The 72,089-nt window shown below is 33.8% G+C and overlaps 1 protein-coding gene and 1 non-coding gene across 2 annotated transcripts; one reads left to right on the top strand and one right to left on the bottom strand.

The window, feature by feature from the left end:
- The first annotated feature begins 13,796 nt into the window (after positions 1-13,796).
- Positions 13,797-49,171, top strand: LOC139859732 (uncharacterized). The gene is made up of 7 exons (XM_071848507.1): positions 13,797-14,021; positions 14,067-14,222; positions 24,350-24,578; positions 24,780-24,891; positions 25,016-25,512; positions 48,305-48,390; positions 48,815-49,171. Exons 1-7 carry the CDS (start codon positions 13,797-13,799, stop codon positions 49,169-49,171), a joined length of 1,662 nt encoding a protein of 553 aa, XP_071704608.1.
- On the bottom strand, positions 14,034-14,140 carry LOC139860819 (small nucleolar RNA R71). The gene has a single exon (XR_011763434.1). It is a non-coding gene; the product is annotated as a small nucleolar RNA R71 (small nucleolar RNA).
- Positions 49,172-72,089: the final 22,918 nt, after the last annotated feature.

The raw sequence follows: 72,089 nt of genomic DNA, 5'->3' as shown, positions 1-72,089 counted from the left end.
GTAACAGATGCCACAAACATCACTCTGGTTATTGTAATGTGGTATGCAACAATTGTAATCGAAGGGGTCATCTTACTGAAGATTGTAGGGTTCCCGTTACAATTACAAATGACACCAAGACTCCGGCCACCAATGCAAATAGAACTGCCTTGGCCACTGTTACTTGTTATGGGTGTGGGAAACAGGGTCATTATAAGAGCCAGTGCCCGAATCCAGAGAAGAATAACGGACCTGCACGTGGAAGAGCATTTATTATTAATGCTAGAGAGGCGTGTGAAGACCCGGAGCTTGTTACGGGTACATTTACCATTAATAACTTATCAGCATCTATTATATTTGATACTGGTGCCGATAGAAGTTATGTAGAGATTTTTACACTAAATTGAATTGTTCATCATTACCTCTAGATGCTAAGTACATGATTGAGTTAGCTAATGGTAAACTAATTAAAGCCGATAAAATTTGTCGTGATTGTAAAATAAATTTAGCCGGAGAAACGTTTAAAATTGATTTGATACTCGTAGAATTAGGAAGTTTTGATGTAATAGTCGGCATGGACTGGATGTCCAAAATAGGAGCTGTAGTTATGTGTGCCAAGAAGGCAATTCGCATTCCTCATATGGATAAAACGCCAGTAATGATTTATGGAGAGAAGGGTAACTCAAAGCTAAAACTCATTAGCTGTTTGAAAGCCCAAAAGTGCTTGAAGAAAGGATGCTATGCAATCTTAGCACATGTTAATAAAGTTGAAACGAAGGAAAAAGAGAAGAGCATCAACGACGTGCCTGTAGCAAAAGATTTTCCTGAAGTCTTTCCGGAAGAGTTGCAGGGATTACCTCCATTTAGATCTGTAGAATTTCAAATAGATTTAGTACCAGGAGCTGCACAAGTGGCTCGTGCTCCATACAGACTTGCACCATCTGAGATGAAAGAGTTATAAAGCCAGTTACAAGAATTACTGGACCGTGGTTTCATTCGACCGAGCACTTCACCGTGGGGAGCTCCGATTTTATTTGTCAAGAAGAAAGATGGATCCTTCCGAATGTGTATAGATCACCGTGAATTAAATAAGTTAACTATCAAGAATCGGTATCCACTACCGAGAATTGACGACTTATTTGATCAACTGCAAGGATCATGTGTTTATTCAAAAATCGATCTAAGATCGGGCTATCATCAACTACGCGTCAAAGAAGAAGATATTTCAAAAACTGCTTTCCGGACACGCTACGGTCATTACGAATTTTTGGTCATGCCGTTTGGATTAACGAATGCGCCAGCTGTATTCATGGACCTCATGAATCGAGTTTGTAGTCCGTATCTGGATAAGTTTGTTATCGTTTTCATTGACGATATTCTCATCTATTCCAAAAATGAGCAAGAGCATGAGCAGCATTTAAGGTTGGTATTAGAATTGTTAAGAAAAGAACAGTTATACGCCAAATTTTCTAAGTGTGCATTTTGGTTGAAAGAAGTGCAATTTCTTGGTCACGTTGTTAGTAGCAAAGGAATTCAGGTTGATCCAGCTAAAATTGAGGCCATTGAAAAATGGGAGTCTCCTAAGACACCAACACAAATACGTCAATTTTTGGGTTTAGCCGGTTATTATAGAAGGTTTATTCAAGATTTTTCCCGAAATAGCTAAACTATTAACAGCGTTAACGCAAAAAGGGAAGAAGTATGAATGGACTTCTGAGCAGGAGAGTGCATTTCAATTACTGAAGAAGAAGTTGACTACAACGCCTATTTTATCGTTACCTGAAGGGAACGATGATTTTGAGATATATTGTGATGCTTCGAGACAAGGTTTTGGTTGCGTCCTTATGCAACGAAAGAAAGTTATTGCGTACGCATCCCGACAATTGAAGATTCACGAGCGAAATTATACGACGCATGATCTAGAACAGGGAGCAGTAGTGTTTGCATTGAAGATATGGAGACACTACTTATATGGGGTTAAATGCACTGTGTTTACCGATCATAAAAGCGTTCAACATATTTTCGATCAAAAACAGCTGAACATGAGGTAACGTAGGTGGGTCGAACTGATAAACGACTATGATTGTGAGATTCGCTATCATCCCGGGAAAGCGAATGTAGTGGCTGACGCTTTAAGCAGAAAGGAACGAGAGCCAATTCGAGTACGAGCGATGAACATAAAAATTTGCATGAATCTCAACTCACAAATCAAAGAGGCTCAACGAGAAGCTCTTACTAAGGAAAACATAGGAAATGAAATAATGAAGAAGTATGAGAAGCAACTCGTTATACGGGAAGACGGAATTCGATGTTTTGCAAAACGTATTTGGGTACCAAAGTTGGGTGGATTAAGGAAGTTGATATTGAATGAGGCACATAAAACAAGATACTCGATACATCCTGGAGTTGGAAAGATGTATCAAGATCTTAAGACGCATTATTGGTGGCCTAATTTAAAGACAGACGTTGCAATATATGTCAGGGAATGTTTAACATGTTCCCAAGTCAAAGCAAAACACCAGAAGCCGTCAGGGTTACTTCAACAACCAGAAATCCCAGAATGGAAGTGGGACGGTATTACTATGGATTTTATCACGAAGTTACCCAAGACTGCATGGGGTTATGACACCATTTGGGTAATAGTTGATCTTCTCACCAAATCTGCACATTTCTTGCCTATAAAGGAAACGGATAGAATGGAAAAACTATTACGATTATACATAAACGAAATTGTTTCAAGGCATGGAATACCTATTTCCATTATATCCGATCGTGATAGTAGATTTACATCAAAGTTCTGACAATCACTACAGGAGGCCCTGGGAACTGGTTTGGATATGAGCACCGCATATCATCTGCAAACTGACGGGCAGAGTGAAAGAACAATTCAGACTCTTGAAGACATGCTCAGGGCATGTGTGATCGATTTTGGAAACGGATGGGATAAATATCTACCATTAGCAGAATTCTCGTATAATAATAGTTATCATGCGAGCATTAAAGCTGCACCATTCGACGCACTGTATGGAAGGAAGTGTAGATCCCCTATCTGTTGGAATGAAATAGGAGATCGATGATTAACTGGTCCCAAAATCATACACGAAACTACTGAGAAGATAGTACAAATCAAGGAGAGATTGAAAACAGCCCGTAGTCGCCAAAAGAGCTACACCGATGTCTGAAGGAAATCATTAGAGTTTTAGATATGTGACATGGTTATGCTAAAGGTGTCACCTTGGAAAGGTGTAATACGTTTCGGCAAAAGGGGTAAACTAAACCCAAGGTATGTAGGCCCGTTCAAGATCGTCGAACGCATTGGACCGGTAGCTTATCGACTCGAGTTACCACAACAACTCACCGGAGTACATAATACGTTTCACGTTTCAAACCTTAAGAAGTGTCTTGCAAAGGAAGACCTCACCATTCCTCTTGAAGAAATCCAAGTCTACGAGAAACTACAATTCATAGAAGAACCAGTTGAAATCATGGACCGTGAAGTTAAACTGCTCAAGCAGAGCAACATACCAATCCTTAAGGTTCGTTGGAATGCTCGAAGGGGTCCCGAGTTTACTTGGGAACAAGAGGATCAGATGAAACAAAAGTACCCACATTTGTTTCCCGAGAACGCAAAATAGGTACAACTTTAATATTTCGGGACGAAATTTATTTAACGGGTAGGTACTGTAACGACCCGGATTTTTCCGACCGTTTTATACATATGAGATTAATGTCTACATAAATTAAACATTACCAACATGATAAGCAATCCAAATTGTTGAGTCTTGTGTTTTTAAAAAGAGTTTTACACAACGTTTGACCGTCCAATTTGACCGATGATATCACGAACTATATAACATACGATAATTATACGATTGTGTACATATACGTATTTATACATATCTAACATGATCTAAGGATGGTTTAACATATCATTGTGTACTAATAACAATGAGTTATAAGTATACTTTGAGATTACTAACTTAAGTTTTCAAAACGGTAACTATACATAACGTTCTTTGACATATATACCTATAATCTATAATGCTTATACAAGTATCGTATAAATACGTATTTAATTACTTTAAAGGACTTAAATACATAAAACAATATAAGTATATTCACAAAAGATAGTTATATTTGAATTCTCGTTCCGTTTTCTCAAGATTTCTACACGTATACCTAGGGTATATGTACCCGTATTATACGCAGCTTCTAGATGTATTTACTATTGATAAATACCAATTATTAGACCTCAATAATTTACTCTTAGCAGCCATTGTTAGTCAACAATATGTGGGATCAATTAGGAAGACTTATGAGCTAAAAATCAAAACTTAAAATCTATATATATACATACATATACACATTTTTTAATATACATACATATACTTCCATATCAACTTTATTTTAAGATAAATGATCTTCTAAACTCTCTCATCTTCAACCTTCAAGTATTCTTCAAGGTCTTCATAAGTTTCTAGCTTCATAATCAAGGTAAAACTATGTTTAAACTTTGATTCAATTCATGTAAGTTAATTATCTTAAATCAAGATATAAACTTACTTACAACCTTTGTTTCTTTCATGATTTCACTTCTTAATCTTCCAAGTCATCAAGAATAAGTTATATCTTGTTTATTCAGTAACTTTCTTCATCATACTTGAGGTATAACCTTTGTTCATCATCTTGTTCAATTATAACTATCTTACTAAGAATATACAAATTATAACAACAAGAACATAGTTTGAATGATTTCAAACTTGTTCACAAAAAAATAGATCCTTCTAACTTGACTTTTAAAACACTTCAAGACCTGTAATATATCATAATGATATGCTAACTTAACAAGATACAACTTGATTTTACAAAGAACACCTTAAAACTGAATCTACATCGTTGGAGTGCAACCGGGGGCTGTTTTGGGTTGGATAATTAAAAACCATCTTAAACTTTGAATTGGAAGTTTATATTCTGGAAAAATGATATTTCTTATGAATATGTTAATATATAAAAGTCTCATGGTGTAACTCAAAGTGTAAGTATTTTTGTAAAAATGATCATCTAGATGTTGTTTTTACAACGGAAATGACTACTTTCATAAGATTCACCAAAGTTTGACCTATAACCTGTGATTTCGAATGAAAACTAAGGTATTTACAGTTCATATTCATAAATAATGACTCGATCCAAGGAAGTGGCAAGTTGAACCAACAAAAAAGGAGTTATATTGAAGAAACTACGGCTAAAACAAAATTGGGTATCCGAAACTAGTTTAGCTACGAAATTAATTGGAGTAAAACTAAACTAATCATATCTTTGCTAATTAATATGATATTTTATATATATTTACTTATGATTTGATTTTATATATTTCAGGACCACCCGTAAACAACACGAGAAGATTAACTATAAGACCTCATGATTGTACGCAACACGTCATTTGACAACACGGTACTTTATGTACGCAACACGTCATTTGACAACATGGTACCATGGGTTAAGATTAATTCTGATCAATACGAATATGATGGGGTCTTTATTTATTTTATTGAGCAACTAATTGTGGACCACTAACATCGGACTGCTAACTACGGACTAATAGATATTAAAAGTATTATAAGTATATATGTAACGATTATTTGAAAAGAAAATATGTTAATATATTATATATATGGTTAGGTTCGTGATATCTATCGGAGACCAAGTCGTGTTAAATATCTTCAAAGCAAAAGTGAGTATATAGTCCCACTTTTAAACTCTAAATATTTCGGGATGAGAATACATGCATTTTATGATTTACGTTATGGACACAAGTGATTAAAAATATATATTCTACGTTGAGTTGTACCACTGGCATACTTCCCTGTAACTTGGTAAATACTATTTACATGAGGTATTGTAAACGCGAATCCTGTTGATAGATCTATCGGGCCTGACAACCCCAATCGGACTGGACGACCAGTATTCAACGGTTGCACAGTACTTCGTTTCGGTGACTACAATTGGTACGGTGTAGTGAGATTTCATAATAAAGGGAATATGCGACGTTGATTAAATGTTAAGTATGGTTATCAAGTGCTCAACCACTTAGAATATTTTTATTAAAACGTTTATGTATATTAAATCTTGTGGTCTATATTTATAACGCTGCTAGCATTAAACCTATATCTCACCAACTTTATGTTGACGTTTTAAGCATGTTTATTCTCAGGTGACAATTAAAAGCTTCCGCTGCATTATGCCGAATTTAAGCAGGATTTGGAGTATGCATATTTGTGTCAAAAATAAAACTGCATATCGGAAGATTTGTAATGTGAAATATGTTGGAAATCTTATTGTTATTATCAAATGTAAAGTTTGTAAAACTAAGATTATCACTAAACAATAATCATTATTATGCTGTTTGAACCTTTGATTATAATAAAGGTTATGGTTTGTATTATAAAAACGTATGCAGATTTTGAAAAATGTCACATATAGAGGTCAATACCTAGTGATGACACCAATGAGTACGTGACGTTTATATTCGATATGAACGGGATGCTTAACCGGGGAAGCTATCGAGTGGCTAACCGGCTATATAATTTGTAAAAATCGCAAACCCTAGTATTTGGTAAAGAGAAATCAAGTAGTGCAACAACGGGGAAAGATATTCAAGCCAAAATTTATGAATGGATCTCATGTCGCTGAAAAAAAAAGAAATCTCATTGGTTAACATGGCTATACACCCTGATAAGTGTCGATGCCTCACCAACAAAGATAACAGGATTTGGCTAGCTTGTCCGAGTTCTACGCTGCTCCCATTTTGACTGTCAAATATATATGTAATTTATAAGTTTTCATTAATAGATTATAGTTTATGTGTAAATTATAGGTTATGTGTAATCTCAATAAGGCACAAAAACTCTATGTATATTGGTTATTGATTTTTTTTTTTTTTTTAAATTGAGTTCATTTTTATGTCATGATCTCCAAAAGAAGGGACTTAAAACTATTATAGGTCACACCTCTTGTCAATTTATACATGCGATCTATTTATTTCATGGAATTTTTTAACATGGCTATACACCCTGATAAGTTTCGATGCCTCATCAACAAAGATAACAAGATTTGGCTAGCTTGTCCGAGTTCTACGCTGCTCCCATTTTGACTATCAAATATAGATGTAATTTATAAGTTTTCATTAATAGATTATATGTTATGTGTAATCTCAATAAGTCACAAAAATTCTATGTATATTGATTATTGATGTTTTTTTAATTATTATTTGAGTTCATTTTTATGTCATCGTCTCCAAAATGAGGGACTTAAAAGTATTATAGGTCACACCTCTTGCCAATTTACACATGTGATTTATTTATCAGGTAATCTCGACATTCATATTGTTACATCTTTTAACAGTATTTGCCAATTTACACATATGATCTATTTATTTCATGGAATTTTCTAATGCTATTTATTTTAATATCTTGCAGGCACATAGATCACGCGCGATTACCTTTAAGAAAATTCAGAGTATACTCATAATAAAATAAACAGTTTTCGCTCTCTATATAATCCATCGACATGTTAAGTGATTACAATCATGGGATAATATGTGGGAAACTTGACCAAAATTTTAACTACAAACTAAACCTTTTTTCAAGTATTATAGGTTACAGCTTTATGTTATTATTATTATTATTTTCTTTGAACAACAGTACATGATCACCCAGAGGGACTCAACCACTTACGAGTTTGTAAGTAACTAGAGGGAGGTGAATAGTTACTTAATACGATTTTTGAAACTTTTTCGATGATCAATACGATATGAACAATGATTGATCACATTAGTCAACTCAAACTATTGTGTGGTGTGTTTATGTTTGAAATGATGCGGAAAGTAAACTAAAGAACATAAACACAAGGATTTATAGTGGTTCGGGTGGATGTTAAGTAATCCACCTTAATCCACTCCCCGATTCACTAATCGGGATTTGTTGCTTCACTAAGCACTTTTTCTCCAAATCCGGTAGAGATCCGATTTACAAGTCTTGTACTTCTTCTTAGACAACAAACCTAATCCCTCTATCCCTTTGAAGGATTACCTCCAACTTAGATCAACTTGGACAAGTATTAATCTCCAATGAGATTAATCAATTCCCTAGTTCCCTTTAAGGAAGATGATAGCTAATCTAGCATATGCCTCTAATTACAAAGTACAAAGACTCTCTCTTTTCTAGTGATGATAATCCTAAGATAATTCTAAGAATTATTACATCACTATGCAAACTTACAAAGATTTAGAATTTGAAAGTAAGTTTACAATGACACCTTTTATAATCTATGAGATTATTAAACTTCTCTTGCTTTAATCACAAACATATGTAGAAGCATTATGTTCTAATGATTCTCCAATGATTTTGAGTTGTAGCATGCAAGAGGTCCGAGTCTTCAAAGTTCTCCAAGTCTTGCTATTTATATTGAGCGATAAAGAAGTCAGCCTTGTCTGTGGCTTGACTCACGGTCGACCGTGGGTCGACCGCACGTGCTTTAGTCCAAAATATTTATCCGTTGTATATCCGTTTGAATAAATTTTGGACATCACTTCTTGGATATTTTACTTCATTTAACACCTACAAAAAGATACCCAACATCCTATACAAGTACTATATGCATTTAATGTCCATTTACCTTGGATGGATTGCTTTGATAGTGACTTATCATGTCCAAATTGGAAAGTCTAACATTCTTGGATACAAGACATGATAATCATTTGGGGCAATCTCAGTTTTGTCATAATCCTTTATTTGTCATTAACGCATTTGCTAAATCTCTATTGGTTGGTCAACATGTCATTGATGACACAAACCCACTTTAATCACAAAACATGCTAGTATTCAAATTTAAACTTGTTTGTAATTAACTAAGTGCGTTAATGATGTCTTGACAAATTGAGCATGTAGTAACAATTAAGCATGTAGTTTTAAACTTATTCTTAAACTTAATTTTAGACATAAGCAAACCTATATGTGTTAATCTTTCATTGTCCTATTAAGTTTACTAGATTATAACATTTTGCAATTTATCCAAGTAACACATGCATATATTGAAGTAGTCCAAATACTAGTTTCATCTAGTTCCACATAGCAAGACAAGTTTGATATACATATTAACTTACTACTTATCATTTAACACTTAGTCAAATAGTCAAGTAATACACATGTACTAATAACACGTAGTCAAGTAATATTCATGCAATGACTAGAAAGAGATAATTAAATTAATCTTAGAATTAAGCATATCATAGCATTAAACTAAGACAAGTAAGTTTTACTTGCAAAGTGGCATTTGCAAGATTAATGTATAAACATACATTAATATCCAACACATGTACAAGGAAAGCGCAATTCTTGGTTAGGACTTGGTGACCATCCTAAGAATGTCTAGATACATTTTAGATGTACATGTTTTCTTATAACACTTATGTGTTATCCTTAATCTAGGATTAATCGTCATTAAGGTGTCATTAGGCGTGATTAACCAAGATTAGTGTTCTAGTGACCAAAACTCCTTTGAGAATGAAAAAGGCAACTATCCTAAGCATGTTTGAACAGGTTTCATAAATTATAGATGCCCGGAAGAGGTCAAACATTTTTCGATAAAAAACCAGACAGAAGGTTTTGCATTCGACCCACGATCAGCCGTGGAGTCAACCGTGCATCCCCTGATTTCACAAATCTGGGTGCAGGTCTCCAAGGTCTGACCTGCAGTCAACCGTGGTTCATCCGTGTTCCCTGTTTTTCATGTTAAGCTTTCTTTGTTTTTTGGTCTTTTGCTAGATCAAGTGTGGATTAGTGAACTTGCTGATTTATATCAAGATGTCTACCATCACCTTTAGCTATGTGTATATGTCATCATCAAAACACTTATTGTCATGGGTTAAGGTTAGTATAGTCATTAAGCATAATTCCATGTTAACCCACATTCTCCCCCAACAGAGTTCATCACCCACAGTTGCATTACCCGTCCCCAACTTCTGCCTGGGAGGAAACCCGTCCCAATCCGAAGGCATCGGAGGTAAAACACCCTTCCCCCCCCCCCCACTGCCCCCGCAACGCGATGTGCGGAAGGCACTATTGGGTGGAATTCTAGGGTAAAGGGGCAATCTTGTGTGCAATGCTACACCTCACAGGAGTCGAACTCCTAACCTCTTACTAAAAGAGGCAGGCCACTATGGCTCTCATGAACTCTTTACATAATAGTGGCTAAACTTAGCTAATCTAGGACCTTGGATCCTTTATATAGCCCTCATCTAAAGAATCCTCCATAAGGCTAGGGAAACACCTTTTACTCTATTTCAAGGTTCTAAGAATCTCCCCCAGGAGTGAGACGAGTTTCCAAAAAATAACTCCCTAGGAAAACATACAACATTACAAGGAAAGAATCAACTAATACTAACTAACTTTCTCCCGAATGATGTACGGCCCTTGATGAAGATCTTGAATCTTCACTTTAAATAAACAAATGAAATCGTATCTCTAACATTGTCTTGGTCAATCATTACGCTCCAACCTCTTCCTTTGCATCCTCGAATTATCGCGCTAAAAATCTTCTTTCGACTTTGTTTGGGCATTGAACTTCATCGTGATTTCTTTGTTCTTTCAACGGTTTTTGAGTTTGCACAGCAGAATGCGCAAGTTATACATTCATCATTACATCACTTCATGTTGATGAAGAATACCTCGAATACTTAGAATCTCCCCCTTCAAAGCTCTTGTAGGCTCCTACGTGATCTAAGCACGATTATCGAAAATCTAACGAAGTCTTGCGGCTTTCGACTAAGTTGATATACCCCAGTGAAGAAAGATCTTCTTTGAATTCACTTAACTCCCCCTAACACTTGCCTTGATTAGTAAGCTCAGATAACTTGAGAAACTCCCCCTTCAAAGTATATGGGGCAAGGCCAATCAAGTGTGATTTTAATCACCTCCATGATAGCCTCATAAATCATTATATCGCCGTAGGTAACTTGAATGTGGCTCCTTCCAAGTTCCTAATGTCTCTAATACTCTCCCAAGAATGTGGAAGTCTCTTTCGTTTACCTTTGCTCAATCGTCAAACAAGTAATGCTTTGACTTTGTCACTTTGAAGTACGAGTCCAATACCGTACGTGTATTGAAGTCATAATGTGAAGCCCAAGTCCCATACTGAGTGTATGGAAGTCATACGCACATCAACCTTATACATATCTCGTCCACAATGATGTTTGCATGAAAAAAGCTTCATTGTTTCAACTGGTTGATGTAATCAGTTATCCTCGAAAATATCTCAAAGAACATATATAAGAAAGACCGAGAGAATCTGACCCTCAAATATATTGGAAAAATGTGCTTTGGAGGTCCAGATTCGGATAGGGACCATCCCTGTAAAATCCGAGATCCTGATAGAGACCAAAAGTGGAAATTTTTTTTGAAATTTTTCAAAAAAATTTGAAGATCTTCATATCTTCATGATGAAGATGATGAAGCTTTGAAGGTTTAAGGTTGAAGGTAGGTTGAAGATGTATGTGTTTTATGTTTGAAGGTTTGAAGGTAGAGGGAAAACATTCATCAATATTCATTAGGATCTCCTTCATTTCATTGAAGATTAGTCTCTGATACTACATGTTGGATCCTAGATCTACATGAACACGATGAATGGAACGAATAGCCACAAATGAATCAAGGAAACTAGAGAGAAAATGAGAATTCTATTCCATGGCTTCCTTGATCTCTATGAAGTACATTGGCTATTCTTACTAAACTATGGAGCTCCTAGGTCCTTTATATAGACCTCATCTAAAGGACCTCTTGGGAGTATGATTGACTCATTTCTAGGGTTCTAACGATTACCATTGAGCTACAACACAAGGGTTTCAACTTTATGTTTTTGGTTGTTGTAGGTTATAATTTGTTTGTTTTATTATTTATAATTGAACATTTGATATTTCTTCATTTATGCATACTTTTACTCACAATATCAGTTTCAATTTGTTGGTATTCGGTGCTAAGTTGAATATTTCATGAAGGTATACGTTAAACATTGAAGTTTTTGGTCCATGAATAATATTTGAAGTGTTTTTGGATTTTTGGAGTTAATTTGGGCAGAAAAGTTAGTTTTTACAAGACAAGTTCGAAGAAAGGACTAGCTGTGCAATGCATAAAGAAACTTGAGGGACTAAACTGGTAATAAGGGCCTCGAGATCGCGAGAATTCTAGATTTATCTGGCTCGCGATCGCGACTATGCTGCCGAGGCTTCTATGCGAACCGAAAATGTGAAAAGCGAACGCGACACCTGATTCTGAAGACCTCGCGATCACGAGAAAAGCAAGAGGAAAGCTCGCGATCGCGAGCCACGTCGGTACTGGGCTATTTTTTGGTAATTCATATTTAAACGATGGTAAACCCTAATTTTCATAAGTTACGAATTATTGAGGGTTCTTCATCGGTTTTTCATCATCTTCAAGTTATAGCAACATCAATGTTCGAGTTTTACTTTTATTTTGTCATTATTACACTCGGTAACATTTATTTTACTCTTTTAGTTATGAACTTCATTGTTTTTAATATACTTTGTGGTCAATCTTGTAACATGGTTGGCTAATTTCATGAAGTGTTTGCTTGAATGTGAAACCTTGTATGTTGAATTATTCTATCTTAAGGAGTTAATTGTTTGAAAGATTGTTTTAATCGTGTTTGATTGCAAGATCCATGTTATACATGGTTTTTGATCTTAATTCAATTATATATGTTGTTAATGCTTTTAATGTGAGTGTTAAGTGTTCCAATATATACTTTAACATTGATTTAGACAATTAAGCTAGTAAATTCAAGTGATTATTTTATTAAGTTTAATTGGTAATTGAAGGTTTTAAGCTATCATAATCGTGTAACTATTTCAAGTGATTGTTATAGATAATATTTTACATGAGTTTAATCTAATCAAGCCACTTTAATTAAATCGGATATAGTTCAACCGTTAGGGAAATCTACGTGAGTTAGGGATTTTGTGAATATTGACGAATAGACATAAGATCGTATATCTATCAAACTAGAATCAGGTTTGATTGTAGAGAACAATCCACATGCTTGATGAATCGTTTAAGTGAACACTGTTTTTCTCCTATTGTTTACTCCTCTTTATTACTTTCGTTTTAATCTAGTTAAAAACAAACAAAACTCCCCCAATCTACTTAGTATAATTATTAGTTAAAGTTTCTGATAAAAACTGTTATCTTTGGACGAACTAGTCAAATTTACTTATTAATTACTACACGAACGAGATTAGTTGCCTGTACTGGGTGATAATTGTTAAGTGTTTTTACTAGTTATTTTTAGAGTACAAAATTACACATCAACTTTTTGGCACCGCTGCCGGGGAGCGGTGTTTAATTGGGAACTTACAAGCTTTTAGTTATTTGATCCTTTTGTGAGAATTTAATTCTTGCTCTAGTTACTTTTCTGCTTATTTTTGTTTGGGTTTACGCGTTGGTTTATTGTGGTGTGATCGCAGGTTAGGTAAACATAACTCTGGAACCGTCTAGATTTTATCACATACGCCGCAAAGCTAAAGAGGAACATGATATCTTAGAGGGTTTCATAGCGTGCCTTTCTATATTCCAAATTACGAGTTTTATAAAGAAGAACCAGACATGGGTGCGAATCCGAATGATCAACCAATGTGGAATGCTAGGAAACAGGCCCCAGTAGCGTTACCACCTCCCATTCGTACACCAGACATTACTGCCGATACTTTTGAGGTCAAGCCTCAATTTATTCACCTGGTCTAGGAAAATATGTTTGATGGAAAGACCGACAGTGCATCCGAGCACATCAAGCAATTTAATGAATTATGTGCTCTTTACAAGAATAAGGAAGTGAGCCCGTATGCGTTCAATTTACGATTGTTCCCTTACTCATTGAAAGGGGACGCAAAAGCATGGTTGAAATCTCAACCATCGGGTTCTATTAGGACGTATGAAGATCTTCATGACAAGTTTATTGATCAGAACTTTTCGCTGGTTAAATTGACCATAGTCAAGGCTGAGATGAATTGTTTTGCATAGAAGTTTGATGAGTCATTAGCTGAGGCTTGGGAAAGGTTTAAGAGGATGTTGCATGAATGTCCTCAACATGGGTTAGAAGTCGGTACAGTTGTTCAAATTTTCTATCACATGATAGATGAGCATACGAGGGGTATTTTGGATTCCTTAGCTGGAGGAGTATTGATGTGGTAGCGTGAGGGTACGAAATAGTATTATTTTTAATACAAAATACTACAAAATATGACACAAGTTTTATTAATTTACGGATGAGATATACCTAAACCTTGCTACAACACTATAGGCAGTGTACCTAATCGTAGAGTAGTGTAGTTTTTAGTAAGTCCGGTTCGTTCCACAGGGAGCTGGTGATACTTACTATATTTTTAACTATATTTATACAAAATATATATAATTATATAAGTAGTAATATTATTATAAAAGGGGGGTTTTACCGTTTAATGACCGGTTTGTCGATTCTATATTTTAAGCGTAAAGATAAATGACGATAATTAAAGTGCGTAAAATAATGACAATAAATAAAATGACAGTAAATAAAATTACGAGTAATAAAATGACAGTAAATAAAGATACGATGAGAAATATAATAAAAGAATTATGCTTATTTAAACTTCCGTAATCATGATGTTTGACGTGTTGATTTTAATTTATTACCATGGGTTAATTGTCCTTTGTCCTGGTTTATTTGATACGTCTATCTGGTTTTTGTCCATAATAGTCCATCGGTCATAAAAATAAAGTGCGAGTATCCTCGTCAAATTACCCTTATACCCGAAGTCAAATATTCCAACTGATTAAGGATTTAAACTGTGACGCAGTTATCACTTCTGTCAACAATTACACCAGTTATCACTGTATGTAATCCACCCCTGTTTTAATTAGTTTATGAATATTAATTCATCCACTTGATCAGAATGAATAATCAATTACCCAACCCAATTGATTAATTAAATGATTATAACAGATTCCATATGAACATCACTAAATAGGACAACCATAATCATTATTAATTATTAGGTTAATTAATTTGAAGATAGGTTCCACAGACTCCAATGAGTTGTCACTCAATTAGACAATACCCCCCATCTATTAATAGTCAATAGTTCAATTTCCACAAGTGTCGGTCTTTTGCCCAAACCTTAATTATGGTCCAAAGTTCAATAACCCCTTCTTAATATTTTAGCCCAACATCACAATTACTTCGGCTCAAATAAGCATAATAATAACTTAGTTACGATACATTAATGTAAAAAGGTTGAACATAACTTACAATGATTAAAAATAGCGTAGCGTTACACGGACAGAATTTCGACTTACACACTCAAACGATCTCTATCATAAATCTTATTATTATCATAATTTAAAATTAAAATTAAGATTATTGTTATATCTTATTAAGTTAACATTATGATAGAGATATAGAATATAGATATTGATAATTGATATTGATAAATAAGAAAAAGATAGAAAAAGGTGTGTTTTTACATTACGATTACAAAGCCTTTTATAGGCGAATTTAGAAATTGAATTTTCACTTATGACCCCTGAACTATGCTCAATTAACAACTTTTTATTATTTAATATTATTCTTATTATGAATTATTTAAATATTATATTTTATTCTTGTGCATAGTTGACTCGTAATTTTTACACCGTTGCGTCGAGCGTTGAGAGTTGACTCTGGTCCCGGTTCCGGATTTTCGAACGTCCTTGCGTACAATTTTATATTTTGTACTTTGCGTTTTGTAACTTGTACTCTTGTCATTTTTAGACGTTCCTCATCAATAATTTGAACCTTTTTGATTGTATCTTGTACTTTTGAGCTTTTTGGACCTTTGTGTCTTCAATTCGTCGTTTTCGCCTTTTGTCTTCGCACTTATTTAAAATAAACGAATATTACTTGAAAATGGAACAATTGCAACTAAAATCTTGTCTTTCTTGGGGGATTTTGCTATGAAATATATGTTCCTTTTTAGCCTTATCAATATCCCCACACTTGAGCGTTGCTTGTCCTCAAGCAATACAGTCTTGAAATAATATAATACATCACACGAATCACTTCTTTATTCTTCACACTTTGTACATCAGTGATTTTGATAGAGCGGTATAAACAATGATAGTAACGATATGGTTAAAGGTGGGTGTGTCATCCACAGTTGCCTTGGGTTTAGGACAATGACACTTGCAATCAAATAGCCGATTTACTTTCGGTTTCCAAAGCAAAGTGCACATTTGAAAGGCGGTTTACAGTCCCACATGACTATAAAAATTTAGATCCTTTAAGGAAATTGGATCTTTATGAAAACATTTGATCTTTTGAAAATTCAAGCTAGATTTTACCCTAGACAAGTTTTCTGATTTGATCCATCATCGGTGTTGCAAAATATATTTGTGGATCAATATTTTGGCTAAAACTTTTAGGTTCGTGTAATCCACTGCTATCCCGGTATCGGAAAGTACACATCCAGTTTACTTGTTCCGTATATTATCTTTCGGTAAACTACCGTCCGGTTGTAAAGGAAAGCGATGAACAAGAAACTGTTAAGGCAATGTCCCGTGACATGCAGATGATTATGGTCTTTTAACGTGTCGGATGCTAGAACTATCCTTGGTAGGAGCGATAGTAAAGATCATCCTATGATTTTTCGGTCTGGCACAAGGTCCTGTCTCCGACCATGCTATGCAACCACCGTTCTTACGGTTGACACCCGATTTGGTTCAGGTGACCTAATGAATTCCAGGTGAATTCCTAGGATTTTACGTTCAATGGTAATGAACGCATTGAAAATGGGTTTTCAGAAAACAAATCGGTTTGTATTTTTGATCAAAATATTTTCTCGTTCAAGCTCGAGTTTAGATATCATTGAATTCCATGAGTTTGAATTCTCAATCTTTAAGGTCAATCTCAAGGATTGAGTAATATCAGTCTTAAAAGCTGATTTTTAATCTTTAAGGAGATTATCCTTTCTGGGGATCTGATTCATTAGTCTTATCAAGCTAATTTGCACGGTGCCTCTCCATTGTACGAGATAAATCCTTCTCATGGTTAGGATAAATCTGACCACTTGGCGACCCTGTTTGATGCTGAGGTCCGTGGATTTCCTGCTGATTTTAGAGATGACTTTTCTAGATTTTTCGTCAACCTACAGCTGGTCTGGACGACAACTTCTTGACCTAAATCAAGAAGCGCGTGTCTTTTTCGGAAGACTTTACTTCCTTTTAATGATGGAATTGATTCATCGTGTAGATCCATCTTTCTTTCAAATATATTACAGTAAACCGGGTAAAACTGATTAGTATCATCCAAAACAAAAGTACCTGCAATAATCTTGTACAAAGATATGTGATAGATAATTTTTAATTGAATAACTTGGTACATTCTCCCCACACTTAGTTTCTTTCTTTGCCTTTTTATTCTCCTTTATTCCATTTTAAATGAATTCAAGCATTTTAGGTTGTTTCTCAATTTATGTCCTTTCCGAGGTAACGATAATTTCGGTATTAACACCTAGTTTTCATCGTTCATAAATATGTATAAACATGATTTTGAGTTCATTTAGTTGAAAATTTTTCAAATTTTCACAAAATTTGGCAAATAAACCAAGTATAAACCTGAGAGAATTTATAACCCTTCCCCACACTTAAGATCATGCAATGCCCTCATTTGCATGAAATCAGACTATAATTTAAATTCATGAGGGTGATTAGCGTAGAAAAGTGATTAAAAATACCGAGTTTGCAAACATATTGTTATTTCACATTTGATTTTTTGCGTCTTGTCAAAATCAGTAGCTTTTGCTGAACTTCATGACAGTCTTTGAAAGTGCGCTGTTTTACCCTGTTTTGTACATAAGATAAAATACAAACATATATATATATATATATATATATATATATATATATATATATATATATATATATATATATATATATATATATATATATATATATATATATATTTTGAAGTTTGGTTTATAACCCCACTTTTCAAAAATTTATAAAGTATAATATTTTTGGCATACTTTAAATCAATAAAATTAAAAATAATGATAACAAAATTTGTCGCCCCGCCCTCGGGTAAAGTAATTTCGGCACAACGACCTAGTCTTCAACTCACGACGAATTTTAAAAATCATATTTTTAACTTAATGAAATAAAGTAAATTTTGTTTTTTAAAATCACAATAAAACATAAATTAAAATGCATATTAATTTCAAATAAAACCTAAAAAAAAATAAAAATTCAGAATGGAGGGATAAAACTAGTTCTTTAGTGTCTGCTAGCGGAAAAGACCAATCGAATTCCATTCTCGAAACTACACGAGAACAGAACAACTAACTCTAGATAGCATTTTCTTTTTAGAACATTTGAATCTCCCCACACTTAGGTAGCCGTGGTGTCAAAATTGTGATTAACTTCATCGTTAATTTCTCTTGGTCCATAATCAACTTGCATATCCGTGACTTTTTCTTTAAGCCATTGGTCGGATTCCTGTGTAATATCCACAATTTCAACTAGTTTCTCCTTTTCTTTAGGTGATAGATTGGATACTAACCGGTTACATAACTTAAAGTTCCCCTTGATTCTAGCATCGCGAATCCGTTTAATAAGTTTCTTCATTGAACTATTAATAACGAGATCATTTAATTTCGTATCAACAACGGGGTTCTTTGTTATCATGTCATCATTAGGTGTTACTTCATTTTCCCCACACTTAGGCGTTTCATTATTATTAAGCACTACCGTTGGAGTTGGTAAAACAACATGGTTGTTACCAATCGTTTTTGCTGGTTCAATGGTTTTGGTTGGTGGAGATTTAGACTTTCGAATCATAAAGGTGATCGATTTGTTACCACTACTAAGTGTCATTCTTCCATTTCCTACATCAAATAACGCCCCGGTGGACGCAAAGAATGGTCGACCTAAAATTAGAGGAATGTTTGGGTCCTCTTCTATGTCAATGACAATGAATTCGACTAGAAAGGTTAAATTACCTACTTGAATGGGTAGGTTGTCAGCAATTCCAACTGGGTGCTTAATGGTTTGATCAAAGAGTCGAACACTCATATCCGTTGGACTTAACTTACCTACACCTAATCTCTTATATAAGGAAAGAGGCATAACACTCACACTTGCACCTAAATCTGCTAGTGCATCATACATGACACAATCACTAAGTAGACAAGGAACAATAAATTCACCCGGATCACCTACCCTAGGTGGAGGTTTTGGTGGAACTGTATTCACCGGGTTTACTTCTACGGCTTTTGTTTCTTGTACTTTCTTATTCTTTTTCTTCTTCTTCTTTCCAGAGGTATCACAATCTTTATTACCTATCACTTGCTCATACTCAACTCCTTTTCTTGGAAACGGGATGGGTGGTTTGTATGGTGCCACCATTGGCTTTACATACTCGGGTGGTGGTGGTGTAACTTCTTCATTGTTACTCTCATCTAAAACCTTCCCATCTTCTGGTGCTGGTTTTTCAGAATTCGTTGAAACCATATTAACATTCTCATTCCGAGGATTTACTTCAGTATTACTCGGTAGCTTTCCTTGTTCCCTCTCACTCATCATGCTAGCAAGAGTACCTACGTGTTTTTCTAGATTCAAAATGGAAGCTTGTTGAGTTCTTAATGACTGATCAAATCTCTCGTTCGTTTGGGTTTGAGATGTAATGAATTGTGTTTGAGATTCAATCAGCTTTGCCATCATTTCTTCTAGATTTGGCTTTTTCTCTTCGGGTTGTTGTGGTGGTTTATACAAGCTAGGTCTTTGTTGATTGAAAGTGTTGTTTTGAGTCGGTTGGTTATTCGGACCTTGTTGGTTATACCAGTTATTTTCGGGTCCTTTTGGATTGTAAAGAATGTTTTGATTTCGATTTAAGTTTAGCCTTGGCGGTTGATAATTATTTTGATAATTATTTCCCGGCCTTTGGTTCATATAGGAAACATTCTCTCGTTGTTCCATCGTTGGTTCAATGTGACAATCTTTCAATAAGTGTGGTCCACCGCATTGCTCACAACTGATTCGTATTGCGTGAATATCTTTATTCATCTTTTCCATTCGTCTTTCGAAAGCATCTATTTTTGCGGAAACGGAATCAAAGTCATGGCTAGAATCGGCTCTAGCCACTTTAGATGAACGAAAAATATCTTTTTCTTGGTGCCACTCATGCGAGTGGGAGGCTGTATTATCAATAATTTTGTAAGCTTCAGTTGCGGTTTTCTTCATGATGGAACCACCAGCTGTTATGTCGATGTCTTTTCGTGTAGCAACGTTGACACCTTGGTAGAATATTTGTACTATTTGGTAAGTGTCTAAACCGTGTTGAGGACATCCTCTCAACATCCTTCCGAATCTTGTCCACGCCTCATATAATGTTTCATTTGGCTTTTGCGCGAACGTAACAATTTCTCCTTGAAGTCTCACGGCTTTAGATGCCGGAAAGAATTGTTTAAGAAATTTTTCAACTAAAACATCCCATGTGTCAATCGCCCCTTCAGGTAACGATTCTAACCAATCTTTGGCTTCTCCCTTTAAAGTCCAGGGAAACAACATGAGATAGATCTGCTCATCTTCCACTTCTCGGATTTTGAATAGTGTACAAATTCTTTTAAACGTACGAAGGTGTTCGTTAGGATCTTCATTCGGTGCACCACTGAATTGGCATTGGTTAGTTACCATGTGTAGAATTTGTCCTTTGATTTCATAATCTGGCGCATTAACTTCTGGCTTAATAATGGCGTGACCTTGGCCCGTGCGTGTGGCTCTCATTCGATCTTCTATACTTAGAGGTTCCGTTACTTCCATAATTGAATTTGTTGAATACGAATCACTAGAGGACTCTGATTTAACGGTTTGTGGTTCAGGAGGAATAATTAGTGGTTCAGGATCTTGGAATTGTCCTTGAATATGCTCCGGGTTCTTAATTGTGAAGTCGGGTTCAAAAGATGGATTATCGGAAATTTGAGTTGGAGTTCTTGTTCGACTAGATGACGATTCTAAAGAAAAATCAACGGCGACAATATTTGCTAGATGTCTTGATCGAGTTACAGGTGGTGAACGTATGAAAGGTGGTGAACGTTTTGCTCGGTGCATTCACTGAATATCCTATTAGTTTTTAAAAAGGAAAGAAAAATTATAATAAGTTATCCAATTAATAGACTTTTCTGATTTTGCCCACGTTTCGAATAGCCAAAAGATGCAGCAGAGGGGCAGGATTCGTTTGGTCTCAATATAATTGAGTACTGTTTGGCTCCAATAACCCGGTCCACGTACAAATCCAACTATTACTACGAACCAGAAAATTTTGATGTCTATCAATTTAACCACTTAAAATAAATTTTCGTAATTTTAAGAAATTTAGAGAAGAAGTAGAAAAAAAATCTAAGTCCTAAAAACTAGAATGGCGAGAAATAAGAAAGAAAAAGATTACGCGTCGAAAAAGGTCGAAAAATAAAAAGGTCGAAAAATAGGCGTCGAAAAATAAAAATAAGAAAGTAGTGCGAAATACGGCGTCGTAAAATTCTAAAGCACCTAAAACTTAATCTAAGGAATAAGCACTTAAGGGATTTTACGGCAAAACCTAAAAATTCTAGAAGTAAAAATAACTATGGCAAAACTAAACTTAATACTAAAAGTTGCGACTATAGTCTAAAAATCTAAAAGTAATAAAACTAAAAAAAACAATTTTTTTTATAGACAAAATCTTAAAAAATATATATATATTTTTTTTTAATAATTTTTTTTTTTTTTTTACGTTTTTTTTTTTTTTACGTTTTTTTTTTAAAAACGAATTTTTTTTTCTAAAAAAAAACGTTTTTTTTTTACAATATTTTTTTTTTTTTTTTAAAAATGATTTTTTTTATAAATTAATACTTTTTTTTATAATTATTATTTTTTTTTCAAAACTTTTTTTTTAATTCATTTACTATTCATGAATAGTAAATGAAAAGAAATTAATTAATTTACTATTCACATGAAAGCGACATGATAGAAATTATTAATTACAATTTACATAATATACCCTTGAAGTATTTAATAAATACGACTTTTTAAAACTTTTACGATTCAAAATATATTCTAAAATATTATTATATTATTATATTCTATTTCAATATTATTATATTATTATATTCTATTTCAATATTATTATATTATTATATTTTATTTCAATATTATTATAATTAAAAATATAGCGTTTTAGCGCTCCCCGGCAGCGGCGCCAAAAACTTGATGTGGTAGCGTGAGGGTACGAAATAGTATTATTTTTAATACAAAATACTACAAAATATGACACAAGTTTTATTAATTTACGGATGAGATATACCTAAACCTTGCTACAACACTATAGGCAGTGTACCTAATCGTAGAGTAGTGTAGTTTTTAGTAAGTCCGGTTCGTTCCACAGGGAGCTGGTGATACTTACTATATTTTTAACTATATTTATACAAAATATATATAATTATATAAGTAGTAATATTATTATAAAAGGGGGGTTTTACCGTTTAATGACCGGTTTGTCGATTCTATATTTTAAGCGTAAAGATAAATGACGATAATTAAAGTGCGTAAAATAATGACAATAAATAAAATGACAGTAAATAAAATTGCGAGTAATAAAATGACAGTAAATAAAGATACGATGAGAAATATAATAAAAGAATTATGCTTATTTAAACTTCCGTAATCATGATGTTTGACGTGTTGATTTTAATTTATTACCATGGGTTAATTGTCCTTTGTCCTGGTTTATTTGATACGTCTATCTGGTTTTTGTCCATAATAGTCCATCGGTCATAAAAATAAAGTGCGAGTATCCTCGTCAAATTACCCTTATACCCGAAGTCAAATATTCCAACTGATTAAGGATTTAAACTGTGACGCAGTTATCACTTCTGTCAACAATTACACCAGTTATCACTGTATGTAATCCACCCCTGTTTTAATTAGTTTATGAATATTAATTCATCCACTTGATCAGAATGAATAATCAATTACCCAACCCAATTGATTAATTAAATGATTATAACAGATTCCATATGAACATCACTAAATAGGACAACCATAATCATTATTAATTATTAGGTTAATTAATTTGAAGATAGGTTCGACAGACTCCAATGAGTTGTCACTCAATTAGACAATACCCCCCATCTATTAATAGTCAATAGTTCAATTTCCACAAGTGTCGGTCTTTTGCCCAAACCTTAATTATGGTCCAAAGTTCAATAACCCCTTCTTAATATTTTAGCCCAACATCACAATTACTTCGGCTCAAATAAGCATAATAATAACTTAGTTACGATACATTAATGTAAAAAGGTTGAACATAACTTACAATGATTAAAAATAGCGTAGCGTTACACGGACAGAATTTCGACTTACACACTCAAACGATCTCTATCATAAATCTTATTATTATCATAATTTAAAATTAAAATTAAGATTATTGTTATATCTTATTAAGTTAACATTATGATAGAGATATAGAATATAGATATTGATAATTGATATTGATAAATAAGAAAAAGATAGAAAAAGGTGTGTTTTTACATTACGATTACAAAGCCTTTTATAGGCGAATTTAGAAATTGAATTTTCACTTATGACCCCTGAACTATGCTCAATTAACAACTTTTTATTATTTAATATTATTCTTATTATGAATTATTTAAATATTATATTTTATTCTTGTGCATAGTTGACTCGTAATTTTTACACCGTTGCGTCGAGCGTTGAGAGTTGACTCTGGTCCCGGTTCCGGATTTTCGAACGTCCTTGCGTACAATTTTATATTTTGTACTTTGCGTTTTGTAACTTGTACTCTTGTCATTTTTAGACGTTCCTCATCAATAATTTGAACCTTTTTGATTGTATCTTGTACTTTTGAGCTTTTTGGACCTTTGTGTCTTCAATTCGTCGTTTTCGCCTTTTGTCTTCGCACTTATTTAAAATAAACGAATATTACTTGAAAATGGAACAATTGCAACTAAAATCTTGTCTTTCTTGGGGGATTTTGCTATGAAATATATGTTCCTTTTTAGCCTTATCAAGTATTTTTGTACAAGACACCAAATCAGGCAAACCAACTTTTGGAAGACATGGTCATGCACACTTCGGAGTGGTCATCGACTTCTAGAAGTGCACCGATCTGAAAGACGATTGTTAGTGCTTACGATGACAGGGATGATGGTGGTGTTACCATAGTATCATTGTCAAATCGATTTTAGAAGTCTGGTCGTGATTTTGAGAAGTTAAGTTCGACGGTTGTTGCTATGCAGTTTGGTTGTGAGACATGTAAGGGAAAGTACCTTACAAAAGATTTTGATATCAATGATATGCCCATGGTTTCTGAAGGTCAAGGGAATTTCTTGGGTTACTTGAGGAAACGAGAGTTGGGTTTTGATGATTTTCCGGTCGTAGAAGCGATGAATCGGGGAAATAAAAGTTTCAACAATTATCAATGGGGTGGAGCTTCAAGATCTAACAACTATCAAGGTGCTAATTCAGGTAATCGAAATAACTCGTAACCATATTATCACCAAAATAATCCACCACCGGGTCAATTACAACATCCGAAACCAACCGCAAATTTCTCAAAAGAATTTTCAACCACAAGGCAATGTTCCAAAAGCTCAAAAACCTGTGCAACCACAAGGCGAGAAGAAGTCTAGTTTAGAGGATCTTTTGAGAGGGTACATGATTAAATAGGAGCAAAAAGAGGAATTGATCAAGCAACAAATACGGAATCAACAAGCGACAATTCAAACGTTGGAGAGGGATTTAGGTATATTGTCTTAAATAATGGCGTAGAGACAGCCGGGTACTCTTCCGTCTAATACCCAAGTCAATCCTAACAATGGGGCGACTAGGAACGAGCAAGTGAATGCTATAACCACCCGAAGACCCGTAAATCTCTAGAACCTTCTCCTTCTATTGTTTTGCAGGTACCCAAAAGTGATGAGAAAAAGGTATGAGATCGAGGAAAATGATCCACCAGTGATCATAGAAAAGAAGAGTGAGGAATCGGTCGTGAAAAAGTACAAAGAACCAATTCCATACCCAAAAGCGTTGAAGAAAGAAAAGCTCGCTAGTCAATATCAAAAGTTTGTAGAAATGATTAAGCAGATTAGCATGAACTTGCCACTTGCGGAAGTGCTTAAAGGGATGCCAAATTATGGGAAGTTTTTAAAAGATCTTATCTCTTCCAAAGGTAAATACCACAAGGTATCCACCACATTCCTACATAAGGAATGTTCAGTCATCTTGGTAAAGAGAATGATGCCTCCTAAATTGGGAGACCCGGGTAGTTTTCTAATCCCTTGTGCTGTAGGTGATTCTGAAGTGTACGATGCACTTGCCGATTTGGGTGCTAGTATTATCCTTATTCCTTATTCGTTATATCTTAAACTTTTCATAGGAGATCTTAAATCGACTAGGATGGGTATTCACTTGGCGAACCAATCCTATGACACCTGATAGTGCTCCAAATGAACATATATTTAGGCACAATATCCTTCCAATATGTAAAGCTTTTAGTTGCAATTGTTCTATTTTTATGTAATATTCGTTTAAATAAATAAGTGAGAAGACAAAAGAAGAAAACGACGATTTGAAGACGCAAATGACCAAAAAGCTCAAATGTACAAGATATAATTCAAGTGGTTCAATTTATTGATGAGAAACGTCCAAAAATGATAAGAGTACAAGTCAGAAAACGCAAAGTACAAGATATTAAATAGTACGCAAGGACGTTCAAAAATCTGAAACCAGGACATGTACCAACTTTCAACGCGCGACGCAACGGAGCTAAAATGACAAGTCAACTATGCACATGAATATAATATAATATATAAATAATTCTTAAAATTATATATATATTATATTATATAATAAAACGTCGGCAAAACTAGAAAACAAAAGTAGGTGGCCTGATCCAGCTGGCCATGCGATCGCATGGCCAGGAAGACCATTTTTCATGCGATCGCATGAAGCCAGAAAACTGGCCAGGTCCTATAAATTCAGCATTTTTCGACGAGTAAAACACACCTTTTTCTTTTCCTTTCTATGTAACGTAAATATATATATATATATATATATATATATATATATATATATATATATATATATATATATATATATATATATATACATTTATAATATAATTTTAATTTTAAGTTAATAATAATAAGGTTATTTTAAGAATGTTTTACGGGTTTTAAGTCGAAATTCTGTCCATGCAACGCTACGCAATTAATCACCACTGTAAGCTATGTTCTACCTTTTTAATTTAATGTCTCGTAACTAAGTTATTATTATGCTTATTTGAGCCAAAGTAATCGTGATGTTAGACTAAATATTAAGACGGGGTTATTAGATTTTGTACCATAGTTAAGGTTTGGACAAAAGATCGACACTTGTGGACATTGGACTATGACTATTAATAGATAGGGGGTATTGTCTAATTGAGCAACAACTCATTGGAACCTGTCGAACCTATCTTCAAATTAGTTAACCTAATAATTATTAAAATGATTATGTATGTCCTATTTAGTGACGTTTATACGACATCTTTTACGATCATTTATTTAATTATTTGGGTTGGGTAATTGATTATTCATTCTGATCAAGTGGGTAAATTAATATTCATATCTCATTAAAACAGGGGTGGATTACATACAAGGATAATTGGTGTAATTGTTAACAAAGTATTAAAACCTTGGATTACACGCAGTCGATAACCTATTGTGATCATTAAACAAAGTATTAAACCTTGTTACAGTTCGAATCCCTAATTAGTTGGAATATTTGACTTCGGGAATAAGGTTAATTTGACGAGCATTTTATAATTATGACCGATGGACTATTATGGACAAAAACCAAATAGGTATCAAATAATCCAGGACAAAGGACAATTAACCCGGGTAATAAATTAAAATCAACACATCAAACATCATGATTACGGAAGTTTAAATAAGCATAATACTTTTATTTCATATTTCATCGTACCTTTATTTACTGTCACTTTAATTACCGCAATTTACTTTATCGCAATTTAAATTTTGTCATTTATATTATCGTCATTTATCTTTACGCTTTATTTAAAATTGACAAACCGGTCACTAAACGGTAAAAACCCCCTTTTATAATAATATTACTTTATATAATTATATATATTTTTATATAAAAATAGTTAATAAAAATATAGCGTTAAACTCAGCTAGCTCCCTGTGGAACGAACCGAACTTACTAAAAACTACACTAGTCTACGATTAGGTACACTTCCTATAAGTGTTGTAGCAAGGTTTAGGTATATCCCAATCTAAATAAATAAATAAATAAAACTTGTGTAATTTGTATCATATTTTGTAATAAAAATATAACTATTTCGTATATACCTCTGCTTTAACATCAAGTTTTTGGCACCGCTGCCGGGGAACGCCGAAGCGAAATGCTATTAAAAAAAAGATTTTTATTAAGCTTTAATTCATTTTTATAAAAATACGTTTTATATAATATAATCAAAAATATAAAAGAAAAAGAAAAATATATATCTATATTTTTAAGTTTAGTTAAATTTAAAAAGTTTATATTTCTTTTTATTGTGAAAAGTTATAAAAACTAATAAGTAAATTTTTCTTATTTATAAGTTTTATATAAATATTTTACAAAAATTAAAAACAGAAAAAAAGTAAAACGTAAAACGTAAAAAATTTAAAACTGAAACGGGCCGATCACTGTTGCAGCCCAAAACCTTCGACCTGGTATTCAAGTCCATGCGGTCGCATAGTCAGACCAAAGAAACCTCATGCGGTCGCATGAGGTGAAAAAACAGCTCTGAATACCTTAGCCGTACGGATTAGGGTTAGGTTTTATTAATTATTATTATTAATAATTATTAATTAGGGTTTTACTTATTTAATTAATTTTTAATTCTAGTTTTAATATTTAATTTGTAATATTTAGTTTAAATTAGTGTTATTAATTATAAATTGATACTTTTATAAAATAAATAATATAAAAATAATATTTTTATAAAATTGTATTTTTATAACTTTAAACTTATTTTATATTTTGTATTTTTTATTAGTTAAAGCGTAATTGTATATTTTTCGTTCGTAATTTAGTTTTTGCCTTAGTATTTTATATTTCTAGATTTTTAGGCTTTGCCGTAAAATCCCTTAAGTGCTTTTTCTTTAGATTAAGATTTAGATGCTTTAGAATTTTGCGACGTCATTTTAAGATTTTAGTACTTTTTAAGTTATTGCCGTTTTGGATATAGAATTCCTTTTAAGTTTTAATACCTTTAGATGTAAGTTTTAATTTTTAGTTTTTATACTTTTAAGTTTCGACGCTGCAATTTTCTTATTTTTCGACGATTATTTTTCGACCTTTTATTTTTCGACGTTTTTCGACGCACTCTTTTTCTTTCTTATTTCTCGACACTCTAGTTTTTAGGACATAGAATTTTCTTTATCTTCTTTAAACTTCGACGAAAAATTATTTTAAGCGGTAAAATTGATAGACATCCAAAATTTTCTGATTCGTAGTAATAGTTAGATTTGTTAGTGGCGAGTTGTGGGCTTCCGATTTAAAGGGTCCTGGCTACCTGCTGCATCTATTGGCTATTCGAAACGTGGGCAAAATCAGAAAAGTCTATTAATATGATAACTTATATAATTTTTATCTTTTATAACTAATAGGATCTTCAGTGAATGCACCGAGCAAAATGTTTACCACCTTTTATACGTTCACCACCTGTAACTCGATCAAGACATCTAGACAATATTGTCGCCGTTGATTTTTCTTTAGAATCGTCATCCAGTCAACCAAGTACTCCAATTCAAATTTCCGATAATCCATTTTTTGAACCCGACCTCACAATTGAGAATCCGGAGGATATTCAGGGACAATTCAGAGATCATGAACCACAAATCACTCATCCAGAGATTGTCGAGGAAGAAACCATTAAATCAGAATCCCTTAGTGATTCAGATTCAACAAATTCAATCATGGAAAATCTGGAACCTCTAAGTATGGAAGACCAAATGCGAACTAAACGCACTGGCCAAGTCACGCAATTACTCAACCAGACATTAATGCGCCAGATTATGAAATCAAAGGACAAATCCTACACATGGTAACTAATCAATGCCAATTTAGTGGTGCGCCGAAGGAAGATCCAAACGAACATCTACGTACCTTTAATAGGATCTGTACTCTATTTAAAATCCGAGAAGTGGAGGATGAACAGATCTATCTCATGTTATTTCCCTAGACTTTAAAGGGAGAAGCCAAAGATTGGTTAGAATCGTTACCTGAAGGGGCGATTGATACATGGGATGTTTTAGTTGAAAATTTTCTTAAACAATTCTTTCCGGCATCTAAAGCCATGAGACTTCAAGGAGAAATTGTTACATTCACGCAGAAGCCAAATGAAACTTTATATGAGGCGTGGACAAGATTTGGAAAATTGTTGAGAGGATGTCCTCAGCACGGTTTAGACACTTATCAAATAGTACAAATATTCTACCAAGGTATCAACATTGCTACAAGAAAAGACATCGACATAGCAGCTGGTGGTTCCATTATGAAGAAAACCGCAACTGAAGCTCACAAGATAATTGATAACACAGCCTCCCACTCGCATGAGTGGCACCAGGAAAAATAGATGGAGCCGATTCTAGCCATGACTTTGATTCTGTTTCCGCAAAAATAGATGCTTTCGAGAGACGAATGGAAAAGATGAATAAAGATATTCACGCAATACGAATCAGTTGTGAGCAATGCGGTGGACCACACTTAACGAAAGATTGTCACATTGAGCAAACGATGGAACAACGTGAGAATGTTTCCTACATGAACCAAAGGCCGGGAAATAATTATCAAAATAATTATCAATTGCCAAGGCCAAACTTCAATCGAAATCAAAACATTCTTTGCAATCCAAATGGACCTAACAACAACTCGTACAACCAACAAGGTCCGAATAACCAACCAACTCAAAACAACACTTTCAATCAACAAAGACCTGGCTTATATAAACCACCACAACAAACCGAAGAGAAAAAGCCAAATCTAAAAGAAATGATGGCAAAGCTAATGGAATCTCAAACACAATTTATTACATCTCAAACCCAAACAAATGAGAGGTTTGATCAGTCATTAAGAACTCAACAATCTTCCATTTTGAATCTAGAAAAACACGTAGGTACTCTTGCTAGCATGATGAGTGAGAGGGAACAAGGAAAGCTACCGAGTAATACTGAAGTAAATTCTCGGAATGAGAATGTTAATATGGTGTCAACAAATTCTGAAAAACTAGCTCCAGAAGATGGGAAGGTTTTCGATGTGAGTAACAATGAAGAAGTTACAACACCACCACCACCACCCGAGTATGTAAAGCCAGTGGTGGTACCATACAGACCACCCGTCCCGTTTCCAAGAAAAGGAGTTAAGTATGAGCAAGTAATAGGTAATAAAGTTTGTGATACCTCTAGAAAAAAGAAGAAGAATAATAAAGTACAAGAAACAAAAATCGTAAAAATAAAGACGGTGAAGATAGTTCCACCGAAACCTCCACCCAGGTTGGGTGATCCGGGTAAATTTATTGTTCCTTGTCTACTTAGTGATTGTGTCATGTATGATGCACTAGCAGATTTAGGTGCGAGTGTGAGTGTTATGCCTCTTTCATTATATAAGAGATTAGGAGTAGGAGAGTTAAGTCCAACAGAGATGAGTGTTCGACTCTTTGATCAAACCATTAAGCACCTAGTTGGAATTGCTGACAACCTACCCGTTTAAGTAGGTAATTTAACCATTCTAGTCGAATTTATTGTCATTGACATGGAAGAGGACTCAAACATTCCTCTAATTTTAGGTCGACCATTCTTAGCGTCCACCGGGGCGTTATTTGATGTAAGAGAGGGTAGAATGACACTTAGTAATGATGAAAAATTGATCACTTTTGTGAGTCAAAAGTCTAAATCTCCACCAACCAAAATCGTTGAACCAACAAAAACGATTGGTAAGAACCATATTGTTTTACCAACTCCAACGATAGTGCTTAGCAATAATAAAACGCCTAAGTGTGGGGAAGATAAAGCAACACCTAATGATGACCTGATAACAAAGAACCCCGTTGATGATACGAAATTAAATGACTCCGTTATTAACAGTTCAATGAAGAAACTTATTAAACGAATTCGCGATGCTAGAACCAAGGGGAACTTTAAGTTATGTAACCGGTTAGTATCCAATCTATCGCCTAAAGAAAAGGCAAAACTAGTTGAATTTGTGGATATGACACAGGAATGACACCAATGGCTTAAAGCAAAAGTCAGAGGTATGCAAGTTGATTATGGTCCAAGAGAAAATGACGATGAGGTTAATCACAATTTCGACACCACAGCTACCTAATGTAGAGACCCTTCCTAATCCATCCGGACGAAGTCTATATCGATTATAAATGATTCACAATAGTTGATTACATCGCGAGGTACTTGACCTCTATATGATACATTTTACAAACATTGCATTCGTTTTTAAAAGACAAACTTGCTTTACATCGAAAATTGACGGCATGCATACCATTTCATAATATATCCAACTATAATTGACTTAATAATAATCTTGATGAACTCGACGACTCGAATGCAACGTCTTTTGAAATATGTCATGAATGACTCCAAGTAATATCTCTAATACGAGCAAATGCACAGCGGAAGATTTCTTTCATACCTGAGAATAAACATGCTTTAAAGTGTCAACCAAAAGGTTGGTGAGTTCATTAGTTTAACATAAATAATCATTTCCATCATTTTAATAGACCACAAGGTTTTCATTTTCAGTTCTCATAAATATACGTCCCATGCATAGAGACAAAAATATCATTCATATGGATTGAACACCTGGTAACCGACATTAACAAGATGCATATATGAATATCCCCTATCATTCCGGGAAATCCTTCGAACATGATAAAATAACATCGAAGTACTAAAGCATCCGGTACTTTGGATGGGGTTCGTTAGGCCCAATAGATCTATCTTTAGGATTCGCATCAATTAGGCGTGCACTAATTCTCAAAATTAGTAATGTTCCCTAATTCTTAAACTACCAAGCTAAAAGGGGCATATTCGGCTTCGATCATTCAACCATATAATGCAGTTTCGATTACTTGTGTTTATTTCGTAAAACATTTATAAAAAATTGCGCATGTATTCTCAGCCCAAAAATATAAAGGGTAAAAAGGCAAATGAAACTCACCTAATGTATTTTGTAGGAAAACTACATATGACTATATTGAATAATGCAGGGTTGGCCTCGGAATCACGGACCTATATCATTTGTATATTCATTAATGCATATTCTTGTAATCGAATAATTATATATATATATATATATATATATACTATTAATGATATAATTTTTATATCAGTATATAACTTTTGTTATGTCATACATATCAAATATCTTATGTATTTATTCCTTTTGTTTGTTAAAATAGTAATTATATTAATACTAAAATAATATTAGTAGTGATTAAAATAATGATATTGAAAACAATAATTCTAATAATACATAATACTTAATAATAATAATTATTATAACAATTTCATTACTAATGATAATCTTAATAACGTCATTAAAACTTTAATAATAATGATATAGATAATACTGATAATACTAATAATGATAGTTTTTAATGAAAACCAAATAATAATTTTTGTAGAAATAATCATATTGATAATAATAATAACTATAGTAGTAATTATAATTATGTTAATAATAATAATGGTAATATTTATAATCATACATATATTACTAATAATAATAATAAATTTTATTATTTTCATAATAATAATAATAATAATAATAATCATAATCATGATAATGATACTTATTCTACTAATAATAAAATGGAAAAAAAATCTTATTTTTAATGATGTTAATAATATTATTTATAACTTTAATTATAATCATAGTAGTAATAATGAATAATACTCAATACTTATTTTAACCTTAATAATAATACTAATTATAATACTTGTAAATTAATAATAATAATACTAATAACACTAATAATAATAATTGGTAATAATCATAATAATCATAACACAATTAATAATAATAATAATAATAATAATAATAATAATAATAATAATAATAATAATAATAATAATAATAATAATAATAATAATAATAATAATAATAATAATAATAATAATCTTAATAATAAAAATAATTACAACCTTTGATGTCATGCTAAAAAGAAATACGTCACAGCCCGGACTTGAACCCCCGACCTCTCGCTTAACACACAACACCCTCTACCATCTGACTATCTCTGTTTTCTTAGATTGTATGAATCTAATATCTATATAACTCAATCGTTGTCGTGTACAAGAACACAGCAGCAGCCCAGGTTTTTGGCCCACTTAGTAGCATCAACAATAACTCGGCCCAAGCAAAAAAAAAATATATGCGGCCCACTTAATTTAGCCCGATAGAAAATAACAAATCAATTTGTAAAACAATTAAAGGGACCCGATTAAGTGATCCATTTAAAATTGACGTTTAAAAAAGGGGATAAATTTTTAGGGTTGTTGATCGATCGGAACAGAGGGCAGAACAGCAATCAAAGAGGTGATGTCCGAACAGGGATCAATTTTTTTTGCAGTTGAATACAACGATCGATATTAGCAGGTAATCGGTTCACTTATCATTCTCTCAATTTCTTAAATCCCTCTATTTATTCTGTACTCGTATTTGATTGAACAAGAGCATTAAATAAGGGTTTTATTGGTGGAATTGATCACGATGAAGATGGTGACACTCGACTGGAAAACAGAAAAAAAATAATAGATAGGAGAGAGAGAGATGGAGGTGGTGTTTTGTTACTGTTTTGATGATGGATTGGTGGTGTTCTCGGCTGCAGTAAAAAAAATAAAGAAACCAAAGTCTAGTGGTTATTACCATTTGAATACAAGAATAATCAAGTGGGTTTTGATGAACAGGAGACAGGAACATTGAGAAAAAAAAATGGTGGTGTTGTTGAACCAATATTAACAGTCACGAGCCTGACTGTTACCAGAAGAACATAAACAGATGTACTGTAGCAGATTGTTGCAGCAACAACTGCTGTGGCAGTAAACGGACATGGTAGCGAGGAGTCTCGATCGTTCAGGTTTTTGGTCTGGACATGAAACAGATAATAAAAGCGAGCAGTTTGCTTAATTTTCTGTTAAATTGGGTTAAATTAAAGAGTTTAACTGAAATGTAAAATTTATACTGGATACTAGAAAAGTGCACGAATTATTCTCATATGAATTGGTTAGGTGTTATAGCAAAAATGAATTTGACAGGATGAATTAAATCAGTAAAAATAATAAAAAGTGGATTGTGATATACAACTAATTTTGGATTGTGTTACCTGTGCTTATATTCGATTGTAACCAATTTAGAGACAAGATTGACAAACAAAAACAGTTGGATTGATACCTTTAACAAACTTGTACGAGATTTCTTGATTTTATATATTATTATTATTATTATTATTATTATTATTATTATTATTATTATTATTATTATTATTATTATTATTATTATTATTATTATTATTATTTTTTAATATTAATAACTAATAAATGTGTTAATAATAATAATAAATACTAATAATATTGTTAATAATATTTATAATGATAATAGATAATAATAATGATATAAAAAAATGGTGATAATAATATTAATCATAATGCCAATAATAATACTAATTATATTAATACCAATTATAATAATACTAATAATAATAATATAACAATTTATATCAAATCTCATAATTGTATATCTCTTATATTTATATATTTACATTTACAGATTTTAATTAATTTTATTAATAAATATAAATATAATAATGATACTCTTAATTTTATAACTAATAGTAATACAAATATAATAGTAATAATAATAATATTTTTACTAATGGTAATGATGTTAACTACAATACTATGTATAACAATAATATTATTAATAACAATAATACAAATAATTTATATACATGTATCCATTTCTATATTTATATAATATCTATTGATAATAATAATATATCTAACACTGATGTTAATAAAAATAGTTTTATTATTAATGGTACTGATAATATTATTAGTTAACTTTACTGATAATAATATTAACAATACTAATATAATCATTTATGCTTATCTACATTCCTATATATATATCTTCATTTTAACCAACTTATTACCTTGCATATTATTTTACTTATTTGTTATTATTTCAAATTATTATATATATATATATATATATATATATATATATATATACTTACGTTTATATATCTATATATACGTATACATTAATTTGCAACCAATAGTTCGTGAATCATCGGGAGTAGTCAAAGGTTAAATGCATTCATGAAAAATAGTTCCAATATTTTGAGACTCGGTTTAATAGACTTTGATTATCGTGTCGAAATCATATCAAGATTAAGTTTAAATTTGGTCGGAAATTTCCTGGTCATCACAGTACCTACCCGTTAAAGAAATTTCGTCCTGAAATTTGAGTGAGGTGGTCATGGCTAACAATAAAAATGTTTTCATGACGCATATGAGTTGATAAATAGAGTTTTATTATTATTGAGTAATACAGATAAAACAATTCGATTATTCGAAGCGTATGAGTGAAGTTATCACAAAAGAGTGAAATGAGGTAAACAAGTTTCATCATAACTTTCCACTAGTCATGGTAAAATTTAGAAAAATAAGGTGCGTCTTAGCTTTTGACGTTATCTTGGTTGAACTTAGAAAAAAATAAGATTCTTCTTAACTTTTGACATAGTCACTGTTGAATTTCGGAATTCAAAGGATTTAAAAGAAAATCTTCGAAATCTAAAAGATTTGATTCTTCGGCGAGTAAGGAAATTAAGATCTCTATAATTAAATACAGTGATCTGCCTCGATTACTCTGTCTGATACTTCCATTATTCTCACCATTCCTATACTTTCTTTTTTAGTTCATACATCCAAAAGATTGTGAAAATGCTTAATCCCGTTCTAATCCTTGATATTTTTCTAATTATCATTTCTGTCATCCTTCTTTTCAATCTCCCACCAGAAAAATCTGTTTACTTCTACTATTACCTTGGGGTGATACCATTCTTAATTATACCGTGTCTTTATATTGCTATTCGTATTAATATCCACGGTTTGTAACTTCTGTGTTGTTATTGGGCTTTATATTTTCTCTTATATTTCAATGTTCCTATTCATGTATCCTATAATCACTGTCATCCACCGTTAATACTCCCTCCTATTTGCTGCAATTTATACTCCAGTTTCTATTTCGGAGCTTTGTCCCTTCGTTTCTTCTTCTTGCGATTGGGCATCTCTTGTAATTGTCCAGAATTCACAGATATAAGTTTCAGAATGAACATTGTTAATGTCCTAAGAAAGAAACGGTAATAGCACAATTTGACTTGTCAAATTACCAGAATTCAAGGAAAGATATGACTATCAAGAAAAATATGTTCTTGATATGTTTATAGATTAGACAGAACGTAAGAGTTGTGTAACATGGCACATGATGATGTTATAATCTGTGAATCATCACGTTCCATTAGAAACTCAGCATGAATTACTGTAATATAATCACGTTGATCAAGTGTCATTATATTATACTAACTCATGCTTCAGTTCCCAACATTACTTCAATAACATTCATATTTTAAGCTCGAAAGTTTACAGAATATAGAAACTAACAGTTTCTATATGATGTAACACTGATAGCACGAAGAGATTAATGATTTCAGATAAGAATAGTTATAAAAATATCTTCAGAAATATGGAGGATATTTATAATGAAAGATACGATAATATCTTGGAATTTCTATTATCGAAGGATGGTGAAGAAAATTTGTCTGCAAGAGTTTGGATTCATAAGCAAGGTATTCGCTAAAGATTTCATCCGAAACAGAATCATCAGGATTCTTAATGTATAAGTTTAGTCTTTATGATTTGTCCACAGTTTCCTTCCTGGTTAGCTCAATCCGTTTTCCAGTTCTACTTTTCTGAGCTTTTCCAACATACTATTCTTTATCATCAAACTTCCGATGATTAAATTCATTTACAATTGTCTACAGTTTCTGCTGCTTCATTCAGTTTCCTCAAAATTTGGAGTATTGATTCATAGACTGGGTGCTTTTCAGAATTTCAGAATAAAAGATCATAATTCTAAGATATAAATGTTATATGTATACATATATCTGTTGATGTAGACATGCTGCGAGATTTTAAAATACTGATTGCAAATTCTCGGTAATTAGAATGGGAATTCTTGTTATAAGATGTGAATGTGTATATGATAGATTTTCAATGAGTATAAAGATTTTTCGGAGAGTCAAAGATCAATGGAGTTGCTGGCAAGTTTACTTCTAATGTGGTGGAATATAAACAGTTTCCCGGTAATGATGACGAAAGGTAAACTTATATATCAAAGTTATAATAAGGTTTATTCAAATGAAAAGTTGAAATTTGTTTGCTGAAGCTGTGACATAATTGGCTACTTTGAAAATGAATTGCATGGTTATTTTCGGTAATAGCAATGCCGAAGGAGCTAGCACAGATGCGTGTTAAACGTTTACTCAGGTTCCGAGTATTTTTCAGGTGCATAACTATATGCATAAATCTTTTCTTCCGTGGATGAAGTGTAGTTGGTTCATCCTCTCAATTGAGGTGTTTTCAAGAATCATAAAAGGATTGAACGTGGATCATAATCGTCAAGATACAAATGAGGTATAAGATGAAATCAAGTGGCAAACTTGAAGAATTGTTTAGTTTCATATGTTATAGTCAATATTTTAATTCATTTTAATTGTCCAATATTGGTAGTCCACAGTTGATAGTCCACAGTTAGCAATTCAATAATTCATATATAGTTTAATATATAATATTCAAATTAATTAATACGTATCGTGACCCGTATTCGTCTCAGACTCGATCACAACTCAAACTATATATATTATTTGAGAATCAACCTCAACCCTGTATAGAGAACTCAATCATTACTGCATATAGAGTGTCTATGGTGATTCCAAATAATATATATAGATGTGTCGATATGATATGTCAAAACCTTGTATGCGTGTCCTGATATTTAAAGTGCGTAAAGTAAATAACAGAAATTAATTGACGATAAATAAAATTGCGAGAATTAAAATTGCGATAATTAAATTACGATAAATAAATTGCGATAAATAAATTGCGATAAATAAATGTAATACGGAATTAACAGTTAGCTAGGAACAGTTAGCTAGGATTTTGTTAGCGTGAATTCTTAACAAAATTTCTCATAGTTAATTTGTCTGTTTCTAACAAATTTTATTTTTGTCAAATGTTTTCTTCATTATGCCACTTGTTGGATTTTGATAGATCAAAATCCAAATATGAAATTGAATGGAAAGGGTTATTCTGCAGTGAACGGATATGTATATCGGTGGTTGTAAATTGGATAGTAAATGACTGTTGAATTAGATTCAAAGAACGTACAATGTAACTTATTAATGTGAAATCTAAATATTCCTCGGGTATTACCTACCCGTTAAAATATTTTAACCATTAACAGTTTGTACAAAAGAATTTTTAATTACAATCTTTATGAAAACATATATACATATATATTTTCTTCAGATGTAATCATGGATTTAATGAGTTAACATAATATTAAACTCATTTAGTTTTCCGTTGGAACTAGAATAAATAATCTCTAATAGTTTAGAGATTACATATTCGTCATGTCGAACGAAAATAAATGAGGTAGAACGATACGTAGAACGAAGATCATACTCGAAGTACAGATGGTGATATTGAGGCATAGATTGTTAATGGTACTGGTGCTATTATTGATGGTACTGTTAGTGCCGGTGATGTTGCTGAAGCTGGTAGATTTTGCACCATATTCTCCAAATTGATTACTCGAGCGCGAAGTTCGCTAACTTCTTCTATTATTCCGGGATGATTGTCGGTCGGAACGAGCGGATGAATAAGGTTTAGAATTGTGGATAGAATATAATCGTGTCGAACTACTCTGGAAATGAGGCTGAAAATGGTGTTTCAGATAGATTCGCCGGTAAGTGCTTCAGGTTCTTCACCATGAGGGCAATGTGGTGGATGGAAGGGATCACCTTCTTCTTGTCTCCAATGATTGAGGAGGCTACGAATCCATCAGATGAATTGGGGATGGATGATTGGTTGATTCATTCTGGTAATGCTGCTTTCGGAGCTTAGGTGAAACTCCATATCGAAATAGCTGTCAGAATCCGAGGAATTCGAACTGGTTGAGGGATTCATCTCGTACGATCAGATGAAGAATTTTCGATAAGAAATAGATTATAGGATGTAGATTAGTACCCTGCAATACATAATTTACATATGCATATATAATACTAAAATCCCATAAGTTACGGAGAAATCTAGAAGCTGTCAGGCAAAGGTAACAATAACAGATACGCTAAGATATGAATTTTTGTCTATACACTATTCATGCAGTCAATGCAGTAAAACGTGTCTAGACTAGGAATGATAAGTAGGTAATTTCCTAAGGATGATAAGCAGATGATTTATGACTAGAAATGATAAGCAAAACTTTTGACATGCAGACACGGTCGAAGTCCAGACTCACTAATGCATCTAAACAACTATCAGCTAGACATACTAATGCAAGACCTGGTTCGCTAAGACCACTGCTCTGATACCAACTGTAGAGACCCATCCTAATCTATCCGGACGAAGTACATATCGATTATAAACGATTCAGAATAGTTAATTTCATTGCGAGGTACTTGACCTCTATATGATACATTTTACAAACATTGCATTCATTTTTAAAAGACAAACTTGCTTTACATCGAAAATTGACGGCATGCATACCATTTCATAATATATCCAACTATAATTGAATTAATAATAATCTTAATGAACTCGACGACTCGAATGCAACATCTTTTGAAATATGTCATGAATGACTCCAAGTAATATCTTTAATACGAGCAAATGCACAGCGGAAGATTTCTTTGATACCTGAGAATAAACATGCTTTAAAGTGTCAACTAAAAGGTAGGTGAGTTCATTAGTTTAACATAAATAATCATTTCCATCATTTTAATAGACCACAAGGTTTTCATTTTCAGTTCTCATAAATATACGTCCCATGCATAGAGACAAAAATATCATTCATATGGATTGAACACCCGGTAACTGACATTAACAAGATGCATATAAGAATATCCCCTATCATTCCGGGAAATCCTTCGGACATGATAAAATAACATCGAAGTACTAAAGCATCTGGTACTTTGGATGGGGTTCGTTAGGCCCAATAGATCTATCTTTAGGATTCGCGTCAATTAGGCGTGCACTAATTCTCAAAATTAGTGATGTTCCCTAATTCTTAGATTACCAAGCTAAAAGGGGCATATTCGGCTTCGATCATTCAACCATATAATGCAGTTTTGATTACTTGTGTCTATTTCGTAAAACATTTATAAAAAATTGCGCATGTATTCTCAGCCCAAAAATATAAAGGGTAAAAAGGCAAATGAAACTCACCTAATGTATTTTGTAGGAAAAATACATATGACTATATTGAACAATGCAGGGTTGGCCACGGATTCACGAACCTATATCATTTGTATATTCATTAATGCATATTCTTGTAATCGAATAATTATATATATATATATATATATATATATATATATATATATATATATATATATATATTAATGATATAATTTTTATATCAGTATTTTATATATCTCATTATTACTATATCAAATATAACTTTTGTTATGTCATATGTATCAAATATCTTATGTATTTATTCCTTTTGTTTGTTAAAATAGTAATTATATTAATACTAAAATAATATTAGTATTGATTAAAATAATTATAATGAAAATAATAATTCTAATAATACATAATACTTAATAATAATAATTATTATAACAATTTCATTACTAATGATAATCTTAATAACGTCATTAAAACTTTAATAATAATGATATAGATAATACTGATAATACTAATAATGATAGTTTTTAATGAAAACCAAATAATAATTTTTGTAGAAATAATCATATTGATAATAATAATAACTATAGTAGTAATTATAATTATGTTAATAATAATAATGGTAATATTTATAATCATACATATATTACTAATAATAATAATTAATTTTATTATTTTCATAATAATAATAATAATCATAATCATGATAATGATACTTATTCTAATAATAATATGATGGAAAAAAATCTTATTTTTGATGATGTTAATAATATTATTTATAACTTTAATTATAATCATAGTAGTAATAATGAATAATACTTAATACTTATTTTAACCTTAATAATAATACTAATTATAATACTTGTAAATTAATAATAATAATACTAATAACAATAATAATAATAATTGGTAATAATCATAATAATCATAACCCAATTAATAATAATAATAATAATAATAATAATAATAATAATAATAATAATAATAATAATAATAATAATAATAATAATAATAATAATAATAATAATCTTAATAATAAAAATAATTACAACCTTTGAAGTCATGCTAAAAAGAAATACGTAACAGCTCGGACTTGAACCCCCGACCTCTCACTTAACACACAACACCCTCTACCATCCGACTATCTCTGTTTTTCTTGGATTGTATGAATCTAATTTCTATATAACTCAATTGTTGTCGCGTACAAGAACACATCAGCAGCCCAGGTTTTTGGCCCACTTAGTAGCATCAACAATAACTCGGCCCAAGCAAAAAAAATATATGCGGCCCACTTAATTTAGCCCGATAGAAAATAACAAACCAATTTGTAAAACAATTAAAGGGACCCGATTAAGTGATCCATTTAACAATTGCCGTTTAAAAAAAGGAGATAAATTTTTAGGGTTATTGATAGATCGGACCAGAGGGCAGAACAGTAATCAAAGAGGTGATGTGCGAACAGGGATCAATTTTTTTGCAGTTGAATACAACGATCGATATTAGCAGGTAATCGGTTCACTTATCATTCTCTCAATTTCTTAAATCCCTCTATTTATTCTGTACTCGTATTTGATTGAACAAGAGCAGTAAATAAGGGTTTTATTGGTGGATTTGATCACGTTGAAGATGGTGACACTCGACTGGAAAACAAAAAAAAACAAAAATAATAGATAGGAGAGAGAGATGGAGGTGGTGTTTTGTTACGGTTTAGATGATGGATTGGTGGTGTTCTCGGCTGCAGTAAAAAAAATAAAGAAACCAAAGTCTATTGGTCATTACCATTCGAATACAAGAACAATCAAGTGGGTTTTGATGAACAGGAGACAGGAACATTGAGAAAAAAAATGGTGGTGTTGTTGAACCAATATTAACAGTCACGAGCCTGACTGTTATCAGAAGAACATAAACAGATGTACTGTAGCAGATTGTTGCAGCAATAGCTGCTGTGGCAGTAAACGGACATGGTAGCGAGGAGTCTCGATCGTTCAGGTTTTTGGTCTGGACATGAAACAGATAATAAAAGCGAGCAGTTTGCTTGATTTTTCTGTTAAATTGGGTTAAATTAAAGAGTTTAATTGAAATGTAAAATTTATACTGGATACTAGAAAAGTGCACGGATTATTCTCATATGAATTGGTTAGGTGTTATAGCAAAAATGAATTTGACAGGATGAATTAAATCAGTAAAAATAAAAAAAAGTGGATTGTGATATACAACAAATTTTGGATTGTGTTACTTGTGCTTATATTCGATTGTAACCAATTTAGAGACAAGATTGACAATCAAAAATAGTTGGATTGATACCTTTAACAAACTTGTACGAGATTTCTTGATTTTATATATTATTATTATTATTATTATTTTTAATATTAATAACTAATAAATGTGTTAATAATAATAATAAATACTAATAATATTGTTAATAATATTTATAATGATAATAGATAATAATAATGATATAAAAAAATGGTGATAATAATATTAATCATAATGCAAATATTAATACTAATTATATTAATACCAATTATAATAATACTAATAATAATAATATAACAATTTATATCAAATCTCATAATTGTATATCTCTTATATTTATATATTTACATTTACAGATTTTAATTAATTTTATTAATAAATATAAATATAATAATGATACTCTTAATTTTATAACTAATAGTAATACAAATATAATAGTAATAATAATAATATTTTACTAATGGTAATGATGTTAACTACAATACTATGTATAACAATAATATTATTAATAAAAATAATACGAATAATTTATATACATGTATCCATTTATATATTTATATATTATCTATTGATAATAATAATACATCTAACACTGATGTTAATAATGTTAATAAAAATAGTTTTATTATTAATGGTAATGATAATATTATTAGTTAACTTTACTGATAATAATATTAACAATACTAATATAATCATTTATGCTTATACATTCCTATATATATATTTTCATTTTAACCAACTTATTACCTTGCATATTATTTTACTTATTTGTTATTATTTCAAATTATTATATATATATATATATATATATATATATATATATATATATATATATATATATATATATATACTTACGTTTATATATCTATATATACGTATACATTAATTTGCAACCAATAGTTCATGAATCATCGGGAGTAGTCAAAGGTTAAATGCATTCATGAAAAATAGTTCCAATATTTTGAGACTCGGTTTAATAGACTTTGTTTATCGTGTCAAAATCATATCAAGATTAAGTTTAAATTTGGTCGAAAATTTTCGGGTCATCACACCTAAGTGTAGGGAGATTTAAATGTTCTAAAAAGAAAACACTGTCTAAAGTTAGTTGTTCTGTTCTCGTGTAGTTCCGAGAATGGAATCTGATTGGTCTTTTTCACTAGCAGACACTAAAGAACTAGTTTTCTCCCCCCATTCTGAATTTTTGTTTTGTAGGTTTTATATGAAATTTATATGCATTTTTAAATTTAAGTTTTGTGTGAATTTAAAAACAAAAATTACTTTATTTCATTAAGTTTAAAAAATGATTTCTAAAATTCATCGTAAGTTGAAGACTAGGTCATGGAACCAAAATTGCTTTACCCGAGGGCGGGGCGAAAAATTTTGGTATCATTATTTTTAATATTATTGATCTAAAGTATACCAAAAAAAATTAAAAAAAACCCAAAAATCTTTGCTTTAAAAATTATAAATTTTAAATTTTGTCGAGGGACGGATTAGGTAAACGTACCAAAACTACCTAAAGTAAAAGGAAATTTTTTTTAAAAAAAAAAACAATTATTCATTTAAATTATTTTAATAAATAAAGGTTTTATAAAAAAATATAATAAAAATATTATGTATGTTTGTAGTTTATCTTATGTACAAAACAGGGTAAAACAGCGCACTTTCAAAGACTGACATTAAGTTCAGCAAAAATTACTAATTTTTACGACAAGACGCAAAATATCAAATATGATATAAAATAATATGTTTGCAAACTTGGTATTTTTAATCACTTTTCTACACTAATCACCCTCATGAATTTATAATTATAGTCTGATTTCATGCAAATGAGGGCATTGCATGATCTCAAGTGTGGGGAAGGGTTATAAATTCTCTCAGGTTTACACTTAGTTTAATTGCCAAATTTTGTGAAAATTTAAAAATATTTCAACTAAATGAATTCAAAATCATGTTTATACATATTTATGAACGATCAAACTAGGTGTTAATGCCGAAATTATTGTTACCTCGGAGAGAACATAAATGGAGAAACAACCCAAAACGTTAGAATTCATTTAAAATGGAATAGAGGAGAATAAAAAGGCAAAGAAAAAATAAATAAAAGCTAAGTGTGGAAAGAATTTACCAAGTTCTTTAAAACATATATCACATATTTTACAAGATTATTGCAGGTACTTTTGCTTTGGACTAAATTAATCAGTTTTACCTAATTTATTGTAATACCTTTGAAAGAATAGATGGATCTACACGATGAATCAATTCCATCATTAAAAGGAAGTAAAGTCTTCCAAAAAAGACACGCGCTTCTTGATTTAGGTCAGGAAGTTGTCGTCCAAACCAGCTGTAGGTTGACGAAAAATCTAGAAAAGTCATCTCTAAAATCAGTAGGAAATCCACAGACCTCAGCATCAAATAGGATTGCCAAGTGGTCAGACTTATCCTAACCATGAGAGGATCTGTCTCGTAAGATGGGGAGGGCGCCGTGCAAATTAGCTTGATAAGGCTAATGAATCAGACCCACAGAAAGGATAATCTCCTTAAAAGATTAAAAATCAGCTTTTAAGCCTGATATTACTCAATCCTTGAGATTGACTTTAAAGATTGAGAATTACAAACTCATGGAATTCGATGATATCTAAACTCGAGCTTGAACGAGAAAATATTTTGATCAAATTAAAACCGATTTGTTTTCTGAAAACCTATTTTCAATGCGTTCATTACCATTGAACGTAAAATCCTAAGAATTCACCGAAATTCATTAGGTCACCTGAACCAATTCGGGTGTCAACCGTAAGAACGGTGGTTGCATAGCATGGTCGAAGACAGGACCTTGTGCCAGACCGAAAAACTATAGGGTGATCTTTACTATTTCTCCTACAAAGGATAGTAATTGCATCCGACACGATATAGACCATAATAAAAAGCATGTCACGGGACATTGCCTTAACAGTTGCTTGTTCAACGCTTTCCTTTACAACCGGACGGTAGTTTACCGAAAGGTAATATACGGAGCAAGTAAACTGGACGTGTTGCTTTCCTAATACAAGGTTAGCAAGTGGGTCACACAAAATCGCAAGTTTTGAGCTAAAATTTTCAAAACTGAAACCCACAAAAACAATTTGCAAACACCGGTAAAGGGTTATTTTACGAAAAACTTATCTAGGGTAAAAGCTAGATTGAATTTTCAAAAGATCAAATGTTTTCATAAAGATCCAATTTCCTTAAAGGATCTAAATTTTAATAGTCATGTGAGACTGTAAACCACATCATTACTATCATTGTTCATACCGCCGTATTAAAATCACTGATGTTTAAAGTGTGAGAATAAAAAAAAAAGTGATTCGAGTGAAGTGTGATTTTATTTTAAGTTCTGTATTGCTTGAGGACAAGCAACGCTCAAGTGTAGGGATATTTGATAGTGCTCCAAATGAACATATATTTAGGCACAATATCCTTCCATTATGTAAAGCTTTTAGTTGCAATTGTTCTATTTTTATGTAATATTCATTTAAATAAATAAGTACGAAGACAAAAGAAGAAAACGACGATTTGAAGACACAAATGACCAAAAAGCTCAAATGTACAAGATATAATTCAAGTGGTTCAATTTATTGATGAGAAACGTCCAAAAATGATAAGAGTACAAGCCGCAAAATGCAAATTACAAGATATTAAATAGTACGCAAGGACGTTCGAAAATCCGGAACCGGGACATGAACCAACTTTCAACGCGCGACGCAATGGAGCTAAATGACAAGTCAACTATGCACATGAATATAATATAATATATAAATAATTCTTAAAATTATATATATATTATATTATATAATAAAATGTCGGCAAAACTAGAAAACAAAAGTAGGTGGCATGATCCAGCTGGCCATGCAATCGCATGGCCAGGAAGACCATTTTTCATGCTATCGCATGAAGCCAGAAAACTGGTCAGGTCCTATAAATTCAGCATTTTTTGACGAGTAAAACACACCTTTTTCTTTTCCTTTCTATGTAACATATATATATATATATATATATATATATATATATATATATATATATATATATATATATATATATATATATATATATATATATATATATATATATATATATATATATATATATATAATATAATATAATTTTAATTTTAAGTTAATAATAATAAGGTTATTTTAAGAATGTTTTACGGGTTTTAAGTCGAAATTCTGTCCGTGCAACGCTACGCAATTAATCACCACTGTAAGCTATGTTCTACCTTTTTAATTTAATGTCTCGTAACTAAGTTATTATTATGCTTATTTGAGCTAAAATATTCGTGATGTTAGACTAAATATTAAGACGGGGTTTTTAGATTTTGTACCATAATTAAGGTTTGGACAAAAGACCGACACTTGTGGACATTGGACTATGACTATTAATAGATAGGGGGTATTTTCTAATTGAGCAACAACTCATTGGAACCTGTCGAACCTATCTTCAAATTAGTTAATCTAATAATTAATAAAATGATTATGTATGTCCTATTTAGTGACGTTTAGACGACATCTTTTATGATCATTTAATTAATTATTTGGGTTGGGTAATTGATTATTCATTCTGATCAAGTGGGTAAATTAATATTCATATCTCATTAAAACAGGGGTGGAGTACACACAAGGATAATTGGTGTAATTGTTAACAAAGTATTAACATCTTGGATTACACGCAGTCGATAACCTAGTGTGATCATTAAACAAAGTATTAAAACCTTGTTACACTTCGAATCCCTAATTAGTTGGAATATTTGACTTCGGGAATAAGGTTAATTTGACGAGCATTTTATAATTATGACCGATGGACTATTATGGACAAAAACCAAATAGGTATCAAATAATTCAGGACAAAGGACAATTAACCCGGGTAATAAATTAAAATCAACACGTCAAACATCATGATTACAGAAGTTTAAATAAACATAATACTTTTATTTCATATTTCATCGTACCTTTATTTACTGTCACTTTAATTACTGCAATTTACTTTATCTCAATTTAAATTTTGTCATTTATATTATCGTCATTTATCTTTACGCTTTATTTAAAATCGACAAACCGGTCACTAAACGGTAAAAACCCCCTTTTATAATAATATTACTTTATATAATTATATATATTTTTATATAAAAATAGTTAATAGAAATATAGCGTTAAACTCAGCTAGCTCCCTGTGGAACGAACCGGACTTACTAAAAACTATACTACTCTACGATTAGGTACACTGCCTATAAGTGTTGTAGCAATGTTTAGGTATATCCCAATCTAAATAAATAAATAAAATTTGTGTAATTTGTATCATATTTTGTAATAAAAATATAACTATTTCGTATATACCTCTGCTTTAACATCAACACCTCTATAGGAATAGCCGAGGATATTTTGGTTAAGGTTGAGACACTTGTGTTTCCGGTTGATTTTGTTGTGTTGGAGATTAAAGAGGACACTAAGGTACCCATTACTTTAGATAGACCTTTCCTTAACACCGCGGATGTTATCATCCATGTGAAAAAGGAACATCTTAACATAGGTGTGGGGGATGATGGGGTGATTTATTACATTGATAAAGCCATGAGACACCCTAGGTCCACCGATGATATTTGTTTTTCTATTGATATTATAGACGATTGTGTTGAGCATGATTTGAAGGAACTTTAAGTGTGGATACATCGGATGTGGCTATGATGGGTGAAGTCGACAATGACTTTGATCCGGAAGTTGAATTAGAGGAATTGCTAAAAGAGGATGATTTTAAGGAATCAGAATCATTTGAAAAGATCAATCTAGAAGATAGGTTTTGTATCAAAACCTCCTTAGAAGACCCGCTGTACTTGAACTTAAGGAACTACTTTCACACTTGGAGTATGCTTATCAGGCTCAATTTCCGGTTATTATTGCTTCTCATCGCTCCGGTAATGAGAAAGGTGGGTTAATCTCCATTTTGAAAGCCTACAAGAAGGCTAGTTCCTGGAAAATAACCGACATTCCCAGGATGAGCTTGTCTTATTGTACACATAAAATCCTCTTAGAGGATGACCTTAAACCAGTCGTGCAAAGACAACGCATGTCGAATCCTAACATGAAGGAGGTTGTCAAAAAGGAGGTTGTTAAGTTTCTTGATGCCGGGTTGATTTACCCTATCTCCGATAGCCCGTGGGTTGGTCTGGAGCGAGTAGTACCCAAGAAGGGGGTACAATCGTTGTCCTTAATGAAAGGGATAAGCTCCTCCTAACTAGAACGGTTATCGGTTGGAGAGTTTGTATCGATTATAGACGTCTCAATAGTTCCACAAGGAAGGATCATTTCCCGTTGCCTTTCATTAACTAAATGCTTGAACGTTTGGCCGGAAAGATTACTACTGCTTCCTTGACGATTTCTCCGGTTACTTCCAAATTCCAATTGATCCCCAGGACCAAGACAAGACCACCTTCACTTGTCCCTTTGGTACCTTCGCTTACCGCCACATGCCTTTCGGGTTGTGCAATGCACTAGGAACCTTCCAAAGGTGTATGATGGCAATCTTCGATGACATGATCGAGGAGTGCATGGAAGTCTTTATGGATGACTACTCCGTCTTTAGAGGCTCCTTCGATTCGTGTCTCTCCAAACTTGAACGCATGTTAATTCGATGCGAAAAAGCCAATCTCGTTCTTAATTGGGAGAAATGCCACTTCATGGTGAAGGAAGGCATAGTTCTTAGACACAAAATCTCTCGTACGTGTATTGAGGTAGATCAAGCTAAAAATGATGCCATCAAAAAGCTACCTAAACCCTCAAATGTTAAGGCAATTCGTAGTTTCTTGGGTCACGCGAGGTTCTATAGGAGATTCATAAAAGACTTTTCTAAAATCGCTCGCCCGATGACCAAACCTCTTGAGAAGAACTTTCCTTTTGATTTTAACGCCGATTGCGAATGCGCCTTCTCCATTCTTGAGTCCAAGCTCACACAAGTTTCCATTATTGTGTCTCTCGATTGGAGCCTTCCTTTTGAGCTAATGTCTGATGCTAGCGACTATGCGTTAGGGATCGTCTTGGGTCAAAGCCATGATACCCACTTCCATCCAATTTACTAAGCAAGCAAAACCCTAACGGGAGCCCAAATCAATTATACCACCATGGAAAAAAGAGCTCCTTGCGGTGTTTTTCACTTTTGATAAATTCTGACCTCTCCAAGACCATTGTCTATACCGATCATTTGTCCCTCAAGTATCTTTTCACCAAGCAAGATTCTAAGAACCGTCTTATTCGTTGGGTTCTTTTACTTCAAGAATTTTACATTGAAATCCAAGACAAAAACGGTCCCGAGAACCTTGTCGCTGATCACTTATCATGGCTTGAGAACCCCAATTTAGAGAAACTCGATGAATCGGTCATCAAGGATACATTCCCCGACGAGTTTCTCATGAGGTTTGATTCGGATCTCAATATTCCATGGTTTTCCAATTTTGCAAACTATCTCGCTTCGAGTGTCCTTAAAAAAGGGTTTTCTTATCAACAAAAGAAGAAATTCTTTGCGGATTTGAAGTACTACTTTTGGGAAAACCCACATCTTTTTCGTGTTTGCGCGAATCAAAAGATTCGTTGGTGTGTGTATGGTAGAGAAGCTTAACAAATTCTTGAGCATTGCCATCAAGGGCCGACCGGTGGTCATTTTAGACCTAGACACACCGCAAATAAGGTTTTTGATTCGGGCTTTTATTGGCCCACGATATTCAAAGACACTCATGCTTTTGTTCGCACTTGCGATAAATGCCAACGAACGGTACCATCACCAAGAGGGATGAGATGCCATAAACCGGCATCCAAGTTTGCGAAGGCTTCGACATTTGGGGAATTGATTTCATGGGTCCCTTCCCATGTTCCCACAAATGCAAATACATCTTAGTAGCCGTCGACTATTTTTCCAAATGGGAGGAGGCCAAAGCTTTGCCCATGAACAATGCAAGAGTGGTGGTGAATTTCTTAAAAACCCTCTTCTCGCGCTTTGGGATTCCAAAGGCGCTAATCTCAGATCGTGGCACCCACTTTCTAATAACCTCCTCGAAAAGGTGTTACAAAAATATGGTGTTACTCATCGATTCTCCACCGCTTATCACCCATAAACGAGTGGGCAAGTGGAGAATACGAATTGTGCGTTAAAGCGTATTCTTGAGAAAACGGTTCATGATAATCCAAAGATTTGGCAACGCAAACTAGGTGATGCATTGTGGGTTTTCTGAACCGCGTTCAAAACACCTATCGTGATCACATCATTTTGCTTTGTTTATGGAAAAGTGTGCAATCTTCCGGTAGAGGTAGAGCATAGAGCTTATTGGGCGTTGAAACATTGTAATATGGATTTGGAAAAAGCGGGTGAAAATAGGTTTGTGCAATTGAATGATTCAGATGAATTGCGATTAGAAGCGTATGAGAATTCGGTTTCATATAAAGAGAGAACAAAATGTTGGCATGATGCCCGTTTGAAAGAGAAGAAAGAGTTTTCCCCGGGAGATAAGGTTCTTGTGTTTAATTCGTGTTTTAAATTTTCTCCCGGGAAGTTGAAGTCCCGTTGGATGGGACCGTATGAGGTGAAGCAAGCTTTCCAGACAGGATATGTAGAGTTAATCGAGAGTGGGAACACTTTTAAGTGAATGGTCTTCGTTTGAAACTCTATTATGATGGAGTTGAGGCTAACGAGGGTGATGACATAACTTTGTGTACCCGAAAAGCTAACTAGCACGGTATGAGTCGCGTGATAGACTCGGCAATAAATTTTCACAATTGTATATTTTGTGTTCAAGTATAATTGCATGCTTTAGTTGTAATTTATTTTATTTAGTTTTTATTTCTTTTATATGTTACATGCATCTATAAAACGTGAAAAAAGTAGCAATTCATGGAATGGGCATCTCGCGATCGCGAGGTGTTCCAAGGGCAAAAGTTCGCGACCATGACTTATGTGCCGAGCTAACTTCGCGCCGCGAGGTTTCTTTTCGCGACAGGGACCAGGAATCCATCAGGTCTCGCGATTGCGAGGCCGGGTGCACAAACATTTTCGCGATCGCGAAGAAGGGTTCTGTCGGCCAGTTCGAAGGTTTTAAACACCCGTTTTCTTTTACTCTTTCCATTATCACCACGATTTGCAGCTGCTAAAAAAACCATAAAACACACACTAAATCAATTTTTCAAGCCAAGTTGCTAAATTCTTTCAAGATTGACATTGGAAAGACTAACACCAAGGTAATCCATCATCTAAACATCCTTCTTTAATAATTATTTCTCTTTTTGATGGGTGTTCTTGATAGGTTTTTACCAAAACTTAAATTTTTGAAATTCATTGATGTTTAGTGCCGAATTGTTGCTTTATACATGATTATATGCTCTAGATTACTTGCGATTAACATGTATTATTGCTAGATTTTTGTAATTGTGATTTCTAGGGTTCATGTTCTTGTATACAATTCGGGGCTTTTTGATATATGCATGATAAATCCGAATTACCTTGTTAGTTGATGCTTAATTGAGGAATATAACATGTTTAGGTCATCGATTTGTGATTGTATGAATGTTTAAGCGATTTCATACTTTATTGACATGATACTTGATTTTTATGATGAACCTCACATGTTTTTGCCATGTTCACTTTAATTGAGGATGTATTTGAGTTTGTATATCATGTATAGATGGTTGTTGATGTTGATGCAAAGTTTTGGTTTGTTTTACATGGATTGTTTCACTTTGAAAGAATGATTGTATATGAATGCCATAGTTAAATGAATTAATTATTAGTGGAAGTGAAGCATGTTTGGTGTTATTTGTTTTGAGTGCTACAGTTATGATGTAAAGAGTTTTGATTATTGCTACTTTAATTAGTCGAAAAATTCATACTTGCCGCTTTTGTGTTGAATTTGCATTTTCATGATATGAGTGAGGTGTTGAAATGGGCGGGTCATTTGTTTTCACTAACACTAACCTTTATGAATAAACTTGCATTGTTTTGTGTTTGTTGTGTAGAAGCAGAAGACGGGGGATGCTTCGGGTTCTAATCCACCAAATCTCCATATTCAACATCCTTCACATCCTATTGTTTTAACACCAAACATTGCAAATGAGACACTTCATCAAAATCTAAGGTTTGCAAGATATTGGAAACGTTATCCGGAATATCAAAGTAAGTTGGACACCATCTTTTATCGGACGATTGAGTGCTAAGGGTAATTGGTTGGGCACCTTTGGAGAAAGTGGGGCTTGCGGGTCCTATCCGAGCAAGGCTACAACAAAGTTATGACAGTATGGTTTTTCGGGATTTTGAATAGTTGTTTGCTATACGAGCTCGTGTTTATGAGGAGTAAGTGCTCGAGTTTGCTTCTACTGTTGAACTCAACAACCAAGTTGTGAACCATGTTTCAATGGAAAGATTAGAGGGCATGTTACAACTCTATTCACCTACAGAATTGAGAACGAATGAATGAAAAAATTTGATTAAATATGCAAAAATGGTAGAAGTTGAGTTTGATACAAATGCATAGTGGAGAAAAATTTCGGGGGAGTATAGCTTTAGTTCAGGTAATGAGTCTTACAAAAGGATTTTGAGTTTGGAACTTTGAACCATTCATCGATTCATCGCCAATTATCTTACCCAACGGGGTAGGAACAAGGACAAAGTTACATCGAATGACTTGTTCTATCTTTTAGCTATCAGGGATCCGAATGCGTGGGTAACATTCTGTATGGGGTTGGCTACATTTTAGACAAGCATGCGAATGGATTGAGAATAGGAAGTGTCTTGGGTGGTGGTATGTTTATCACCATTATTGGAGAAGATTTGGGTATTGATAAAACTCAAGGTTGACGACTTAACGTGGTTAGGGAGCCAAGGGAGTTACTTGATATCTCAACCTAGCAACGGGTCAAATTTTAACAAGAGTCAAAAAAGAAACTTTTCCGTATCGAGGTGATTAGCCACATGGTGAGCCAAATGAGGAGGAAAACCCACCGGTGGGTGGGGTTTGTAGTAGTAGTGGCGAGTGGTTCAGGTCTTAAGAGTGGGGTGCGCGATTATTCATCTGAGTAGTTTCAGGGTCTATAGCTCAACATTAATAGGAATTATGGGGATTTACTGAATGACATGAATACAGGGTTTGACCGGACATGGTATATCAAGCAGGGTATTAGGAAAATTTGGATTGGTCAAACCATTCTTTCGACCTATACCGACAGGATCTTCAACATCATTCATCCAGTTGGTCCTTCGTGGGGTAAGTGGGTACGACCAGGGAGGCCTTATCATTTCTATGATGCGGACTCAGCCTTGGCTCAAGCTCAAGAAGACCACCAAAGAGCCTATGATGAGCGACACAACCAATCGGAATAGCAGAACCCTGATGAGAATGATGGAGGAGGACCCTTTTGGGGACTCTTTTGAAATGGCGATTGATATGACCGAAATAGACAGTTTTATTTATGCGGCGTCGTTAAGCCGCACGGCATCATAATCAACTATCGAGAGGTGAGTGCAATAGTTTTAAATTTATATTTAGCGGGGCCTGAATCGTACTACTCTTATTATGGTGAGTAAGGGAAGTATTACCTGGGGTCGAATTTTTAAGATATCAGTAGAATCGAACCTATAACTAAAGCTTAAGATAATCCTAAAGTGAAGGAGTAGTGGTATATTACCTAAATTTGGGTTTTTTCTAGTTTATAAGATAAAGTAAATTAATGCGATAAAATTTGTAATTTAGATAAGGTTAAAGCAAGTGCATACTATGGTTTCGTTAGTTACTTTGACGAGATTATGGAATGCTGGCTCATGAATAGGTACTGACCTTGTATTCATTACACTGGTCCTAATGCCCCTGTCATAAGACATGTCACTGAGTAATGCGTTAGGCTTGAAGATTCAGAATAGACAGCAACGTCCCTTACCCCCGACACCCGTGCAGTCTGACTATAGGCGTACACATTCAAACGTCTTATCCAATTGAGCGACTCGATTGGGTGACGTATTAACATTCTAAAAAGGTATAAACTTTCTTAAGCACAATGAAATACAAGGTATGCCATATCCGAGAGATGTGAAATGTTTCGATACTTTCGTTAATGATTGGGTTTAAAAAAGATAGTTAGGCCCTTAAAAAGAGTTCAACCATAAAGAACACCATGGCCAAGTCGGTTTGACTTCCATGAACACGTTAGGTTATCCTAATAGTCCAATCCTTTATGTGTTTAAACAAACAGTTCCTTAATTAACTAAGAATCCCTCAATTAGGGTGTAATGCTTGAGACCACGTTATGGTGAAGTGCACTAATCAGCACTGGTCAGGTTCCATGGCCTTACTTAGCAGAGGTACAGCTTATAAGAACTGTTGTGCTTTACCGTGCACATACGAAGTTTATATGCTTGGTGACTACACTAACATGGTCTGGGACCAACAATTTATTAGGGGCCTAGTCAGATGTTTCACTACGAAAGAGTCCTCAGTCAAAATCTAAGGCTCGGTGGAATTACTACAACCGGTGTGCCTCAGTCAAACTTACATTGTATCCGATAGACTTCTCTTACCAAAGGGTGATACAGATAGTGTACTCTGAATCAGCGTTCGCGACTTTCCAATAACAGAGCCAATAACTACGTTCTATTAGTTGAAAAAGTGATTGAGTTTAAAGCATAATCGGAAAGCATCTTGATAACATACACAAACCATAATATTATTTCAGTATTATAACTGACTACATCATAGCAGATAACTACTCGCTAATCATGGTAACAACATCACAAAGCATAATAATGAAAGACATTATATAAAGAAAAGGGATAGAAGTACCAGTAGATTAAACGAGTTCCGAATATAAAAGTGACAACTTCAAACTCCAGACTGCTCCTAATACAATCTTTGGCGTTCTTCTCCGGGTAGTAGGTTTCTCGCACGAAGTCGAAGACCTTAAAAGTATGACTAATATTGTAGAGAGAGAGAGATAGAGAGAGAGAGAGAGAGATAGAGAGAGAGAAGTGATTGATGGGAGTAGATTGTCGTGTTGGCGGAGCACGGCGTGCTAGTCTGAATGACGAAGGGCTTAGAGTACTTCGAGGCATTCCCTCGTGCTGAAGATATGCTCTGAGAGCTCGATATAGTCTCTGCTGGTCTCTAAGTAATGTCCATGTAACATCTGGGTCATTCAAGGTAGCTCCATAATGTATCACAGTCTGCGGCTCATGTGTCTCTAGTGGCTCTACATGCTCAGCGGTTCTTGAAGCTAAACGCCTGGAGCGTCGTACTGGAGGTGCTGGCAGTACCGTACCGATGTCCTCCTCAACATTCTCGAGGATCAAACGCCTTGGACCTAACTATCCCATTGAAGGCCTAAAGTGATCAGTGCTGCTCTCCGAAAGGTAAACTCTGGGAGTCCTCATGCGAACTGGAATGCAATAGGAAGCTCCTGAGCTCGCATTTCGCCTGAATACATTCAACAAACTCGTAAGTACTAAGCGCAAGTATGGCGCTTAGGGTTAGTGCACAGAGATAATATTTTTGTAGGCTGAAAATAATTTGAAATAAATATTTAAAAATAAAAAGGATAAGCAAGGGGTGCCTCCCAAGAGTGCTTTGTTTATCAAGTCATTCCAGCTCAACTTTTCCTGGAATGTCTTCTAAATAGGCTTTTAGTCGGTGGCTGTTGACTTTGAAGTTACCAGTAGGCCCTTCTAATTCTACGGCTCTGTGTGGAAAAGTATGTATTACTTTGTATGGCCTAATCCATCTTGATCTGAATTTACCAGCAAATTTCTTGAATCGGGAATTAAAGAGTAGAACTTTATCTCCAGGAGCGAACTTTGTAGGTATTAGTTTTGCATCGTGTGTCAGCTTTGTTCGTTCCTTGTAGATATATGACGTTTCATAAGCTTGGTCTCTTAATTCAGCGAGTTCATTCATCTGCATCTTCCGATGCCTAGCGGTTACTGAAGGATCAAGGTTACAGGTCTTCAAAGCCCAGAGAGCTTTGTACTCTAGTTCTAGCAGAAGGTGACATGCTTTTCCATAGATCATACGATAGGGTGTAGATCCTAGAGGATTCTTGTAGGAAGTCCGGAATGCCCACAGAGCATCATCTAGTTTCTCAACCCATTTATCCCCATGATGGCCGACAGTGCATTCTAGAATTCTCTTTAGTGCTCTGTTAGTGACCTCTGCTTGTCCGTTAGTCTACGGATGATAGGCAGTGGACATCTTGTGGGTAACTCCATATTGTTGCATCACCTTCATGAATTGGGTATTGCAGAAGTGTGTGCCTCTATCACTTATTATAGCGCGGGGGAGCTCCAAATCGGCAGAAGAGTCTCTTCAGGAAGTTGGTGACGACCTTGGCATCATTGGTTGGAAATGCTTGGGCTTCGACCCATCTGGAGACGTAATCTACTGCTACGAGGACATATTCTTTTCCATTAGACTTCGGGAACGACCCCGTAAAGTCTAATCCCCATATATCAAAGATCTCACAAGATTGGATATTAGTCCGAGGTATCTCATTCTTCATAGAGATAATACCTTGTCTTTGGCATGCGTCACAACACCTTACAAGCTCTTGCGCATCTCGAAATATAGACGGCCAATAAAATCCTGATTCGTAGACTTTTCTTGTAGTTAAGTTTGCTCCATGATGACCTCCAGTTGGTCCGTGGTTGTAGTGACCCGAACTTTTCCATGTTTATATATATTAATTGAGATTGATATTTACATGATTAAATGTTTCCAACATGTTAAGCAATCAAACTTGTTAAGACTTGATTAATTGAAATATGTTTCATATAGACAATTGACCACCCAAGTTGACTGGTGATTCACGAACGTTAAAACTTGTAAAAACTATATGATGACATATATATGGATATATATATAGTTAACATGATACTATGATAAGTAAACATATCATTAAGTATATTAACAATGAACTACATATGTAAAAACAAGACTACTAACTTAATGATTTTTAAACGAGACATATATGTAACGATTATCGTTGTAAAGACATTTAATGTATATATATCATATTAAGAGATATTCATACATGATAATATCATGATAATATAATAATTTAAAATCTCATTTGATATTATAAACATTGGGTTAACAACATTTAACAAGATCGTTAACCTAAAGGTTTCAAAACAACACTTACATGTAACGACTAACGATGACTTAACGACTCAGTTAAAATGTATATACATGTAGTGTTTTAATATGTATTTATACACTTTTGAAAGACTTCAATACACTTATCAAAATACTTCTACTTAACAAAAATGCTTAAAATTACATCCTCGTTCAGTTTCATCAACAATTCTACTCGTATGCACCCGTATTCGTACTCATACAATACACAGCTTTTAGATGTATGTACTATTGGTATATACACTCCAATGATCAGCTCTTAGCAGCCCATGTGAGTCACCTAACACATGTGGGAACCATCATTTGGCAACTAGCATGAAATATCTCATAAAATTACAAAAATATGAGTAATCATTCATGACTTATTTACATGAAAACAAAATTACATATCCTTTATATCTAATCCATACACCAACGACCAAAAACACCTACAAACACTTTCATTTTTCAATTTTCTTCATCTAATTGATCTCTCTCAAGTTCTATCTTCAAGTTCTAAGTGTTCTTCATATATTCTACAAGTTCTAATTACATAAAATCAAGAATACTTTCAAGTTTACTAGCTCACTTCCAATCTTGTAAGGTGATCATCCAACCTCAAGAAATCTTTGTTTCTTACAGTAGGTTATCATTCTAATACAAGGTAATAATCATATTCAAACTTTGGTTCAATTTCTATAACTATAACCATCTTATTTCAAGTGATGATCTTACTTGAACTTGTTTTCGTGTCATGATTCTGCTTCAAGAACTTCGAGCCATCCAAGGATCCGTTGAAGCTAGATCCATTTTTCTATTTTCCAGTAGGTTTATCCAAGGAACTTAAGGTAGTAATGATGTTCATAACATCATTCGATTCATACATATAAAGCTATCTTATTCGAAGGTTAAACTTGTAATCACTAGAACATAGTTTAGTTAATTCTAAACTTGTTCGCAAACAAAAGTTAATCCTTCTAACTTGACTTTTAAAATAAACTAAACACATGTTCTATATCTATATGATATGCTAACTTAATGATTTAAAACCTGGAAACACGAAAAACACCGTAAAACCGGATTTACGCCGTCGTAGTAACACCGCGGGCTGTTTTGGGTTAGTTAATTTAAAACTATGATAAACTTTGATTTAAAAGTTGTTATTCTGAGAAAATGATTTTTATTATGAACATGAAACTATATCCAAAAATTATGGTTAAACTCAAAGTGGAAGTATGTTTTCTAAAATGGTCATCTAGACGTCGTTCTTTCGACTGAAATGACTACCTTTACAAAAATGACTTGTAACTTATTTTTCCGACTATAAACCTATACTTTTTCTGTTTAGATTCATAAAATAGGGTTCAATATGAAACCATAGCAATTTGATTCACTCAAAACGGATTTAAAATGAAGAAGTTATGGGTAAAACAAGATTGGATAATTTTTCTCATTTTAGCTACGTGAAAATTGGTAACAAATCTATTCCAACCATAACTTAATCAACTTGTATTGTATATCATGTAATCTTGAGATACCATAGACACGTATACAATGTTTCGACCTATCATGTCGACACATCTATATATATTTCGGAACAACCATAGACACTCTATATGTGAATGTTGGAGTTAGCTATACAGGGTTGAGGTTGATTCCAAAATATATATAGTTTGAGTTGTGATCAATACTGAGATACGTATACACTGGGTCGTGGATTGATTCAAGATAATATTTATCGATTTATTTCTGTACATCTAACTGTGGACAACTAGTTGTAGGTTACTAACGAGGACAGCTGACTTAATAAACTTAAAACATCAAAATATATTAAAAGTGTTGTAAATATATTTTGAACATACTTTGATATATATGTATATATTGTTATAGGTTCGTGAATCTACCAGTGGCCAAGTCTTACTTCCCGACGAAGTAAAAATCTGTGAAAGTGAGTTATAGTCCCACTTTTAAAATCTAATATTTTTGGGATGAGAATACATGCAGGTTTTATAAATGATTTACAAAATAGACACAAGTACGTGAAACTACATTCTATGGTTGAATTATCGAAATCGAATAAGCCCCTTTTTATTAAGTCTGGTAATCTAAGAATTAGGGAACAGACACCCTAATTGACGCGAATCCTAAAGATAGATCTATCGGGCCCAACAAGCCCCATCCAAAGTACCGGATGCTTTAGTACTTCGAAATTTATATCATATCCGAAGGGTGTCCTGAAATGATGGGGATATTCTTAAATATGCATCTTGTTAATGTCGGTTACCAGGTGTTCACCATATGAATGATTTTTATCTCTATGTATGGGATGTGTATTGAAATATGAAATCTTGTGGTCTATTATTATGATTTGATATATATAGGTTAAACCTATAACTCACCAACATTTTTGTTGACGTTTTAAGCATGTTTATTCTCAGGTGATTATTAAGAGCTTCCGCTGTCGCATACTTAAATAAGGACGAGATTTGGAGTCCATGCTTGTATGATATTGTGTAAAAACTGCATTCAAGAAACTTATTTTGTTGTAACATATTTGTATTGTAAACCATTATGTAATGGTCGTGTGTAAACAGGATATTTTAGATTATCATTATTTGATAATCTACGTAAAGCTTTTTAAACCTTTATTGATGAAATAAAGGTTATGGTTTGTTTTAAAATGAATGAAGTCTTTGAAAAACGTCTCATATAGAGGTCAAAACCTCGCGACGAAATCAATTAATATGGAACGTTTTTAATCAATAAGAACGGGACATTTCAGTTGGTATCCGAGCGTTGGTCTTAGAGAACCAGAATTTTGCATTAGTGTGTCTTATCGAGTTTGTTAGGATGCATTAGTGAGTCTGGACTTCGACCGTGTTTACTTGAAAAATGATTGCTTAACAAATTTTGTTGGAAACTATATATTTTTAACATGTGAATATTATGTGATATATTAATCTCTTAACGCGTTTGATATTATGTGATAGATGTCTACCTCTAGAACAAGTCCCATTGACTCACCTAATAATAATGAAGAGTCAAATGTAAATTGGAATGATTCGTGGACTGATTCACAAGTTCCCGAAGAGGAACCGGAAGAAGAGTCGGAACCGGAAGAAGAATCGGAACCGGAAGAAGAATCGGAACCGGATGAAGAAATAGAACCGGTGGGGGAAATAATAAAACGGTTAAGTAAAAGAAAATCCTCAACCAACCGACCAAGGTTAATTATGGTCAATGGTGTTTCCGCCAAGGAAGCAAAATATTGGGAGGATTACCAATTCTCCGATGAATCGGATTCCGACGAGAATTCCGATGATGTTATAGAAATTACCCCAACTGAATTTAAAAAGGCAAAAGAAAATAATAAGGGAAAGGGCATAAAAATAGAGAAATCTAATTCCAACCCCGATGAACTTTATATGTATCGTCAACCCCCGAAGTCCTTAAGTTGTAACAATGACCCGGGAACCTCTAAACCACCAGGTTTTTCTAAACCAATGTGGAAAATGACGGCTCGTATTAGGGGAACATCATATATCCCTAGAAACTTGGCAAAATGAACCAAAACCGAAGAAGAAGAAGAAACAAGCGAGTCGGAATAAGATAGTTGTATTCGTGTGGTGTAATATATGTAATATAGTGTGCTTATGCTTTATGATATATGTAAAAATTGCTTGTATTAATAAGTATTTTTTTTTATGAATCTAACTCTTGTCTATTTTACAGTATAAAAACACAAAATGGATAGACAACCCAATATTTTAAGAGACCTACCCGGAGACATGATTGATGAAATCTTGTCTAGAGTCGGTCAGAATTCTTCGGCACAACTATTTAAGGCGAGATCAGTTTGTAAGACATTCGAAGAACGTTCCAAGAATGCCTTGGTTTATAAAAGGCTTTCGTTCGAAAGATGGGGGATATCACATTGGGAAATCCATAAGTTACGATGTGTTTACTTTGACGCATATATTGCGGGGAACCCAAATGCTATTTTACGCAATGGGTTAAGAAATTATTTTGACTCAATATATCCGAATATTGGACTTCGTGATTTAGAAAAAGCGGCTAACATGCAACATAAAGAAGCATGTTATGCTTACGGATTAGTAATGTTCGCTTCTCACCAAAGTGAACAAGAACATCGGGCTACAACTATTAAACAAAACGTTCCCACAAGTGACGGAGTCGGTAATTGGGGTAAGAAATGAGGTTTTTAGATTATTACGGGACTGTTGGACATTACGTAACCCTCGCCCCTTTGACGACGTTACAACACGCTGTCTTATCAACGGCCATAACGGTTATGTTCCACAAGACCAAGGATGGGAAGTAATCCTAGTAAAACCAGAATGCATGACTTGTTTCTGGATGTATGAATTACGTGTCTTTATTGCCTTTGCTGAACGACTTGTGTACTAGCTAGAATTATCTTCACAACCATCTTGTATCAAATTTATTGTGTGCTATATTTCATGCTATATGTAAAATAAGCGGTATTGTAAGTTTGTAAAATATTGTGTAAAAGTTTGAACGCGAAATATTATTATAATCAGTTTTTCATATAGAATTGTAGTAGTTGAATTGTATATTAGCTACTAAGTATGAACTTAACGGGTAGGTACTACCCGAATTTAAACTTATAAAACGCTAATATAAAGAAAAAGCTTTTATAAATGAGTTCATATTATGCTACGAAATACTATTAACTATTCTTAATATTCTGTATGATTAACTTGTTCCATTTGACTATTTTGAAGGAAATGGCACCGACTACTCGACACACCGTGAATATGAATGAAGAGGAATTCCGTACTTTTCGAGCTTCAAACATAGCCGCAGTACAGGCTGCGCTACATACCAACAATAACCTTGGATCTAGCAGTACAGGAAATCGTGTAGGATGCACCTACAAAGAATTTACTGCCTGCAAACCTTTGGAATTTGATGGAACCGAAGGACCGATCGGATTGAAACGGTGGACCGAGAAGGTCGAATCGGTGTTTGCCATAAGTAAGTGTACTGAAGAGGACAAAGTGAAGTACGCTACGCATACCTTCACAGGTTCTGCGTTAACATGGTGGAATACCTATCTAGAGCAAGTGGGACAAGATGATGCGTACGCACTACCGTGGTCAGCATTCAAGCACTTGATGAACGAGAAGTACCGTCCCAGAACCGAGGTCAATAAGCTCAAGACAGAACTTAGAGGGTTACGAACCCAAGGATTTGATATTACCACGTACGAAAGACGATTCACAGAATTGTGCCTATTGTGTCCGGGAGCATTCGAAGATGAGGAAGAGAAGATCGACGCGTTTGTGAAAGGATTACCGGAAAGAATCCAAGAAGATATAAGTTCACACGAGCCTGCCTCCATACAACAGGCATGTAGAATGGCTCACAAACTAGTGAACCAGATTGAAGAAAGAATTAAAGAACAGACTGCTGAAGAGGCCAATGTGAAGCAAGTCAAAAGAAAGTGGGAGGAAAATGGTGATAAGAATCACCAATACAACAACAACAGCAATTACAACAATAATCGCAACAATTATCCCAACAATCGTAACATCAATCGCAACTACAACAAACGGCCCAACAACAACCACAACAACAACAACAGCAACTACAACAATCATCCCAACAACAATAATAACTGCAATAACAACAACAATCAGAAGCAGCTATGCCAAAGGTGTGAAAAGTATCACTCGGGGTTCTGCACCAAATTTTGCAACAAGTGTAAAAGAAATGGTCATAGCGCAGCGAAGTGTGAGGTCTACGGACCAGGGGTTAATAGAACGAAAGGAACAAATGGTGTCGGAACGAGTAATGGCGGAGCAAGTAGTGTCGGAGCAAGTTATGCCAATGTAGTTTGTTATAAATGTGGAAAACCGGGCCACATTATTAGAAATTGCCCGAACCAGGAGAACACGAATGGACAAGGCCGCGGAAGAGTTTTCAATATTAATGCGGCAGAGGCACAAGAAGACCTGGAGCTTGTTACGGGTACGTTTCTTATTGACAATAAATCTGCTTACGTTTTATTTGATTCGGGTGCGGATAGAAGCTATATGAGTAGAGATTTTTGTGCTAAATTAAGTTGTCCATTGACGCCTTTGGATAGTAAATTTTTACTCGAATTAGCAAATGGTAAATTAATTTCAGCAGATAATATATGTCGGAATCGAGAAATTAAACTGGTTAGCGAAACATTTAAGATAGATTTAATACCAGTAGAGTTAGGGAGTTTTGATGTGATAATCGGTATGGACTGGTTGAAAGAAGTGAAAGCAGCCACAACAACAACAACAGCAACTACAACAATCATCCCAACAACAATAATAACCGCAATAACAACAACAATCAGAAGCAGCTATGCCAAAGGTGTGAAAAGTATCACTCGGGGTTCTGCACCAAATTTTGCAACAAGTGTAAAAGAAATGGTCATAGCGCGGCGAAGTGTGAGGTCTACGGACCAGGGGTTAATAGAACGAAAGGAACAAATGGTGTCGGAACAAGTAATGGCGGAGCAAGTAGTGTCGGAGCAAGTTATGCCAATGTAGTTTGTTATAAATGTGGAAAACCGGGCCACATTATTAGAAATTGCCCGAACCAGGAGAACACGAATGGACAAGGCCGCGGAAGAGTTTTCAATATTAATGCGGCAGAGGCACAAGAAGACCCGGAGCTTGTTACGGGTACGTTTCTTATTGACAATAAATCTGCTTACGTTTTATTTGATTCGGGTGCGGATAGAAGCTATATGAGTAGAGATTTTTGTGCTAAATTAAGTTGTCCATTGACGCCTTTGGATAGTAAATTTTTACTCGAATTAGCAAATGGTAAATTAATTTCAGCAGATAATATATGTCGGAATCGAGAAATTAAACTGGTTAGCGAAACATTTAAGATTGATTTGATACCAGTAGAGTTAGGGAGTTTTGATGTGATAATCGGTATGGACTGGTTGAAAGAAGTGAAAGCAGAGATCGTTTGTAACAAAAATGCAATTCGCATTATACGAGAAAAAAGAAAACCCTTAATGGTGTACGGAGAAAAGGGCAACACGAAGCTACATCTTATTAGTAATTTGAAGGCACAAAAACTAATAAGAAAAGGTTGCTATGCTGTTCTAGCACACGTCGAGAAAGTACAAACTGAAGAAAAGAGCATCAATGATGTTCCCATTGCAAAAGAATTTCCCGATGTATTTCCAAAAGAATTACCGGGATTACCCCCACATCGATCCGTTGAATTTCAAATAGATCTTGTACCAGGAGCTGCACCAATAGCTCGTGCTCCTTACAGACTCGCACCCAGCAAGATGAAAGAACTGCAAAGCCAATTACAAGAACTTTTAGAGCGTGGTTTCATTCGACCAAGCACATCACCGTGGGGAGCTCCTGTTTTGTTTGTCAAGAAGAAAGATGGTACATTCAGGTTGTGTATCGACTACTGAGAGTTGAACAAACTTACCATCAAGAACCGCTACCCACTACCGAGAATCGACGACTTATTTGATCAACTACAAGGCTCGTCTGTTTATTCAAAGATTGACTTACGTTCTGGGTATCATCAAATGCGGGTGAAAGAAGATGATATTCCAAAGACTGTTTTCAGAACACGTTACGGTCATTACGAGTTTATGGTCATACCATTTGGTTTAACTAATGCACCAGCTGTGTTCATGGACCTTATGAACCGAGTGTGTGGACCATACCTTGACAAGTTTGTCATTGTTTTCATTGATGACATACTTATTTACTCAAAGAATGACCAAGAACACGGTGAACATTTGAGAAAGGTGTTAGAAGTATTGAGGAAGGAAGAATTGTACGCTAAGTTTTTAAAGTGTGCATTTTGGTTGGAAGAAGTTCAATTCCTCGGTCACATAGTGAACAAAGAAGGTATTAAGGTGGATCCGGCAAAGATAGAAACTGTTGAAAAGTGGGAAACCCCGAAAACTCCGAAACACATACGCCAGTTTTTAGGACTAGCTGGTTACTACAGAAGGTTCATCCAAGACTTTTCCAGAATAGCAAAACCCTTGACTGCATTAACACATAAAGGGAAGAAATTTGAATGGAATGATGAACAAGAGAAAGCGTTTCAGTTATTGAAGAAAAAGCTAACTACGGCACCTATATTGTCATTGCCTGAAGGGAATGATGATTTTGTGATTTATTGTGATGAATCAAAGCAAGGTCTCGGTTGTGTATTAATGCAACGAACGAAGGTGATTGCTTATGCATCTAGACAATTGAAGATTCACGAACAAAATTATACGACGCATGATTTGGAATTAGGCGCAGTTGTTTTTGCATTAAAGACATGGAGGCACTAATTATATGGTGTTAAAAGTATTATATATACCGACCACAAAAGTCTTCAACACATATTTAATCAGAAACAACTGAATATGAGGCAGCGTAGGTGGATTGAATTATTGAATGATTACGACTTTGAGATTCGTTACCACCCGGGGAAGGCAAATGTGGTAGCCGATGCCTTGAGCAGGAAGGACAGAGAACCCATTCGAGTAAAATCTATGTATATAATGATTCATAATAACCTTACTACTCAAATAAAGGAGGCGCAACAAGGAGTTGTAAAAGAGGGAAATTTAAAGGATGAAATACCCAAAGGATCGGAGAAGCATCTTAATATTTGGGAAGACGGAACCCGGTATAGGGCTGAAAGGATTTGGGTACCAAAATTTAGAGATATGAGAGAAATGGTACTTAGAGAAGCTCATAAAACCAGATACTCAATACATCCTGGAACGGGGAAGATGTACAAGGATCTCAAGAAACATTTTTGGTGGCCGGGTATGAAAGCCGATGTTGCTAAATATGTAGGAGAATGTTTGACGTGTTCTAAGGTCAAAGCTAAGCATCAGAAACCATCAGGTCTACTTCAACAACCCGAAATCCCGGAATGGAAATGGGAAAACATTACCATGGATTTTATCACTAAATTGCCAAGGACTGCAAGTGGATTTGATACTATTTGGGTAATAGTTGATCGTCTCACCAAATCAGCACACTTCCTGCCAATAAGAGAAGATGATAAGATGGAGAAGTTAGCACGACTGTATTTGAAGGAATTCGTCTCCAGACATGGAATACCAATCTCTATTATCTCTGATAGGGATGGCAGATTTATTTCAAGATTCTGGCAGACATTACAGCAAGCATTAGGAACTCGTCTAGACATGAGTACTGCCTATCATCCACAAACTGATGGGCAGAGCGAAAGGACGATACAAACGCTTGAAGACATGCTACGAGCATGTGTTATTGATTTCGGAAACCGTTGGGATCGACATCTACCGTTAGCAGAATTTTCCTACAACAACAGTGTAATGACCCGCACTTTTTCGATCGTTCTATACTTATAAGATTAATATTTACATAAATTAAACCTTACCAACATGATAAGCAATCCAAATTGTTGAGACTTATGTTTTTGAAATGAGTTTTACACAACGTTTGACCGTCTAGTTTGACCGATGATATCACGAACTATATAACATATGATAATTATACGTTTGTGTATATATATATGTATATATACATATTTAACATGATCTAAGGATGTTTTAATATCTCATTTTGTATTAATAACAATAAGTTATAAGTATATTTTGAAACTACTAACTTAAGTTTTCAAAACGATAACCATACGTAACGTTATTTGACATAAATACTTATAACATATAATGTTTATACATATATCGTATATGTAATGTATTTAATCACTTTTAAAGACTTAAATACATAAAACAATATAAGTATATTCACAAAAGATAGCTATATTTGAATTCTCATTCCATTTTTCACAAGATTTTCTATACGTATATCTAGAGTATATGTACTCGTATCATACCTAGCTTCTATACGTATTTACTATTGGTATATACACATCAAATCACCACCAACCAGCCCTTGTTCATGCCTTATGTATAAGGTAACTCTCTTGTTCATGCCTTATGTATAAGGTAACTACTTTTGATGTTTAGTATGACTAATTACATAAAAATACAACATGAAATTTTGTCCATATTTTTCCATTAATCATGTTTTTATGGCCTTAAATACATCTTCCATTTTCAAATTTTATTACCTCATTTCTTTAACCAAAAACACACTCTTAAGAAACTCCATAACCATTCAGCTAGTATCCATGAAGATCTAGCCATAAAAACATCACTTAAACACCATAAGAAAAACCTTACAAAAACACTTCAAGAATCCTTTCAAGAACACAAGTTTACTTCCAATCTTTCATCCAACTCCATCACTCTTTTAGTTCTAGATTTTTACTTCTCTTTTACAGCAATCTTGTCCAAGTAACTTGAGGTAGTAACTTTGTTCATAACCTTATTCGATTCATATATATATAGCTATCTTATTTTGTGGTATAAAATTTTAACAACAAGAACATAGTTTGAATGTTTTCAAACTTGTTTGCAAACTAAATAGATCCTTCTCACTTAACTTTTAAAATACTTCAAGACCTGTAATATATCATAAATATATGCTAATTTAACAAGGTATAACTTGGTTTTTCAAAGAACACCTTAAAAACTGAATTTACGACGTCGGAGTGCAACCGGGGGCTGTTTTGGGTTGGATAATTAAAAACCATCTTAAACTTTGAATTGGAGGTTTATTTTCTGGAAAAATTATTTTTACTATGAATATGATAACACATAAAAATTTCATGATTTAACTCAAAGTATAAGTATTTTTAGAAAAATAATCATTTAAGGTTGTTTACATGATGGAAAATGATTAACTTCATAAGTTTCACTAAAGTTTGACCTATGACCTGTGATTTCGAATACAAACTAAGGTATTTACAGTTCATAGTCTTAAAGAGGGACTCGATCCAAGGAAGTGGCAAGTTGAATCAACGAAAACGGAGTTGTAACGAAGAAACTATGACCAAAACGAGATCGGATATCTAAGACTAGTTTAGCTACGAAAATAATTGGAGAAAATTAAATAAATCACATCTTTTTAAAATAACATGATATTTTATATATATGTACTCATAATTTAATTTTATATGGTTCAGGATCACCCGTAAACAATACGAGAAGATTAATCATAAGATCCCATGATTGTACGCAACACGTCATTTGACAACACCGGTACTTTATGTACGCAACACGTCATTTGACAACACCGGTACCGTGGGTCAAGATTAATCTCGACCAATACATATACGATGGGGGTTTTTATTTATTTCATTGGGGGTTTATTAAACACCTAAAAATGAACCATTAAAATTGAATTACTAACATCGGACTGCTAACTACGGACTAAGGAATTATTAAAAGTATTAAAAGTATTATAAGTATATATATGTGACGTTTGTTTAAAAAGAAAAGGTATTGATATATTATATATGGATAGGTTCGTGATATCAATCGGAGACCAAGTCAAAATTACATATCTTCAAGACGAAAGTGAGTATATAGTCCCACTTTTAAACTCTAAGTATTTCGGGATGAGAATACATGTATTTTATGTTTTACATTATGGACACAAGTAACTGAAAAATATATTCTACGTTGAGTTGTACCACTGGCATACTTCCCTGTAGCTTGGTAACTATTATTTACAGCGGTATTGTAAACGCGAATCCTGTTGATAGATCTATCGGGCCTGACAACCCCAACCGGACTGGACGACCAGTATTCAACGGTTGCACAGTACTTCGTTTTGTGACTACACTTGGTACGGTGTAGTAAGATTTCATAATAAAGGGAATATGCGACGTGATTAAATGTTAAGTATGGTTACCAAGTGCTCAACCACTTAGAATATTTTTATTAAAATGTTTATATATGAAATCTTGTGGTCTATATATATATATTGCTGCCGGCATTAAACCTATATCTCACCAACTTTATGTTGACATTTTAAGCATGTCTATTCTCAGGTGATAATTAGAAGCTTCCGCTGCAACATGTTGAATTTAAGCAGGATCTTGCGTACTCATATTTGTGTCAAAAATAAAACTGCATATCCGAGGATTTGTATTGTAAAATATGCTAGAAATCGTGTTGTTATCATCATTTGTAAAGTTTGTAAGTCTAAGATTATCGCTAAACGATAATCATCTTTATTTTGTCTAAAGCTTGTATCAAAATAAGAATTATGGTTTGTAATGTAAAATATATGCAGTTGTTCTTTTAAAAATGTCGCATATAGAGGTCAATACCTCGCAATGAAATCATACGTTATCTAACACGTTCTTATGGTTAAGGACGGGTTATGACATGTGGTATCAGAGCGGTGGTCTTAGCGAACCAGGTTTGCATTAGTGTGTCTAACTGATAAGTCGTTAGGATACATTAGTAAGTCTGGACTTTGACCGGGTCTGATTTAAAAACCATTACTTATCATTGTTGGTTAAAATTTATATGTAAATATTATGTAGTACTAATGGGTTAGTTGTTATGTGATAGATGTCGGGCTCGAAACTTATTATCACATTCAGCGACTCCGAATCAGAATCTTCAGATAGCGTTTCAGTCATTAACCTATCCGATGACGAAAATAATATCTTTGGGGAAGACTCACAAATTCCGGATGAACCAACTATAGGGAACCCGGAAAGTGAACCCGAGGAGGAAAGTGAACCCGAGGAGGAAAGTGAACCCGAGGAAGAAATACAGGAAATTACGAAAGACAAGTTCGAATTAGAAAAGAAACGAAAGGCTAATGAATTAGAAAATTCAAATCCCGAGTTTAGTGAGGATGATGTGGCACCAACTCCACTAAACACTACCACCCCTATTCCCGCTATACCTATTCATTCTATCCCGGCATCCAGTTCTTCAGCCCCACCGCCAAAATATAGGCAGACAGCTAGGATAAGCGTTAGGTCATTCCTTGAACCTAAACGTCCTAGAAAATAGACCAAACGATGCGCTGCCGTATTAAACCATGGGATCATATAATGTTTTGTATAATATTATTAGAGTGGTTTGCTTAATGTTCGATGTAAGATAAGCATATGTAAAATAGTGAAGTATGAAATGCAATAATTTTCCATGGTTAAGTATTATTTAGATTGTAGTAATTGGTTCTGTACTAAGCTATTAAGTATGAACATTAACGGGTAGGTACTACCCTAGATATAATTATAAAACGCTAATAAGAAGAAAAGGCTTTTATAATAATACCTAGTTCATATTATTAACAAGCTATAATGTACTATAAATACACACAACATCTATAATATTCCATGTGAATAATTATTTTCTTTCATTAGGAAATGGCGCGATTGAATCGAATGACGGAACAAGAAGTCGAGGAATTCATCAACCAGCGAGTCAATGACAGAATGTTATGGGTCGAAGCTGCAAGAGCTGCTGCAGTTAACCCAAATCCTTGTGTAGGATGCACCTACAAGACGTTTCAAGCTTGCAAGCCCTCATCATTCAGTGGAACGGAAGGACCGATCGGTTTAACCCGGTGGATAGAAAAGATGGAGACTGTATTTAAAATCAGTGGTTGTGTTGAAAAGGACATGACCAAGTATGCATCGTGCACTTTACAAGATAGTGCACTCACGTGGTGGAAAAATTATGTGAAGGCTGTAGGAGGAGATGTAGCTTATGATACTCCATTGGAAGAATTCAAAACAATGTTAATCAACGAATATTGTCCAAGGAACGAGGTTAGGAAGTTGGAAGATGAATTACGAAGTCTGAAGGTTGTTGGTACTGAAATCACCAACTACAATCAGCGATTCATGGAATTAGTTTTGCTATGTCCTGAATTGGTTCCAACCGAAGAACGGAAGATTGAAATGTACAAAGATGGTTTGCCCACAAAGGTCAAGGCAAACGTTACAGCATCGAGACCTAAGACAATTCATGAAGCTATAACCATGGCAAACGAGCTAATGGATCAGGTCATCTTGGATAAGAAATCATCCAATACTGATGTGAAGGTATTGGGTAACAAAAGAAAGTGGAATGGAAATTATGAT

The sequence above is a fragment of the Rutidosis leptorrhynchoides genome, chromosome 7 (genome assembly GCF_046630445.1).
Source record: "Rutidosis leptorrhynchoides isolate AG116_Rl617_1_P2 chromosome 7, CSIRO_AGI_Rlap_v1, whole genome shotgun sequence".
NCBI classification, from domain to species: domain Eukaryota; kingdom Viridiplantae; phylum Streptophyta; class Magnoliopsida; order Asterales; family Asteraceae; genus Rutidosis; species Rutidosis leptorrhynchoides.
The sequence above is the reverse complement of the archived record's forward strand: the minus strand, read 5'-3'. Positions and strand labels throughout refer to the sequence as shown.

Coding starts and splice junctions, on each gene's coding strand:
- LOC139859732 (XM_071848507.1), top strand. CDS start 13,797: ATGTTTGATGGAAAGACCGACAGTGCATCCGAGCACATCAAGCAATTT. Junction 14,022..14,066: donor TTGATCAGAACTTTTCGCTG/GTTAAATTGACC, acceptor TGTTTTGCATAG/AAGTTTGATGAGTCATTAGC. Junction 48,391..48,814: donor AGATTAAAGAGGACACTAAG/GTACCCATTACT, acceptor TATGCTTATCAG/GCTCAATTTCCGGTTATTAT.